This window comes from Callorhinus ursinus, unplaced genomic scaffold (assembly GCF_003265705.2).
Source record: "Callorhinus ursinus isolate GAN/ISIS: 27379988/994484 unplaced genomic scaffold, GSC_fseal_2.0 scaffold29, whole genome shotgun sequence".
Classification (NCBI taxonomy): Eukaryota; Metazoa; Chordata; class Mammalia; order Carnivora; family Otariidae; genus Callorhinus; species Callorhinus ursinus.
This window is the reverse complement of record NW_027397091.1, coordinates 13,331,188-13,403,276: the sequence shown is the minus strand read 5'-3', so window position 1 is coordinate 13,403,276 and position 72,089 is coordinate 13,331,188. Positions and strand designations below refer to the sequence as shown.

General features: G+C 43.6%; 1 protein-coding gene and 2 long non-coding RNA genes across 3 annotated transcripts in view; 2 read left to right on the top strand and 1 right to left on the bottom strand.

The window, feature by feature from the left end:
• Positions 1-24,624, top strand: part of KIF16B (kinesin family member 16B) — a 312,760-nt gene extending 288,136 nt beyond the window's left edge. The window contains exon 26 of the mRNA XM_025876849.2: positions 23,350-24,624. Coding sequence (XP_025732634.1) covers positions 23,350-23,508 — 159 coding nt within the window. The 3' untranslated portion in view covers positions 23,509-24,624. The remainder of the gene's footprint in view (positions 1-23,349) is intronic.
• LOC112828079 (uncharacterized) lies at positions 414-14,337 on the bottom strand. The gene is made up of 4 exons (XR_003209395.2): positions 14,293-14,337; positions 12,797-12,887; positions 8,886-9,084; positions 414-572 (listed from the first exon to the last, which is right to left on the bottom strand). It is a non-coding gene; the product is annotated as an uncharacterized lncRNA (long non-coding RNA).
• A 21,729-nt stretch (positions 24,625-46,353) lies between the features above and the next one.
• On the top strand, positions 46,354-48,276 carry LOC112828039 (uncharacterized). Its single transcript, XR_003209388.2, has 2 exons — positions 46,354-46,517; positions 48,136-48,276. It is a non-coding gene; the product is annotated as an uncharacterized lncRNA (long non-coding RNA).
• Positions 48,277-72,089: the final 23,813 nt, after the last annotated feature.

The window sequence follows — 72,089 nt, the reverse complement described above, 5'->3', positions numbered from 1 at the left end:
AATTAACTGCCAAAACTTGGAAGCAACCAGGTTGTCCTTCAGGAAGTGAATGGATATTCATGGTACATCCAGAAAGTTAAATATTGTTCAACACTAAAAAGAGACAAGCTATCAAGCCATGAAAAGACATGGGGAAACCTTAAATATATATTACTAAGTGAAGGAAGCCAACCTGAAAAGACTATATACTGTATGATTCTAACTATATGACATTCGGAAAAGGCAAAACTACAGAGACAGTAGAAGCATCAGTGGTGACTAGGGTTTAGGGGGAAGGGAGGGATGAATGGGTGGAGCACAGAGGATTTTTAGGGCAGTGAAACAACTCTGTATGACACAACACCAAGAGTGAACCCCAATGTAATCTGTGTCATTGTCAGTTCATTGCTTTATAACAAATAAACACTCTGGTCTGGAATTTTAATAGTGGCTAAAAAAATAAAAATAAATCATCTTGCAGTCACATCATACATTTATAATCTCCTTCCTTTTCTTCTTTTTTCTCCTCATTCCTCTTTCACTTCTGTCCTCCCTCCATCTTCTTATTTTCTCATTGTCCCTTTATTGCTTTGCTAAACAAAAAGAGGGAAGAAGAATGGATGGATGGGTCAGTGAGTGGATTTGACATCATGACATATTTTTCTTAAGAGTATGAGGTTAGACTGTTGTTAAAAGAAAGGCAATCATCCTCTAAGCAAATATTTTTCATACATATGTTATCCACTTTTAAGCAAATGATAATTTATGTTCCATTAAGATCGGCTCACTCATTACTCTGAAACTTGAAAGTCACTATTTTATCTATCTTTACCAAGCACGATTTTTATTCACTCTTTCTATCCAAACTCAGAGTAGATGTCTATGTATATATGAGTCAAGTGCTTTTCAGTCTACAAATTAATGAGGTACCCATCCAAAGAACAATCTTTGTAAATTAAAACATTTCAACACAGAAACAAAAAAGGAAATCTCGTAATCGCATGCAACCATAAAATAAAGTTAAAAGCCACTTGGAATACTTAGGTAATTGACAAATAGTTGCAAAGATCCTTTCCCCCTATAATATTCATATATTACTACAAAGACTTTTTCACATTGATATTTGGTTCAGGGAATCTTTGTGCTCTTCTCTCTTGTAGTATCACTTAGGATATTCTAAGTGACCTATTATTACATTTAATTACACAGTATAATTTGTAAAGAGTTTTTCTTCAAGTGTTACTTAAAAAATCTCAGTATAGGTTGCCCTTTCCTCTACCTCTTAACTTTCTCCTATATTAAAACTAAATGTTCCTTCATTCTGTCAATTTAGTGTGAAGAGCCAGAAGGACTTGAGCACATTCATTTTAGCACCAAAGTGTGGCTAGAAATTCTCATAGAAAAGAGAACATCTTTATTGAAAGACATGGCCCCAGTTCTTCTTGGTAATCTTTGGCAATTCTTTGCAACCATTCTGGTTCAAAAGAGGAATTGGCTTTCCCTAAGAGTATTGTTTGTTAATATCAGGTGTTCAAATAATTCTTCATACCAAAGAATGCTATCCCATTACATTTGCACATTTCTGTTCCGTGTAGGTTTGTGCAACCAGCTCCAACTTGATAAACATTGACGCATTAAAGAAACTTTGAAATAGCATGATATAGAAATCAATGACCTATTTTACCTACTTTTTTCACCTTATTTCTCATGACAATATTTACAAAGCCAAAAAGACACTTTAGAGGCACATCAACCAATGCCATGTGTGGATATTATTTGGCTCTTGATTCATCTATTGGAAAAACAAAAACAAAACAAAAAAAATGAGAGTGCCACTGTGCCCTCCCATATCACCCAGCTTCAACATTTCATTAGCATGTGTCCAGTCTTATTTCATTTGTACCCCTAGGCATGGCACTGCACACACACATGATTAATTTAAAAACAATATCATACATCATATATTTTATCCATAAGTATTTTAGGATGTACCTCTTAAACAAGGCATTGTAGTTTTTTATTTTTTATTTATTTTTTTCCTCCAAATTTTTATTTAAATTCTAGTTAGTTAACATATAGCACAATATTAATTTCAGGGGTAGAATTTAGTGATTCATCACTTGCATAAAACACCCACTGTTCATCATAACAAGTGCCCACCTTCATACCCATCCCCATTTAGTCCATCCCCCACCCACCTCCCTTCATCAATCCTCAGTTTGTTCTGTCATTAAGTCTCATATGTTTTGCTCCCCTCTCTTTTTCCCTCCCATATGTTCATCTGTTTTGTTTCCTAAATTCCGCATATGAGTGAAATCATATGGTATTTGTCTTTCTCTGACAGTTTTTTACTTCACTTAGCTTAATACTTTCTAGCTCTATCCACATCATTGCAAATGGCAAGATTTCATCCTTTTTGATGGCTGAGTAATATTCCATTGTTATATTTATACCACCTCTTCTTTATCCACTCATCTGTTGATGGACATCTGGGCTCTCTCCATAATTTGGCTATTGTTGATAATGCTGCTATAAACATTGGGATGTACGTGCCCCTTTGAATCAGTATTTTTGTATCCTTTAGGTAGATACCTAGTAGTACAATTGCTGGGTCATAAGATAGTTCTATTTTTAAGTTTTTTGAGGAAGCTCCATACTGTTTTCCAGAGTGGCTGTACCACTTTTCATTCCCACCAACAGTGTAAGAGGTTTCCCTTTTCTCTGCATCCTTGCCAACATCTGTTATTTCCTGTGTTGTTAATTTTAGCCATTTTGACCGGTGTGAAGTGGTATCTCATTGTGGTTTTGATTTGTATTTCCCTGATGTTGAGCAGTGTTGAGCATCTTTTCATATAGACACTCTGTTTTTTAAAATATAACCATTATCACACACCCACATGCACACACACACCCACATGCACTCATACACACCCTAAAAATTAGCTAATCACTTAAATAACCAGTCAGTGTTAAGGCCACACCAGTTTTCTCTCATTTTTTTTGTTTGTTTTTGTTTTTCCAATGGATGAATCAAGAGCCAAATAATATCCACACATGGCATTGGTTGATGTGCCTCTAAAGTGTCTAATGATCTATAGCTTTCCCTTTTCCTCTTTTTTTCTCACCATCTGTTGTTGATGAAACCATACCATTTATCCATTGAATTCTTATATTTTGGGTTTTGCTAATGGTATCCTCACTGTGTCATTCACCAAGCTCCTCTAATCTGCATTTTCTGAAAACCAGTAGTTAGATTGAGAGGCTTGATCTAGTTTAGGTTTGCTTTTTTTTTTTTTTTTTTTGGCAAGAACACTGGTGCTGTCCTTCCCATCTCAGAGGAAGCGTGTGGTAGTCACTTGTAATCTTTGGTCTTTATGAAATCAGTACACTACAGTTGTCCATGCTCAGAACTATTTTCCATGCCTCAGTTGTCCTGCATGTGTCAGTCTTTAGTTCCTGTCTTCAAAGAACTGTTAATTCTGTCAGAGCCAAGACAACTCAACAAGGAATTACAGGCCACTGTCACAACTCCAGGGATAGTCACAAACTACCTTTGCAGTTACCAGAGGACATGACTTCCAAAGCAGTGTTTCCAAAACCTGTATGGCTGACCTTTGAAATTATCTTGAAAAAATACAGATTTTCAGACTTTGTTCCAGTACATTTTTATTCAGCAGAACAAGAGTGGGACCCACGAAGGATGAGAGTGGTAAAGAGGTAGACAGGGAAGGAAAGCCAGATCCCAAAGCCATCTCCATGACTTTGGACCGATCCGGGAGACAGTGGAGGAGCCAGTGGAGTGTTTTAAGTGGAGGACTAGAAGGATGAGTGGGTGGGAGCAGGGGAGATAGGGGGCAGGAAGGGCAATAACCAGGCTGTTGCTGTCTTCCAATAAGATACAGCTGTGGCCTGAAAGACAAGGTGATGGCACTTGGGATGGAGAAAAGTGGATGGATAGATATACAAGAAGTAGAATCAGCATGGCTTGTCACGCCATTGAATAAGAGCTGAGGGTGGTAATGAAAGTTGTATGGCTGGCCAAGACCTGGTCCTCAGTCTTCACAGTGAAATCTGGTATTAAGTATATTTGTGAATTTTACATTTCTACATGTAACTCATGGTATCAAAATAGTGTTTTGTTTTTTTACAGCTTCACTAATTTGGGGTTTGAAAACAGGAGTAATTGGGGTTCTCCAGAGAAACAAAACCGATAGAGAGAGAGAGAGAGAGAGAGAGAGAGAGAGACAGAGAGAGAGAGAGAGAGAGAGAGAGAGAGAGAGTGTGTGTGTGTGTGTGTGTGTGTGTGTGTGTGTGTGTGTTGTAAAGAGATTTATTATAAGGAGTGGCTTACATGATAATAGAGGCTGAGAAATCTCCTGATCTGCAGTTAGCAAGGTGCAGACTGGGGATAGCCAATGGTGTGGTTCCATTCTGAGCCCAAAGGCCTGAGCACCCTGAGAGCTGATGGTGTAAATTCCATGCAAAAAGCCAGCAGTCTTGAAACCTGCCCAGAGCTGAACTTTTTATTCACTGCCAGCGGCAAGAAAATATCAGTGTCCCAGTTCAGTTCAGCCAGGCCAGAGTTCCTTGAAGGGTCGGGCTTTTTTGGTTCTGTGCAGGCCTTCAACTGATTGCCTGATGCTACCTTCATTAGGGAGGACAGTATCTGCTTTACTCAGTCTATTGACTCAAATGTTCCTCTCACCCCAAAACACCCTCCCGGATAAACCACAATGTTTGACTAAATATCTGGGCAGTCAAATTGAGGCATAAGATTAACTGTGACACATGAAAAAGTGCTCAACATCGTTTGGCACCAGGGAAATCCAAATCAAAACCTCAGTGAGATACCACCTCACACCAGTCAGGATGGCTAAAATTAACAAGTCAGGAAACGACAGATGTTGGCCAGGATGGGGAGAATGGGAACCCTCCTGCACTGTTGGTGGAAATGCAAGCTGGTGCAGCCACTCTGGAAAACAGTATGGAGGTTCCTCAAAAAGTTGAAAATAGAGCTACCCTACGACCCAGCAATTGCACTACTGGGTATTTACCCCAAAGATACAAATGTAGGGATCCGAAGGGGTACGTGCACCCCAATGTTTATAGCAGCAATGTCCACAATAGCCAAACTGTGGAAAGAGCCCAGATGTCCATCAACAGATGAATAGATAAAGAAGATGTGGAATAGATATACAATGGAATATTATGCAGCCATCAAAAATACGAAATCTTGCCATTTGCAATGACGTGGATGGAACTGGAGGGTGTTATGCTGAGCGAAATAAGTCAATCAGAGAAAGACATGTATCATATGATCTCACTGATACGAGGAATTCTTAATCCCAGGAAACAAACGGAGGGTTGCTGAAGTGGTGGGAAGTGGGAGGGATGGGGTGGCTGGGTGATAGACATTGGGGAGGGTGTGTGCTATGGTGAGCGCTGTGAATTGTGTAAGACTGATGAATCACAGACCTGTACCACTGAAACAAATAATACATTATATGTTAAAAAAAAAAAAAGATAGTAGGAAGGGACAAATGAAGGGGGGAATCGGAGGGGGAGACGAACCATGAGAAACTGTGGACTCTGAGAAACAAACTGAGGGTTCTAAAGGGGAGGGGTTGGGGGGATGGGTTAGCCTGGTGATGGGTATTAAAGAGGGCACATACTGAATGGAGCACTGGGTGTTATATGCAAACAATGAATCATGCAACACTACATCAAAAACTAATGATGTAATGTATGGTGACTAACATAACATAATAAAATAAAATTAAAAAAAAAAAAGGTTATCTGTGACAGAAGCCATTCTGCTCACCCCAGATACAGGTGTAGTGGTAATTTTACCATTTGTTGGGCTTTTGATATTCTAATATCAATCCCAACTACAGTCCCACCTCACGTGCCATCCTAGCAGTAAATCAGTAACATCTGTCATTTCTCCAGCTCCCTTGCTCATTTACAAGGTGTTTGGGGCTTGACAAATTCCTAACAGAGATTCTCCAGCTCTTTCCTGTTTATGAAATAGCATCAGATGAAAGTAACGCAGCACAGCTCAAGATGGCAGGCTTAAGAGCTGTGCACGCTCTGTTCGTGGAGTTCAGTATAGAACATTTTTCATTTCCCTGGTTACTTTTAAAAGCAAAATGAAATGAAGCCTGAACATTGCAGTGCTAAACAGCTGGAGGGTTGTTCCTACTCTCCTTCTAGATACAGCGAGTCATCGCTATTTGTTTTCTTTTATTAAATGTCTCATTGCCTCTGAAACAGAAGTAGATATTACAGTTGGCATGGACCACAGGAGCCTGCAGCATCAGCTCACTTCTCTGTCGCCCATACCTGGAGCTAGCTTGCCTGCTTGTTTGGAGACAGATGTCAGCTTCAAGTTGCTGTTGACCTTATTGTTTACTCTGCTTAATTAAACATCATTTTAATATTTTCTCATCTGCCACCCCTTACAGTTTACATTCATGCTGGGGCACAACACGGGGGAGAAGGAAAGGTCTTTTAAGCTGGAGCACTTAATTAGCTCCCAGGCCCCAGGGGGAAGCATCAGATAGAAATACAGCTAAAAGTAAGGTAAAGAGTAGCCGTACCTGAGAGACAGCCCTTGAAGATCAAGAAAACATTGACCATCTTCTGACGAGGCCCATGTTACTAAAATTGTTTTGGGGGGGCAGCGCCTGGCTGTCTCAGTTGGTTAAGCATCTACCTTCGGCTCAGGTCATGATCTCAGGGTCCTGGGATCGAGCCACACATCAGGCTCCCTGCTCAGCTAGGAGTTTGCTGCTTCTCCTCCCTCTGCCCCTCCCACCCCACTCATGCTCTTTTTCTCTCTCTCTCTCTCACTCTCTCTCTCTCAAATAAATAAATCTTTTTTAAAAATTGTTTTGGAATTAATGACTATTTTGAATCATGTATATGATAGTGACATGTTTGTATTGTTAATTTCTGCTAGTACCCCTGTTTATTCAGGTACCCTTGCTGATGTCTGCCCGAGGCTGTTTTTCTTTTCTTTTTTTAAAAGATTTTATTTATTTATTTGACAGAGAGACACAGCCAGAGAGGGAACACAAGCAGAGGGATTGGGAGAGGAAGAAGCAGGCTTCCCACAGAGGAGGGAGCCCGACGCAGGGCTCAATCCCAGGACCCTGGGATCATGACCTGAGCAGAAGGCAGATGCTTAACGACTGAACCACCCAGGCGCCCCCCAAGGCTGTTTTTCTTTTGCCTCAGTGTATACATCATCCTGGGTGTAAATAAAAGAATGGCCCCACAGTGAGGTTCTTAGTCCCTTCCTGGCACTGTCAGGTGACCACATTGTCATTTAGCGCCCCCTGACTGTGTTGTTTTAAATGCAGTCACCATCTTGTTAAGACTCAACTGGAGGAGGAAATTTCTCATACAATGAGGTATTATTATAAAATAAGAGAGTAAGCCATGATGTAAGATATCGTTACATAGATTTAATTATAGGTTATATTATACAGATATAGTCATAGTTATATAGGTATAATATAGAAATAAGGTCTAGATGTATATGGAGATGTCAGTTACAGATATAATTCAATACTGTATATAGATATATAGGAGTATTATAATAGAATAAAAGAAAAATCCATTCTTGTTGTGAAAACATAAAACACAGGACTTCCTGGAAATAATGGTAGCCATTCTGGCTCATTGCTGTGGAGCTGCCACAGTCCAGCCCCGTGGATGTTGGCTAAGAGGTGGGGCAAGCCGGGAGCTCGTGGGGTAGCTCTTTATCTTCTGAATGCTCTGGATTCCTTTTGACCATGAACTCACTTAGGCCTGTGCGTGAGCCACAGTCACTTCTGTCTTATAGCCTAAGGTGGCAATAAAACTTGCATTTTAAATCCGTTAAAAATGCTTGTTTATCAAACACCACTCCCCCCATTACCCTGCTCCCCAGGGTGGTCAGCAGGCACCACTGAGTGAAGAGCTTCCCTCTTCACAGCTAAAGCTGGGATCCCCCTTAATCACCACCAGCCCCAGTCCCGTCCCACAGCTGTTGTGTGTCCCCTTGACCCTCCCGTGATTCTGGCCATGGCTGTGGAGAACAGCCCCACTGTGTGCCGCGGTGCCTCGGGCTCTCTCCCCATTTCTCCCTTCAGGCTGCAGCCCACAGGTTGGACAGAGGTGTGGGGCCTGCAGGTGCCTCCCAAAGTGAGACACAAAATAGGGATAAATGTGCCTGCTTCCCATCCTTAGGGATGACTCAGAAGCACATTCTACACGTTTCTCAGAGGGTCCCCAGTGGGACCGAGTGCTGCCCTGGATATAGTAACCTGAGTATGGACAGCCCTGTACTACCTACCTCCTTTCTCCACGCTCGCTTTTTCACCCCTTTGTCTCTGTGACCAAGATCATCCAAAAATAATCTCCCTCCATCTTTGCTTTCACGGGATCAAACAGAGGCACTGCCCAGAGGTAATTGCTCTTCTGGTTGGACCTATATCCCTTCTAAGCATTTTTCCAATGAGAGAAAGAGAGAAATTTTAAAACTTTTTTTTTAAAATCAGTGTCAGTTATGGATATGCCCAAAGAGTTCTACTAGGCTTTTTTGGAAAGCAGTCCTCTGCCTTTGGGCATACCTTACATTCCCTTTTCCCCAGCAGAACCCTCGTGATACCCTTTGGTATTTTCCTACAGACTAAAATTGAATTCCTGGATTGCTTCCTTCTGATTTTTGTTTGAATGTAAGGTGCTATCTATTAACATCCCACTGTGGGTGGTGGTTCCCTAACACCCACCTCCACCCCGCCACCTTCCTAAAAGATGTGGGGACACAGCCACCCCTGTTCCACCTGCCCAGCAGGGTGTCAGGACTGTATAAGAGCAGCTCGTGTCTTTGCTCAGGTTATTATGTATCCATAACTTACCTCAGCTTCAGATGCTTGGTCAGTTGTACGAATCTTCTGGAAGCTTATTCCTCTAGTCAGAGTGAGCCACAGGTACTCTGGTCTTCCATCTCTGTCATCCTTTGCTCTCTCTTGAATTGTTTCCCCTGCTTCCTGTGCCTCATGTTTTCCTTTCTCGATTGACTCCCTGACTGTGATGGAGCACGTCTCTAGTAGCTTCCTGAAAGAGCATATGGGAGAGGTAAATTTCTAGAGACATTTATGAACATGTCCTTCTTCACCCACACACTGGCTGGGTATATATGTTAGTTGAAAACCATCTTAAAGAATTTCAAGGGGATTGCTTCATTGTTTTCTACTCCCAGTGCTGCTGCGAAGCTGTTCAAAGCCATTTTGATTCTTGGTCCTTTGTGTGTGACATAATACTTATGTCACCCCTACCAAAAGCTTATAGGGCCTTCCTCTGTCCCCAGGGTTCTGAGTGTTCATGGTTCCATTTTGGTGAGCAGCCCCTCCGTTCTGCAAGGACACTCCACGTGCATTCTCTCTCTCACATCCTTCATTTCTAGGCGATTTTCGAGATGATTTCTCCTGTTGTTTCTTTCTGGAATCCCATTTGTTTGTGTTGAATCCCCTGGTCCAGTCCTCCTTAATTTTCCTGTCTCCTCTTTTTTCCATTTCTTTCTGTCTCTCTCTCTCTCCTACCACCCCCCCCTTCAGTTTGTCCTTCTCCAAAAAGTGTTTGAGAAGCACTGTGCAATGTGATCCACCTCACCTCATTCTTCCTTCCCTTGTTTTAACATTGTGCTTGTTACTTTTGTATCTCCTAGTGGTGTTACAAACCTAAAGGCCTAGCCTCTTACTTCCTGAACTAATCGGTTATATTTATTTCTATTGACTTCTGTACAGTTCCTCTTCATACATTCCCTCTGTTGCAACAGCCTGAAAGACATATGCAAAATTCTTCTTGTGCATCTGCATATTTGAAGAACCATTTTCTCTGTCCAGTCTCTCCTAATGCTCTGCTCACTGTTTACATCAACATTTGGGAATCATCCTTTCTCTTTTATAAATTTGAATTAGACTTTCTCAAAGATGCTTCAGTTCCCTTAGCTCCATTTATTTAGATTTGTTTTCCCAGTAAATTGTGCCTTTTTTTGAGGGGGGGAGGGGGAAAGAGAGGGGCAGATGGGGGAGGGGCAGAGGGAGAGGGAGACTCTTAAGCAGCCTCCACCCACCTCCAGCACAGAGCCCAACTCAGGGCTTGATTCTAGGACCCTGAGATCATGACCTAAGCCGAAATCAAGAGTCGGATACTTAACCGGCTGAGCCACCCAGGCGCCCTGTAATTTGTGCTTTTCCTAAAGGTACTCACTGTGGCCTTTGCCAACGAACCCCTGTACTGTCCTTTCACTGCTTTTGAAAACTGCATTTTTATTTTAGAATTCAGGTAGTGACTTTTTTTCCTTTGACGATCCCTTTTTTTTTTTTCCTGTATGTGTCACTTATATTTCATAGCAGTAATGAATTATAGCATATGTTGCAGCCCTTTGAAACAATATTTGGGAGAAAGAAATGGGTAAGAACATGAGTTTGTTCCAATTTCGCACAACTTCTTGTCTTCATTGTTTGCCTGTCTAAAGCTCCCATCCATTTTTAGATAGACTCATTTCTGTTCCCGGGAATTCACTGCAATGCGGTTACATTTACATATATTCATTCCAGGCAACCAAAAAAAAAAAAAAACCCAAACTGAGCTTTGTCTAATTTGTTTCCTAATTGAGATCACCTGTTTCATATTATTTATAAATAAAATTGGGAAAGTGATGCCAAAATCAGGAAAGCAGTTGTTAATCAGAGTTGAAAATGGCAGTCAATGACGCTGTCACCTTTTTCTCAGTGGATTTTGTAGCTGACTGGAAGCAAAGCCTCAGTGGATTGCAGGGTTTTTATTTCAGAGCTCTGTGGATAAGTGCTAATGAGCAGCAAGAAGACCGTCTGCTCCAACCATCTCCATAGGCTGGGATTTCTGTGCTTTTCGGTATCTGTTGCTGCTGATTCACCTTTTCTTTTCCATTTATAGTGCTTATCTTCCAGTTGCCAAAACTGCCTTTATTTGCAGTTTCTGACTCGAAAGAATCTGGGCATATCCAAGTAATAGCTCAGTCAGTACAAACTGACATTTCTTATTTTGCAAGGTAGTTTCCTCGGGGCAGAAACTGGATGTCAAATTAGCCCAAATGAGCCCATTATTTCTTAGATTAAATGGTCCCATAGTTTTCTCCAAGATCTCCCAGCTGGAGCAATTTCCCTTTGATCTGTGAGATCTTTCCACGTTTTGCCAGTCCTCCGTTTTAACTCCTACCGCACTGCTTTCAGAGCCTCTCAGCTGAGAACCATCTCGAGCGCTCAAGGTGTTGACAACTCAAAGGCTGGTGCTTACATGGGTTCAGGTTCATTTGGCAGTGACCGGAGCCAGACAGGGGGACACAAGGACACCCTGCTTAATCCACTGCCAAACCAGCAACATTCCCACCTTCTCTTCTGCAGCACCTTCTCAGTTTGAAGAGTTTCTCAGGTTTGGCTTTGGAGCATAAATTAAGATTTGATCGACTTCTTCCCTCTAGTGATTTAGTAAACTTCTCTCATCAGAGAGAAGCTACTATATAAATCTGTGAAATTTTGCTGCAAGGGAAGGTCCTAAGGAGAGAAAAGCCAGGCTTCTCACTGTTCATTAGGACTTATTAACATTATTTAATATTCATTGTATCAAGCACCTGACAGAGAGTCTTTTCTGAGCAAAGTGCTGTGCAGGAGGTACATGTTTTCAGTGTGTATCTTTATTAATTAGATGCTTCAGTGTGTGGTTGATATCTGGTGAAGGAATTTTTAAAAATCCACAACTGTCCCATCCTTTTTTAGAATTAGAGAGGTTATATTGGAGAAGTTTTGGTCTGGCTTTTCTCCCTGCCTTCCCCTTTCCCCAGCATAGGCAAGCCTCCATCATTATCCCCAGTGAAGGGGATCATTGGTGCGGATAATCCAAATCCCCAGCTAATCCTCTCTGTAGGGTGGGGTCACAGGCCCACCACTCAGGGCCATAGGCCTCATCACACCTGTGGCATGACCATGGCTCCCTCCTGGGACATAGGGCAATGTGTGGACACTGAGGAATAACTCCCAGGGCAGGAGGATAATCTGCAAGGCAAATAGTCCCACAGGGATCATCAGGAGCCCCTAGTCCAGAGAACAAAAAAGGGGCAGTGGGTCTTCCCTCCTAGGCTCAAAGAGCTGACCCTCTTGCCCTGGAATTCAGGGACTCATTTGTATTCGGTGATGGTCCAGTCCAAGGCCAGCCTGAGAAAACTTGCCATCAATATATAAGTGACCTCAGGTTAGACATTAAAGGGCAGGATGGTTCTGCTCAACCCCAGGCACAGGCGGTAAAAAGGAATAAGACAGTTATTCAGGGTTCCTGAAGCATCACACTGCATCCAAGTGCTTGGCTCCTACTCAGAGGGAGACTTTGGGAGACCAGTAATTAATATGCAACTACTCCTTGATTCTTAAGCTTTTGGGGACCTAATTCTTTGAATTTGAGTTTAAGTACATTATAGCCAAGACGGGTACCATACAGCAAGATTCTTTCTCATTTGAAAGTCTGTCAGTCAAATTGGTCATTTGGAGCAGTCTTTCAGTCTCAGAATGTCAGGAACCTCTTGGAAGGTTTATACAGGGCAAGAAGGAATTGTGAGCTGAGAAACAAAGAATAGTTCTTTTTTCCCCCAGATGGCATTTTCCAGAATCTTTGTATCCAAAATGTATCTTACAGTGAGCTTTGGGGACATCATTAATTTACCTGGTGTAGCCTAGATTTTTAAACTTATGGTTACGATTCCCCATTTTTGAAAAACCCATTAACTCTTCCTTACTTTAAAGCAGTTTTTGAAATGAAGGGTCTGCCGTATCTGATACGAGGTGACTTTGGAAAGAAGCCATTCAGACTTGCTGTCTTCCACTTTCCTTTGAAGGGGAAAACATTAAAGCATTAAATACTTCCACATTTTAAGCCCACGTGTCTCTAAACATCTAAAAGGGAAGAAAATGAATATATTTGCAGATTAACTGTGTGAGGATAAGGCTGTATAGACAATAATGTCACCTACTTAAATGCATGCTGTGAATTGGGCCCTGCCTCAAGCACCTCACGGACACAGCTCATTTCATCTTCTGATCTGAAAAGGGATCTAATCAGATGAAGAAACAGGTGCAGAGGAGTTCAGGGACTTAATCTGGACCCCAGTGCTGTAACGTCCCTGTGCCCAGTGTGGTGGCTGCTGCATGAGTGGGTATCTCAGGATGTGGCTCGCAATGCGAGGTTTGGACTCCAGCAGTCGTGTGGCCTACACGGCTAGCTGAGCCTCTGGGCTGCTCTCCCATCCTCCCCACCCAGATGCTGAGCCAGCTGAGTTGCTTTGCCTCTATGTGGAGCTGTTACCCGTCTCTTAACCCAAATCCAGTAAACAAAAGTCAAAGAACCAGGGCGAACCCTGGAAACTACACTTCTCCCACAGAGTACATCCTCCCATATTTTGCTTCAGCTGAGTAAGGTTGAGAGTGGGTCCTGTCAGAACTTCTGGAAGTGGTTGGCTTGCTTCCTTATAGCTGCGATGCCGTTGCTTGCAGCTCAAGATGCAGCCTCAGCTCCTTCCCTCCATGAGCCCAAAAGAAGGGCCTGGTATTGACTTGGGTTTTGGAGAAGAGCTCAACCAGCTTCACAGTCTGAGCAGATTTAGGGCTTTCTATGTGGCCTTTTTGTGGGTCCTCCCCCTCAGCTTGCTGGTCTACCAGGCTGGTCGGTCACGATTACTAAAGCTATGCTCAGTACCCCAAGCAGGAATACCAACCTATAAAAATTGAATATCACATGACTTTAAATGCACATTCCTTATAAAATTTTTAAAGCTCGCTGGATTTTATTAGAATATGTGAGCCAGACTGAGTATATTAAATTTATGAGTCGAATTGATGCAGTACCATAATAATTCAATACAATATGCTTATGTCATTAAGCTCATAAAGAAGAGTCTCTGAATAGCTGTAATGAATAGTTCCGATTCTGTAATCACAGACTAACATTTTCACCCTGATGAATTTTAACTGGGAGCTCTCAGAATTCTCTGTAAAATCAAGAAAGAAATGCCATATTTTAAATGATGACTACTTATTTCAAGTATTTACTTTAAACCTAGGATGGATAGAAAAGTACCTGCTAAGACAGAATTATTCATTAGAAATACTAAAGAGGTTGGAAGAGGTTAGCATGAAGTAGAATAGGACTGTAATTTATGGCTAGTCATAAATTATAAATAAAAACCAAAGAGACTTCTCTGCTTTGACTAATTTCATTGACTTCCTCATCTCTTACCTTCTTCCCACACACACAGATTTTGGTTATCTATCACCATGTAATAAACTACCCCAAAATTTAACTTCCTTTAAGTAATTACCATTTTGTTGCTTATGATGCTAGGGTTCTGGAATTTGGGCAGGGCTCCACGGAGTGGTTCATCTTTTCCAAGTGTCAGGTATCCGGTCAGGCCACTTACATGGCTGCATTCTGATCATGGCACCACTAAGGACTGGGCCCGGCTGGGGCTCTGGAGCCTGCCAGGTGACTTCTTCACTGTCAGCTTTACCTCCAGTGTGTTCTCTTGGTGAAAACAAAGCACAGCCTCCACCCAGAGGGCCTGACAGGATCCAGGGATCAGAGAGAAGAGACACTGCTGGAGCACAGTGCAGGACCCCCAGTGTGAGTACCAGTAGAGAGCCAATCTGGCGAGCAGTACATTCCAGAAGTGTGTCCCCCACACTACATGGGCCCCATATATGCATGTAGTACAGTCATGTGGACTCTTGGGGAGACGCCAAGTTATGCATCCTCACTATGACGCTTTGCACATGCTTTCCCCACTGCCTGGAATAGGCTTCCTTCAAGTATCTTCTGCCAATATTTTCTCCAGTCTGATTCTTACTCATCCCTCACCTCTTGGCATAAGTGTCACCAGTTCCCAGAACTAGGCTGGGTGCCTTTTCTATGTGCTCCAATAGCATCTCATTCCTGTTTAGAATATATAGCCTTATTTTAATCAGTGCTTTACCTATCCAACTCCCTGGAATGCCTACACATTACTCAGGGCAGGAACTGATCTTATTACTGAATTCTCAGCAGCACTGGCATGTAGAAAGCTCTCAACAAATATTTGTTCGGTGCTGCATGAAGTTTCAAGAGAGAAAAACCAACAAAGAACAAACCTTTTCCAGTCCTTAGAAGACAAGTAGGATTTAGATGAATGATTCTGAACAATGAAAACATGATGCAGGGCATCCCAGGCTCTGTGTCTGTTTTATTCAACATTGGACACCCAGTGCCTGGCCCACTGCTCCTTGTAGAGCAGGTGTGTGGTAACTGTGGTGGATGGATGAGTTGCTTGAATCAAACTGTCCTAATTTCATCAGAGTCTGGAGGACATTTAGGGGCATGTCAAGAAAGGAACCCAGTATTTTTGATCCAGTGGAGACAAATTTTAGGATTCCCAAATAGCCAGGGAGAGGGTGTCAACTAGAATTTATGACAGTTTGAAACCAGGAAGCCTTGAGTGAGTGAATATTGACCCTACTGGGTTGATTCATGACCCATGGCCAGTGGTAACCAGACCTCTCTCAGATCTAGAAATATCCCAGCATGTCCCCATCCTGGCTTGATCTGTCTTCAGAGCCCATCAGTCGAGGATGAATTTTCTAAGGGCTGCAAGGTAAATGAAACCCTAAATCTTAGTAGACTGATCGTTGTCTTTAAGATGCCACCGTGGCCACCAATGGCTTCTGGAAATGAGGAATTCCAGCAAACTGTCTTCCCCATTAATATGTCACAGTGGAAAGGTGGATAAGGCCCTACTACATTTTTAAAGCACATTTTAGTAATTTCACTAACTTTAGATTATGAATGTATGTTAAAATTTTGTGACATGAAGGGGCTCTACAACAATGAGATGGCTGGGGAAATCAGGAGGCTGGGCAGTACGTGGCCATGAAGTACGCGGCAGGCTGCAGTTACAGTCATGAGCCTGTATGACTCTACTATATAGGCTCACATGTAAACCTGTATTATAGAGTCTTATGTTTTAGAATATAGACTATTCTAGAGTCTACAATAATAGACTACAAGCCCTAGTAAAGCAAGCTTTTTAGCAACCTAAAATAGTCATTACTTTATCTCCCTGGTAATTAAAATAGAAGGAAAGGAGCCAAAAAAATAAGAAGGTAAGGTCTTTTGAATGCTTCTGAGGCCCTACTCTCATTCCTGTGTGTTCTCTACACACACACACACACACACACACACACACACACACACACACACAGGCAAATTCTGAGGGCCCCTGTGAGCCTGGGCTCAAAAGACAAGGGCTGCGTTTACATTTACTCCTTACATTTCCAGCTTAAGGGATTATACCTTGTGAATTATATTAGGCCATCTGACTTTCTCCTGAGTTTGAAGAGCCAGTCGTTTGTCATCCTCTGTGGTCTGTTGATGTGGGCTAAGTCACCGGCTCTTGGGGGTCTCAGTTTCCTCATCTGTAAACAGGATATGCATACCTTGTCTTCCTCCTCCTCAGCATGTTATAGGGGTCACGTGAGCTCATGAACTGGGAAGTGCTTTGAACAGAGTGCCTGCAGACCCAAATCCAGGTGCAGGGCCCTCCACGTTCCCCTTCAAGTCCTGCTGTTCCCCACACAGAGCCCTGCACATGCCAGCCTGGCTCCCTTGGTTCACACTGTTTGCCGAACGTGGATGCCACTCCATCTTCCCTCCTTTCTAGACCCCAGACCTGAAAGGAAATGGCTGCAAGATGGCAGGGGCCGCACTATTTAACTTCCTGCTCATCTCCCAGGTCTTTGCCCGGATGGACTGTAGAGCACATGGTCAATCCCAGTGACCCGACGAGCATGTCATCCAGAAGCTCCAGACTTGAAAAGAACAGCCCCGCAGAGGCTGTCTTAAGGCCGCTTTTAGTTAGGTTGTTCCAGTAATTTAAGTACTTTCAGCTAGAGCAGAGACTGAAATTGTATTGTAGGTCACACGTGGATCATGTTAACAGAATGACCTTCATCAAGAATGAAATAAAAATGAAAATGGCGTGTAGCAGCACCTTATATTTTCAATTTTTTCTTCCTGATGCAGTGTATTGATTGAGGTACCAGGCTGAAGCTTTAAAATAATTGACTAAATTCATGCTGAATTGCCCTGTATTGCTGTAGGGAACGTGTTTCACCTTTCAGAACTCATTAACACAGCCAATAGACCATATTAGCCTATGTTTTGGTTCAAAAGATTAATAATGTTTAGTTGTTTTGAAATGGTGTTGGAATTTTGAAGATTGGCCTGTGTGTATATCAGGGTTTGGGGCAGGAACTTTCCAGGTTAACCCTTGGCTGGGGATGTACCATGAGGATGCACTGACCCATCTGAAATGTTATTCACTAAAGCCTCCCTAGATGGACCTTTTCCTAAGAGTGGGGTGCCCTGGGCAGATCTTGATCTGACTACAAACCAGCCCCCCAGGAGCTTGGAGATGGAATGTTTCCTCTGACCTGGACTGGTGCCTGCCACCTGCATACCAGTGCATCAGAGGTCGTTGTTAGTTAACTTGGTTGCAAACAGTAGAAAATTACTGTGGCCATTGTCATTGAATGGGAGTGGCAAGACCAAAGGCTATCCTGCGGCTGGCCCTCTGTCAGAGTTCCCAGAATTTCTTACACTTGAAAATGCCCTTGGGCAGTGGCTCTGCAATCTGGAAGAGATCGATTCCAGCAGACTCCAAGTGGTATCTTCATTAGCTCTTTGGCTTTGGGGGTGCCTACCCCAGAATATGAATGGGAAAAGTTCACCAGTCCTCTGCCCTAAGTCAGCCCTGATAACCAATTCCTAAAGGAGGGAAAGATATTTTTTCAGAAGGGAATCTGAGTGCTGTTTGGGAAGGAAAAAGGAAGCAGGGCAGTTAAAAAATGGCCCAGTGCCCACCAAGGCTCTAAGGAAGATAGGACGGAAGCATGGGCACAGCTACATTGGACTCCATATAGATGAGTATAAGCCTCACAGCAAGAGGTGCTTTTCGCATTCCCGTGTCTGTGAGGAACATTAACTCTAGAGAACCCAGAGTCCCCCGTCTCTGTGAGAGCAGCCTCAGGCCTGGGAAAGGCGGCATATCTGGCTCAGTGTAGATGGCCTTGCCCAGCGAGAGATGGCAGTACTGAGGAGATGGGGGGCCCAACAGGAAAATAGGGGATGGTAGACTCTGGACAGCAGGCTGGTGACTGAGACCCAGCCTCTCGGGCTGGAGGATGTGGATGTGTGTGCTGGCACTCCCACCTCTATGCTCTGTGACCTTCAGGGCATGACTTAAGCCTCCTGGTCCTCAGTTTCTACATCTAGAAGATGGGGATAGTCAGGGTCCCTACTTCATAAAGTTGTAATTGAATGAGATATACCATGAAAAGTTCTCACTATGCCTGGAACACTGCGGGCTCCTGATAAGTGGCTCTCTATGGCAGCTGGTCAGCGTGTTGCGTGCGTGTGGGAGATAATCCTCAGGAAATATGTGGAAGGGTCTTGGCAGGTATGATTTGAAGAAAAGGACCACTTTTGAAAGAAGAGGTCAGGAGCCTGGTGTGGGTGTCTCTGACAAGCTGTATGTCCCTCGTTCTTCCTGTGGTCTTTTGGCCTCCTCTTGAAAAACTCCTGGTCCCCTACAGGATTTTGTCTTGTTTGGGGGTGGGGCACATGCCTGTTTAATGCTTTGTTTGGAACAGACCCAGGTGGTCCCATCTCTCCTGGTTACTTCTACCCCCTGCTCACTGCCCCCTGCATGGACTAACTTTAAAAAAACAGTAAGATAGGCCTACAGCACTTTCTGGAATCAAGGTTCTCTGCTTCAGTACTGAAATACACCTTCAAGATCAGCCATCTAAACTTGATTTTCTGCGAGTATTGATAAGAAAACACCTTATACTTTAGTGCTGGTCCAAGTAGCAAAAAGTAAATTAAATTACATAGATAAATGTCTCATCTACTTTTTATTATTCTTAAATTTTTTTTTTTTTTAATGCCAAATGGATAAATAACTCCCGGAGCTTGGTCTCCAACTTCGTTTTGCTATTTCTTTCTCTCCCCTGTGTCTTCATTTTGCTATTTCTGTCTCTCCCCTCCATTGCAACCCTTCCTCTGTCACCCTCCCCCAGCCAGCCCCTCCATCTCTGTGTGGCCCCTGCCCTTTCCTGCCCTCACTAATACTCAGACTCTCTTCTAGACTCCTTCTCACTCTGTACTGTGGGTTTGCAATCTTATTGAAAAAGGATTTGGCTGAATCTGACTTTCATCCTCCAACTACCCTGGGCGAGGCAGGGCTGAAATGTTGCACAGCTGCTGGGGCCGCAACTGCCCATTCGCAGTGGCCCCGATCCGAGCTTTTAATGAAGCCAAGACTCAGGTGAGACACCCACAACCAGGGTGGGCAAGGCTTGCCGGCCTTCTGCAGTCCCTGACAGCCACAGAGATTTAAATATGCCTGGTTTTTGTTTCTTTTGTTTCTTTTTTTAATGGAGAAAATGCCATGTGAAAGAAATAGAAATTGGATATTAGATTTCACAAATCCTTCTCCTTCTTTGCCCTTCTGACCCTGATAAGCCACTTGAACTCCTAATGTCCTTCAATTTTTGTAATGCTTTTTTATAAAGTGAAATGCCCTGGGGATGCAGCGTGGCTCTCCTGGACTTATTTTTCACATACTGGGAAGGGCTAGGCAATAAAAAGGGGATCACTTTGAAAGGAAGAACTTCATTTTCTCCCCTCAGCCCCAGATGCTGTAGAAAACATTGTGAGCACAAGCAACAAAAATGACTAAGGTAAATATCTGTGTCTTTAAATATGTATTTTACATATAATTATAATGTATCTATATTAAATAGATACATAGTAGAGTTCTAGCTCACTGGCTGATCTTGGCCTGAGCCTAAAATCCTACATGGGAACTGCTTTACTGGAGAAACCTATAAACATGATTCACCGGACACCATTGAATGGAGGCACATTTCGTCCCTGAAGAAGAGCTCAGACAAGAAGCAAACCAGTCACTGCTGCATGCCTCTCTGCGAAAGGCAGCCAGTGGGCATGTTCACACGCGGAATACTATACAGCCGTGACAATGAACACACTGTAACTACACCCAACAGGGTGTATGAGCCTCACAAACATTGTGGTAAAGCCCAGGAGGCCAGACACGAAAGACAGTGTCCTGTGTGATTCCATTAATGTGAGCTTCAAAAACTGGCAAAACTAATCGATGGTGGGAGAAGTCAGGATAGCCTTGTCCTGGGGAAAGGATTGTGAGGGAGTATGAGGAGGGCTGCCTGGGTACTAGCAGTGTTGTCTTGTTTTTATCTCGATGCTGATCACACAGGGATGTCCACCTTTTGAAACTTCACCGGGCTGTGCATGTGTGCTGTTTTCTCTGTGTACACCTCAATTTTTTAAAGATGAACTCCTCAGAATTAGTTATCGGGGTTCCTTCCAAGCAACTTTTCCCAAGTTCAGCAGTGTGTCAGGTGTGGCGGGGGTTCCAAAGAAGAATGACCTACTGCCTGTGACCTCAAGAACCTTCTGGAAGTTTAGTTCTGTCTTCTGTCCCCAGCCCTACACCTAGTCCTTGGGTTTTGTCATTTGCCAGAAGGAGTTTGGCCAGCCCACTGCCAGCATGTGGCTCTGGACACAGCACCAAGCCTACCATGCCTCACTCAGATACTACTGAGCACCTGAAGCTCAATGCAGGGAATACAATCAAAGCATTTCTTTGGCCAAGGAAGCAGTCTATGGAAGGGGAGCCCAGGCTGCCTGATCCTGCCAAGCAGAGGTTGGTTTTGCAATGTAACAATTCTCCTGTAATATTTGCAGTTCACTGAATGAGATCCTTCTGTCTCAAGTTTCCATGGAGACATGCTAGTGAGTTCATTTAAAGAAAAAGGCACTACCTGCACCTAGTTTACTGTTCTCTTGATGGTGGTATCCTGGCAGGGAAGGGCTATTCAGTACTTTCTCTTTTTCTTTTATTTATATTTTTAACTTTCCCTTTTCATTGTACCCTTTGGGCTCTAGTGGCCCTTTAAAGCCCCCCCCCACCTCGTGAACTAATGATGACAGATGTTGGTGCCCGGGTGTGAATACCCTCCGTTCTGTCATTCTGTCGGAATTCATCTTGAAGGCAAGTTGGTTGTGAGCATTAAATGCAGCCTGTGGGAGACCTACAGCAGGGGGTCTGCTCGGGAGCTCCAGAGGTGATGGCCGCCTGGCTCTGGGCATGCTTTAGACTGTGAGAGAGTTGCAGCCCCACCCTCCAGTGCACAAGCTCCTCATCATCCTTGTTCCAAACACTTGACTCTTGACCTGCCAACAACAGGCCATTTCCTCACATGCATTTATTGCGTCGCAAGTATTGGCTGGTGGGCCGGGTGTGGTCTCCCAACGTGCACTCGTATCCATATTGGAAGGACCGCAGCTCCCTCTAAAGTTGCTCTTCTCAGCTTCCCTTCCCCCAGGAAAGTTGAAGTCTGGTTCCCCTTTGCCTCTGATGCAAATAAGTCCTGGTGTAAGATCTTCAATTTTCAGCAATTGGTTTGGGCACCTTCTTGCCTCCCCCTGATTGCTCTTTCAAGCTCCTTTCCTGAGAGATTACTGTGAGGCTAGTAAGTTAGGTATATTGAACAAAAAAGATAGAGTCTGAGTTAAAAAACCCTGTTTTTAAGTCCCCTCTCCTGATTAGTAGCCTTGTGCTAACTTCTGCAACAGAGTCCTCACCCAAAAATGGGTTTGACAGTAATAAAAGCAGGTAATTCTAGGCAGAGTATGATGATAGCATAAAATTAGGTGAGTTCAGAAATTTGGGGGCATGGTGCAAGGTTTTGTTCTCGTGCTTTGGGGACGGCTTCACACGGGTATGCATGTGTCAGGACTCATGACAGATGGTCCGTTTGAAGAATGTGCAATGACTGCATCAGCAAGAAATGAGAAGATTTTTAGAAACCATAAATTACTATACAAGTGTTAATGATTAATAATCCTCATTATTATGCTTAAGAAAACAGATGAATTTTCCTCCAGCAGAGTGTCTTGTTTCAGAAGTAAATTTCAGGTTGGCAATTCAGAGAGGAGGCCAAATTCCACTTCTCTGGGCCAAGGTTTCTCTGTCGTGGCACGATGACCCTGGGAACGCAGTAATGCTGGCGTGTGGGTTGTCCTGTGCATCATAGGATGCACCCCCGTCCCTAGAGGGACAGTCCACCGAAAACGTCTCCAGACACTGCTGGACATCTTCTCTGGGGCAAATCACCCCTGATTGGGAACCCTTCCTTCTAAGGCCTTAGCCATGTTTCACAGACAAATTTCTTTGTTACTCAAAGTCTGTAATTATTATGTTCAATTTCAAGGTTTGTGATAGGATTGTCTATATTTTTGAAACAAGCTGAGACTGTAATAAAGATTTAGGCTTAACCACCCCACCCCTGCCCCCCACCCCCTGCATTCGGTCCCATTCTGTTATAAATAACATTTGCCTGACCTGAAATATTTTAACTATTTTTGTGTGTCCTGTTTTCCTTTAATACATCCTGCCAGCAGCCGTGTCTGATTCCATCCCCAGCATCTCGGATCCTCGTCCCAGACATGCTTTGCTTGCGGTGCCAGAGAAGGTGGCGAATGCTGTGACACACCACGTGCGGCGGGGGGAGGGGGGCGGCGCAGGGGGCTCAGAGCAATTAATCTTAGTAAGAATCTCTTTTCATTGATGATTATAGGCTTTGCAAAATGCTTTGTAAATATTAGTACTTGGAACTGACCCGCTTGTCCCCAGTATTTCATTTTCCTTTGGTTTATAAGAAGGATCCAAAGCAGACAGTGATGGTACCATTTAAAAATGCTAGTCAGCAGCACATTTAGCATTGTACAGATGGCTGGCCTTTTTTTTAATCAGCTTTCTATTTAATAAGTAAGTTGAAGGAAAAAAATAAGCAAGTTGGAAATGACTTGTTAAAAAATAGGATCTTAACTAGTGCCGCTGTTGCTGGAAAGCAGACCCTTCCCCACCCTCCACCCCCATGCCTGGCACCGCATTGGCATTTCTCTGGGCATCGTCTGCAGGTGGACCCGAGGCCGTGTCGCTGTGAGTCCCAGAAAAGTCACCTGCGTCATGGAGGCAGTGGCTGCCTTCCCTCGGGTGGGTCTGGTCACAGCCAAGGCCACACACATTCCCACGTGCTGTTTCTAATGACAGCAACAGCTCTTTCAAAGTGGGTGGCGAGTTGTTTTCTGGAATTTCTTCTCTCCTTGATTCCACCCAACAACATCTAACCCATGTTTTGGCTTTTGTCTCTTCCTCAGAAATACCTCAGGGACTTTTTCAGTGTGATGCTCCAATCTGCGACATCCCCCCTGCACATCAACAAGGTGGGGCTGACCCTTTCCAAACACACCATCTGTGAGTTCTCGCCGTTCTTCAAGAAGGGAGTCTTTGACTACAGCAGCTACGGGACGGGGTAGAGCTGGGGTGGGGGATGGGGGACGGAGGAACCACCAACGCAGTGCCTTCTCGTCGAAGGGGCCCTCCCAGCGCAGGGCGGCCTCCCACGCTCGGTCCGAGGCCGCCTCGCCAGGGCCTACCAAGTTCCCGAACCTGGAACTGGCACGGTTCGCTTTGCTGATGGGGACCCCGACGGGCAGCTGTTGCTGGCCCATTGCCATTGAATGTGGCCTTTTCCCCATAGTGCTTCCTTTTCGTCACAGCAGAGTCTGCCCCAGAATGGACGTGGCTGGGTTGTCTCAGGCTCTCTGAGCCCCGCCGGCCCAGGACCTCCCCAAGTGAGCGGGCGGCTCACCAGACCTCCCTTAAATGACTGTCATCTGGTTTCCTCTTCCACCAAAATATATATCTTATTTTTTATATTCCTCCCATGTGGCTGGCTACGTCCCAAGAGAAGCATTTTAAATGATTTCATTGTATTTTTTTTTCTTTTTCCCTCATTTGAGTCAGAACTTTTGTACAATACCTAACCACCGATGTTTACACAGAATTTCATATTCTGCAAAAGGGAATTTTGGTCCAATCATGCCTGGAATCTTCCATGCTTGACAAATTGGATGTAGGTGACATCACTTAAGACTTCTGTAAGTCCGTACAAATAGGATATTTGTTTAATCTTGAATATTTGAGGAAATTTCCCAAATGTAAATGGCTATTGTGCATTCTTGAGCTTTCTCCGCTAAGCACAAAACAAGCGCATAGCTGAATGCCTATTTTTAAATATTATTTTTTCCACATTTTTTGTTACAGAATCTACTGGATCTTTGGCTGAAAGACTAGAATTTATAGTAGTTATTAATCCCTTAAATTACTCAGGACTTAATGTAGCATTGCACATCTATGTACAGTAAAATACTGCTTTGTTTTACTAAAGAGAAAAACGTGAGTAGAGAAAATATAAATGTCGTATATATGGAAATGTATATAATTCTACCTATAGATTTATATATGTACACATGCCTGTACCATAGTTGTATCAAAATATATAATTGTTCACACCAAATTTATTAAAGGTATTTGCTTTTTCAAAATTTAAATTGAGCTGCTATCAATATTAAATGAAGTTATAGAATCTATCCTGTAGCTCAGTTTACTTTAAGTTTGCGACATGATCATCCCTACTGGTCTGTTTAAAAATTTATCTAATGTATTTGGAAAGACCCGTAATGTATAATTTAGCATTTGTGTTGCAGAAGATGCCTTCGGAGTAACATTTGAAGCCACAAATGAATGGGGTAACAGAACATGTCTGCATTTGGTCTTCTAGAATATGCCTGTGCAACTAAGCTCTCCAACCTGAAAAATATGTTTAAAGATGCAGTTATCCCAATAAGGGGGAAAACTATTATTACACTAATTAGGTGTCATAGTCTAACATGAAAAAAATGACGACTTTAAAAAAATTGCTACAGAAAGACTTGCTTTTGTCTGCAGCGGTGATTGCAGGCATAGGTTTAGAGGCAATTACCACCCGAGAATTTAAACGTAGAGATTAAAGGATAAAAGCTGGGAGATAATAATTAACCAGAGGTCATTTATTTAAAAGGAGTCACAACAATACGGATTGTCCCTCATTTGCTGAGTAAACCAAATGGCTTTCTTCAACGGACCAGACAATCTGTCCCCTGCCCTTTTTGACCTGTACCGGAGGCCAGGCTCACATTTCACTGAAATGACACAGGATACAGTAATACCGTGGCAAGAGTAAACAGACCTGTGTTTGTAAGAAGTGCGGGAACCAGAGGACCCTTTGATTCCAATCCTCATCGTAAGTCCTCGGTGTTGAGCTTGCAGTTCAAGCACTAGCTGGCTCCGGCTAACGCCAGCTGTGGCGGAAGTGGGTCATTTCACCTCTCTGAGCCTCAGCCTCCCCATCTGAAAACCAAGCTGTTGCACAGGGTGATCTCTAGGTCCCATTCTAGCCATGCTCGCGAGCAGGGGAATAGCTGCTCCTGGTGGGTGGGCCAGGGCAGCCCCTGGTGTGTGGACGTGAACTACAAACTTCTAATCAGACACAAAGTCAGCCTGACCTAAATAAAACATGAGGGAGTGTTGAAAAGCCAATGAGAAGTCTCACCTAAACAAATAATGGAATCCCTTTCTGAAGTGAAGACAAAACAGACGTCGGAGTCAGCATGACAAACTTGAAGTTTTCTTAATTTAGACTGATGCAAAGGAGTAAAAGACAGTTAGCACATGCTTATTTTATTACTTCAAGTGCATCAAATAAAGTAATGCTAAGATGACCATTTTAGGCAAGTCAGATAGAGGTGCCGTCAATGTATACATATTTTTGTAGCCAGTTGGACAAATCTAAGGAACTTAGAATTTATTTAAGCTCTTTTAGCATGTCCTAGGTCTTGCTTCCACAATAAAATATGTGCACCAAACCTGTTTATAATCACAAGTAGTATAGGCACCTTCAGCCTGGATCCCGCCCAGGCCTTGCTACTTTGATTAATTTGGGCATCTGAATAGGGAGTAACCAAGGCATGCTGGCTCCCTAATGATGGACATCTAGAAGATTCTCTGGCCCATAATGTGGAGATGCCTTGAAGATTCATGAATGGGGTATCCAGGCCCCAGGGCCACTTCTATTTACATTTTATGTAGAAAGATTCAGTTCTGCTGAATTTGGCCCTGTTTACCCACTCAGTGTTCTAGATAGCATACGTGGAGTCTGGGCAGAAGCAACCAGAAGTTTCACAGCTTAGAGCATCTGTGAACTCAAGATGTGTAGCTGCTGCAAGGCCTCAGTCTCCAGCCTCAGAGCTGAAGCACTTTGGTGTTCTGGGCCAGGTTTCCAAGATGAGATTTGGATCCCTCTCCACCAGTGCACAGTCCCATGCCTGCTGCATCATTTCCTCAGACATGCTCTCAGAGATGGAGAGCAGTGTTCTGTTGTCATGTGGCTCATTAATACTTATGCTGAGCCTACCACAAGGCAAGCCTCATCTCCTTAGAAGGAACATGGGTATCAATCAAGACAGTCATGAGAAAATATTCAGTGGCGTCCCTCTTTCCAATCAGTAGTGTTGAAAAGAGGTTTTTAATACACTCCTTCACAAATACCTAAAATGATGCCTTGAGGTGTCATTAGTCCAGAGTTGAACTTTTCTGCCACATGAGGCCTTTGTCTTCCCATATTCTTACACACGTGTGCAAGAGTAGTTCAGATTGGACTTTGTTACTGGATAAGTATTTTCTTTTTCATTTTGGATAAGATGAGTAAAGAAATTTAGGCAAAATAATTCCATGGCAAAATCAACTGTCAGTTTTATTTAAATTAATCGTGACAGGTAATCTTTGTTTTGGGAAAACTGATTAAAGACCGTTAATCCAAGGGCACTCATTCTTGGCAAATTAAGCCTTGTCAGTCCCTCCTTTTAATGGCAGGGTTCTTTCCACAAGCAAGAAGAGGACCTGGTTATTGACTTTTTTGCTTCTGTTTAGAGTGTTTTTTCTGATGATAATTACATGGGTGATGATTCTGTGGTGCTGAAATTTTGAATTTTGTACAATACACAGAATTATTTCTGAGTTGAAACAAATCCAGCATTTGTTACAAATTTCTAAAACATCATATTTCAAATTGATCCTACAGTGGTACCTGGGAGTAACTAGGGGCCATGTTGGTGTTGGCCCGGCTGTTACCTTCAGAAGCCTTCTTCATTTTGGCAGCCCAGTAGAACCCTGTTACATTTTGAAATGGTAGAAGAGACAAAGAGACGTTTGGCTGAACTGAAGGGGTTCAAGGATAGGAGTTCATCCTTGTTCGCTGCAAATAGCAATTCGCATCACTGTAGAATTCTGCACACTAGGCTCTGGCACTGTCTCCTGAGGTTACCCCATGCCTTCCTAGAAAGTTCTCCCTTTTGTGTATCTCTTGGAAAATGACTAAGTAGAAAACGTTCTTTCTTTGACTATGCCCATTTGGTACCCCTTCATTTGAACATTAAATAATGAAGTTTTTTTTTTTCCTCTGAGGGTTACCTCTCCAAAAACTGATTCTTCTATGGGAATTTGAGGTTCATCAATTTGATTTTGCTCCTTCTCCGTTGCTGGAAAGGCAGAATCTTCCCCATTCAGGGAGAGAGAAATAAATGTGTTTGCAAAAAGATACACAAGCCATCTCTCTTTATGCATTGAAAACGGAAAGTGCACAAGGTACAAAATTGGCAATGCGTAGAGGGAAATGCATCAGCAGAAGGCAAAAACCCCATAGGGTCAGCATACAAAGCTGTTCGGTACCATTAAGGCAGGTCACCAGAGAGAGAGAAACCTTTCTCTAGAATTTAAGACTGGGGAGAGAAATGTGAAAAATATGGCTAAATATCTTCACTGCTTGAAAGCAGAGTTATTTTCCTCAAAGTGTCACGAATCCTTATGCGCAGTTAATATTTGCAGAAGTGTTTCCAGTAGCACTTAACGTTGTGCCTGAGAGCTTCTCACTAAATTACAGCCTGAGGGTCTGCTATTCCTGAGTCTCCTTCTCAGTCACGCGGAAGGAAGGAAGGAGGGAGGGAGGAAGACGGCAGCTGCTTTTCCAGAGCTGTCAGGGAATCTCTTAGAGGAGAGAATCACAGCGAACAATCATATCAGTTTGTGGTGATTAAGAGCTTTTTTTAATATTTGCACTTTTGTTGATTCTAAATTCTGTTAGCTTTTCTCCTGAAAACAAGCTAGAAACCATTATAAATGACTCTTTTTTGTATGGTGTTTTAAGCCCTGATTTTAATGAATGTAATAAGTAAAGTTGATTCACAGTGGGTGCAGTTCTTTGGTTGCAGAGTGATATTAAATACTGGCTGTTTATCCTTTAAAAGCAGATGGGGAAGGTCATGTTTACGTGATGCAGGATTGTCTTTGCCTTCTGGTACAAGGGCAGCAGCCTGAGTGTACCCACGTATAGCTACTTTTCGTACAGAGTGTGTGGCCAGAGAGTGTGGTGCCCCCCTCGGGGTCTGAGGTGGAGTGTTCTGGGGTGGCGCATGCATCTGAAGAGCTTGCTGTCCACTGGGCCCGCTCTCTGTCGCACGTACGTGCTGTCTAGTCAGGAAACCGGTACCGGCTGGCCCTGCCCCACGGCACACACCACCGCCTGGACCCACCTCTTTCGCTCCCTGTGTAAGCCATTCCCCTCCGTGCCTCACATACCCCACTGGCCCCTCTCTTGCTCTGTACCCCTTGAGGGCTGGGTGGAAGGATGGGCAAGCCCAGTAAGCCTCAGAAAGTTCATAAAGTACAGACAATTCTTGCCCTACTTGGAGCCATCTGTGTACGTGTCACGGCCACCATCCCAGGCCCTTCCTGCCATGGGGATGGTGAAGGATCAGACCAAACTGCAGCCATTCCTGTGATTCCACCGGCCACATGCTAAGTGTCAAGTTCTTAGCTGAGAGAGAACATGGCACAGAGAATGTAGACCAAACTGGCCGTGTTCTACTCATTCCTGGTTGTTAGAGAATCGGCCTGCTCATCATTGGTACTGCACGTGTCACCAGTCATCCAACACATACTCATGAGCATCTTCCACAGCCTACCACGGGACTGGGCCCCCCACACGAGGGTGAGCAGCACGGCCAAGGGCCTGCCCTCAAGGAGCTCTCACTCCACTCAGCAACCGACCAGGGCTTGCATGACCACATGACAACAAAGCCTGATAAATGTCATGGAGCAAGAGGAGATGGTGCTGGAGAGAACATACTAGACAAGTGATCTCATCTCGGAGGCTCTGCCATTTCCCCGAGCTAACACCTGAGCAATGAGAAGTGAGTGCCAAGGAGGCAGAGAGTTTGCTCCAAATTGAGGAAAGTGTGTGCAAGAGGGAAAACACTCATCATCGTTGTCACATAAGGGAACATCCGGGACAGTGACAGATTGGAGAGAAAGACAGAGGCCAGAGGAGAGGGCACCTGAGAGGTTGCTGGCCGAAATTTTGTAAATGAGATCACGTTTCCCATCAGCTACCGCTGTTTTGGAAGGATATTCCCGGAGAGGAAGAACATGTAGCAACTAGGGCTCATCCTTTAAAATCTTATGTAAAAAGAAACAAACTTCCTGACTAAAGGTTAACAACCAAGGGACAAGATCCGGGTGCAAGTTCTGTTCTATGCCATCTCGAGGCTGGCAGTTCTGCTCTTAGAATGCTGACTGTTGGTGTATTTCAGGTTCTGAGATTTCAGGGGCTCTTGCCTTAGAGAAGCATGATCTTCCCCGAGCCTCAGATATCTTGCTGGGGTGTGTCCAAACCTCCATACCACAGTAGCCAGCAAACCCAAGTAAAGTTCATGTCTTGTCTTTGGGCTGCTACCTAATCCTTGCTTTGTAAACAGAAGAATAGGGAGCCCCATGCAGACACAGCTGTCAAGAAACGATGAGCTAGTTGTGGAGTTTGGTTTATGATTTAGACCAGCTATGGCACAGGGACACTGTATCCTCCTTAAGGCTGGGGTGCCATGACCTGCAGCCCCATGTGGACCTCAAGTCCTCTATCCACCTTCTGAGCCTGAGTACAATCATCCCAGCCTCCCTCTGGGAGAGAAAAGATTGTTTTCAGATTAAACTAACAGCCTATAACCCATCCTTTGGATGTACAGAGAAGCCTCTTGGCTGGCATAGAAAGCAAAACATCTCTCAGCTAGCCTGAGACTGTGGTTCAATGAAGCAGGTCAGTTTCTGTGGATCAGGTGGCTCGGAGGCTGACATCCCTAACCCAGGGTCTCCAGAAACTTTCAGCCTGGTCCAGTTTGTATGAATTTGGTGCTGCCATTCAAAAGGACTATTGCTCTTCATGCATTCATTCACTGGGCCATTTAGCAAACAAATCTGTTGAAGTTAGAAACCAGGGCCCTCTGGTTGCCCCTGACACCACTTTTCGGCATCAGGTAATGTCAGCTTCCTGTCGCCTCTACTGAGTGCCACGCAAACCTCTGCACATGTGACCCTGACCTCGTCGAGCTGGGTGGGGCTCCTGAGAGTCTCAGATACTCAAATACTCTTGGAGATGGCAGGAGCCCAAAATCCATGAACATTCTGCTACCAGTGTCCAAGCCTCTTGTGTCCTTATGCCAAGCCAAGCATTCAAAGCATAGAAGGAAAGCCTCCATCTGTTCTGGAAAGCCTGCCAGTAAGGCAGCATCTTGTGGATGAGGAATAGGTTACAATCCACAAAGGCCCCAGAGAATACAACTTTAGCATACTTTTAATACCTCCATGGAGGTCTGTGTTGCTCAGAGCGGCCCCAACAGAGGAGCCAGTTATTTCTTGGATTTTCTTCCCATGCCTGTGATGGGGCCGAAATTGCATCAGTTGAGTTGTACCACCTCTGAGACATTCTTCAAGCTCCCAGCAAAACTACAGGTTGTGAGCAGGACAGCAGTGCACCTGGCTGAAGAGAAAAGGATGTCAGAGCTAGAAGTAAAGCTGGAAGAAGCTGGAAGGAGCCTTGGGAACAATCTGGATCCAGGATCCATTTGGATACTAGACAAGACAGTACACAGGTGGATGGAGGGGACATCCTCCACCAAAGGGACTTGAGATCATGTTGCAAAAGTGCATTCCCAGGTGCCAGGCAAGCCCATCACACCAGCAGGCTGCTCTCTGCCCACGGTTACTACTTGCAGTCTGTGATTTCAATCCATCTCTTAGTTTACCAAAAGTAAAGCAGCTAGAGGGAGGTTGTGGCTTACCCAAGCCCCCGACCTGAGCCTCAGTGTCCTGGGTTGACTCCAGGCCCGCTCCCACTGCCCGGATTAGAGGAAAACGCTGAGTATGTCGATCACGGATGAGTCAGGAGATAGAGAGCACCCCACTTATTTTCATAAAAAGAATTTAAAATGATCATAGTTAACGTAAAAGGTGAAAAACAGAGAACTCAAAGGTATCACAGAGATAGGAACTGCAGGAAGCAGTGGCCTCCCTCAGGGCTGAGGGAATACGAGAAGGAGGCTGGAGTTACTAAAACTCGGCAGCATGGAGGAAAGGGCCCCACAGAATTGAAATTGAGAGCTCAAGGAGAAGGGGGCACCAGCGCTGGTGCTGGTGTCTGAGCTGGGGGAAGCGACCCGTGGGGCTGGGACCCAGGCCTCCGAGGAGGAGGAGGACGTGCTTGTGTCTCTGCTTGTCGGCCCGTGTTGGGAAAACTACAAGCTGGACTCAGCGGCTGTTCCTGGGTGGAAGGAGTGTGGCTGAAGCAAAGCTGACAGGAACAGGAAGTCCTCTCATCAGGAAGGGGAAACAGGCCGGAAGCGTGGCTGCGATGGCACTCCCAGGAACAGAAAACTAAAGAAACACATCCGTTCTTCTACCCGAGCCTGTGGTCTCCCTCAGGGGCCTGTCTTGGCAGAGCCTAACTGGGATCAGCTGGCAGAGCAGAAATAAGGGTTGCAGATCGCGGTCCCTGCCTCCCAGAGCAGAGAGGTGTGGGTTTGGGGCTGGGAGATATGCATTCACTAACTGGCCCCCTGAGCTTTTGTTCCCACTGAAGCCTGGACCTAACACTCACCAGCTACCAATCAATTCTCAGAGAACAATCTGGAATCCATGCCCCCAGACCCCCACCATACCCCGTGACTGGACATCCTTGAAGTGCTGTGTATGCCAATTGCCGGGCAGGGGACACTCTACTCTGGGACTTAATCTGCATGTCCTCTGCCCTCTAGGAGCTTACCTGCAAAGGGAAATTTTGTTCCCAACATTTATCAGATGGCCCAGGAGACTGGACACTCTTGTCTCTGAAAGTGGCCACAGCCACGTGGGACCTGCCTGGTGCGATGCTCATCGTGTGGCAGTGATACCTCGAGTATCTCCTGCCTCACCCAGGCTTTGCCACAGGCTAGTTTCCTGAAGTGGAAAGGACTGTTTAAAGACTGCTTTAAAAAGACAAGGAACCCAAGCATCCTAGGACACCCACTCCTGCACGGAAATGACAGTTGGTTTTTCTCTGTTCTCCCCTTACTTAACCAAGAAAGTCACTTTGGAAGGGTCTGCTCTGATCCCACGACCATGGAAAGCAGAACTACAGTCTCAATAGGCCCTGCAGGCATCCATGAGGACTTTTCTAGGGCATCTAACAGGGGAGCGAGCTCTGTGGTCCAGGGCTTGGGGACCCGGAGTTTATATGCGGTGCATTAAATGCAGTAGTTTCTCATGTTCATCTTGCAACCGACATAGGGCCCTTACTAGCCTGTATGGGATCACCTCTATTCTCTCCACTGAAGGTGGGCAGCTTCATCCCTCTGCCCAAGTAATCTGTAGGGCTGCTCACCTGAGAAATTACTTCTCTGTGTTTTATCCCCACGAGAGGCAAGATCGGCCATAACATTCCTGGCACCGGGCCATGACACCGGCCTTCAAGGACCTGAAATGGCTGTTTCCTTGGCTGCTGTGAACTTCAGAACTTGGGAATAGATATTTCCTGAAAACATGTAACATCCCACGAACAAAGACGTTGGCGGTGCGTTCTCATCCTTGTTTATCCCAGGCTCTGGTTGGCCTTTCTGCTAGACTGCTTTCTCACGCGGAGGCCAGTTCTGTGAAGCAGTGAAATCCAAGGCTTGGCTTCCCATTTGAGACTTCCTGCTCACCCACACAAGGAGGTAGATCAAAGGGGAGTGGACTCATTGGGTATGAAGGAGTTATGCAAGAAAGGAGTTATAGAAGAGAACTGGCTGAAGAGTCTAGGATCACAAGAAATCACGCTGCAGACATAGAGTAAGCCTCCTGGCTCTGGGGCTCAAACTTCTCTAATTATCCAAATGAAATCTTCAAGAAGTGAAATGGACATTTAATAGTTGCTTGCTTCCACATCTTACCCCTCCAGTCGGCCCACAATGGCGGGGCTGATATTTATCTTTCTCTTAAAATGGATGCTGTCAAGGGAACTCAAAGAACTTCATTTATTTTCATTAAATTTCCTGGTATCTGTGACAGACGATCAGCTCATGGGCGTGGGGGATGACAAGTGGTTGAGAGGACATCCGATCACAAGGAAAGCCTCATCCTATAAAGGTACAGAAGTGTGAGTTTTAACAGTCCCTGCCACCTGAGAAATACGCTGTCATGGGGCTTATCAGTGGTGATAAGCAAAGCCAGACCTACGAATGCAAGGGAATTCAATTAAAAGTGAGGTTTTTCAGAAGGGGAAGTCTGAATAGACAAAACCTATTTTAAGCAATCTTTATAATTAGCCGATCATCCACTTGGTAAAGAGGGAATGGCAAAATACAGGTAATTCAGAAAATTTGTTCAAGCACTTAGGTTGAACTTTCTTCTCTACTACCTTATAACAAGTATCTCTAGTTCAGAAATTTTTGTCCTCTCTGAGGGCCGGCTGAGATGTCTCAGAAGGACTGAGAGAGCACACACAGAATGGCCTGATGCACCATCTTGGCCCCCCAGTGTCAATGGGTTGTGAAGAGCGATGCATCTTTTGAAGCTTGGGAGGAATTGCTGTTTCCTGGAACCCCTGCTATCCTGAGAGACCATCAAAGGCAGAGACAGACTTACCTTGAAGACAGGCGTAAGCCTCTCACATGCTCAGGCTCCTTCCAAGGCCCCCGGGTTCTTCCATGAAGACCTGGCAGGGAAGCAGCAACCTGGCCATCCATGGGAGGGGATGGGGGTGAGGGACCTGTGCCCCTACTTGGGGTCACCCTCCCCCATACCTGGTGGTCCTATCATTACTGCGGCGGGGCCTGCAGTCTGCTTCAGGCTGGGGGTGGGTGGGTGGAGGATGGGTCTCACTGAGCTGGACCAGCACCCCCAAGGCCAGGGTCCTAAGGGCTAGAGCTAGGGAAGTCAGGGAGCTCCACTGCCCAGAATATGCCCCAAGGCAAGAAGCTCTGCCCCCACTCCACAGTGTGGCATTTCCAGTATAAGTTGTGACGCCCAGGAAAGCCTATTTTCTGTTCTCTCTAAATGTGCTGTTATATCATTGTCTGATGCAGAAGTGATCAAAGAAAATGTAGCAAAAAGAAGCAGGAAACAACTATTATAGAATTGGGTCAAGCAATAAATTAATAATAACTCTTTAATATAATTACTGGGAGACTCCATTTCTAGGACAATCCTGAGAAGGCAAAGCCATAGGGAAAAGAAATATCAGTGCTTGCCAGGAACCGGGGGCGGGGGGGTGGATTCACCTCAAAGGAGCAGCACGTGGGAATGTTTTGGGGTGAGGGGCTATTCTAGATCTTGAGTGTGGGGGTGGTTACACAAGTGTAGGCATTTGGCAAGATTCATAGGATGGTACATTGCAAAGGACTTTACTGTGTATAAAGTATTCCATGCGTATATTTTTTTTTTCGGTAATTGATTCAGTAAAGTGTGTTGACTCTCTGACTCTATTGCATCCCATGCCTGTTGCTTCTTCCTTTGTATCAGAGTCAGCAAACATAGTCCTGCGGGAGAAAAATTAAAAAATAAAGCTTCAGCCTCCAAAATCCAGTTGGGGAGCTTGGGCCCCAGGGCCTGACTGGGAGGGGCACACGGGTTTGTTTGAAAATCTGTCTCCTCCCTGTCGCCTGTCAGCCTGCAGATGGCAGGAACTATTTCAGAGGCTCTCAGCAGGTGCTCAGTAACAGTTGTGAAATAGATGATAGGGTTGGGGGGTCACCCAGCGCACCAGCTCCAGAGCCCTCTTCCTTCTCCTATTTCCCCTCCCTCTGGCTCCCGCCCCAGCCCCACCCTCACCAGTGTCTAAGGGTTTCCACTGTCTCCCAGCCAAAAGACTGGGCTCAGATGAGGTCAGCATGGTTCCTACAGGAAAATGGAGCCAGAGGGGTTTCTTCCTAGCCCTCCAAGTCTCTAGGAAGGCTCCTGAGGCGGGACATCGGAATTCACCAGGAAAGTGACTGCAGGGCTTTCCAAGCACACGGGGCATCATTTGCACAGAACTGGAAGATGAGAATGTTGTTGCCGTGTTGGGGGCCAGCAGGGACCCAGGTGGTGAGGCTGTGTGGGGTACCCGCTGACCCCACTAGGATGGAATTACACTTCAGGACTCAGTGACAAATACAAGACGGTAGCCACTGTCTGGTAACCTTCAGCTTTCATGTTTGATGCCCTCCTAAGTGATGAGTTCTGGAAGGACAAGGCCACATTCTTCTGTTCACTGCTGGTTCCCCTACTTTGGCGTCTGGCATGGTCCATGGCTCTTCCACTGAATTGGTATGTATGTTTGGGGTTGGGGGGCTGAGGGCAATAATGACTAATGTTTTAAGAATACTCCTCAGGCCACTGCTTGGAAACAGAGTGGAGGGGCCAAAGTGGAAGAAGTGAGACACATTAGGGGGCCTTGCCTGGGGAAGCCCCTGTGGGGAGAGAAGACAGGGTGGGCATCCGCCCCTGAGGGATCAACAGATTGGATGGCTGGACGTCCAATGTCCTTGAAAAAAAAACAAAACTGCAGAGAAAGATCATTGCCTTCTAAGATTGTGTTCTGGCTGAAATCCCTGCACCTGTCAGTATTTGGGAGGAAAGGAAAAGTCAAGGTTTGGATCGGTCAACCTTCCTTCTGTCAGCACGAACAGATTGGAAGTGCTATCCCAAGCACCAGAGGTGGAGTGTTGCTTCCAGGCTCCTAAATGTGTTGCTATTTCTTGTTCTAGGAAAGAGCCAGAGCAAATAGCAAAGGGAAGGTTAATAACCAAAGGCTCATGGACATTCCAGTTGCAACAGATACTCTCATGTGTCTATGGGACACGGAAGAAGGGAGATGGTCAGGTTTCCAGGAAGTCTAGAAATGGCAAACTGCAGCCAACAGACGCCCAAACTGGGGGACTGTCATGGCACACTGGAGCATGAAATCAGATTTTGGAGGAAGGTTTGCCAGAGGCCTGGGGAAGGATTCTCAGCCAGAGGTTTGCATGGGATCTCAGGCAGAGCTGGCTTCGGTTTACAAACAACGAGAAACAGAGGTGTGTACTGGAATGCCTTAACCCCAGGTCTTCCCGTGGCCCCAGTTCAGCTCGGACACTTGGTCACTTCAGGTGTATGGGCCACCATCAAACATCGAAGTGAGCCCACCAATCCTTCCTCCTCTCCTCCACCAGTCCTCAGCAGGTTTATGTTTGGCCCAAGCCTTGAAGCCTGCTTCCTTGCCCTTCTTTTCTGCCTTCTAAGCTTTCTCTCTGCTGTCCCATCCAGGGACAGAATCACAACCCAGGCCCATGGATTCTGCAGGTACAGGACCCGCTACAGCATCCTGGTGACTGGGATGGGTTCAGTGAGCTAAGATCATCTCTCAGAGAGGACACTCAAACCATCGTGGGCTGGCTAAGCCAGTCTGAGGCCCCTAGGGCTGAATTAATGGAGGGAAGACCACAAGTAGTGTCATCCATGGCCATGGGGAGAAGTGATCGTCCACAGACAGATTTCCTCTCTCTCTGTCCCCCAAAATCTCAGTCCTGGTTTTAAAGCCTTCCAATGGGTTCAATCAGGCCCCACCCAAATTATCCAATAGACCTCCCTTACTTAAAGTCAACTGATTAGGGTTTTTAACTACAGCAGCAAAATACTTTCACAGCAATAATACCCAGGGTAGCATTTGATTTCTAACTTGGGGACTCTAACCTCACCATCACACACCCATCACAGAAGCCTGGCTCTCCATACAGAGTTTCTAGGACTGTCAAGCTTCAATCTGCTCCAAGCTGGAAAAGTGCTGAGAGGCATAACTTCTCTGCCGGCCACTGAATGACATTCTTATGAGATGCCCGGGGCTGGGCTCTAATGGGGAGGGGAAGCTGGTGGTGTCCAGGGACTGCTCTACAAGCATGGAGGAGAACAGTCACACTGTTCTTCCAGGGGCTAAGCAACAAGCTAGATGTGGTTCCCCGTGGGGTAATGAGAAATCTCGGTTTGCTGTGATAACTCAACTGAGACTCCCTAAACTGGCTATACCTCTTCCAAGATCCAGTCTAAACCATGAAACCCTCCAACATGATTAGTGGGAACTTTTGACCCCAGAAATGCAGCCCACGGTGAGATAGGTCACCCAGCACATTGCCCTGAGTGAGCTTCCTAAACTGGCATTTTAGATACTCCACAGACAAGGTGGTCAGCCCAGGAACTCACCCTGAGGACATGCCTGAAAAGATGAAGGACACAGGAGAATCTAGACTTGCTAGGCCCTGAACAGGGCAGTGATATTGGTATGAAAGGATGCAGACAGTGTTCATATCATAAACAAAGCAAATCACAACCTGGAAAAATAGTTGGCAACATACACGACAAAGTATTAGTAACACATGAAAAGCACTCTTTCAAATTAATAAAAAGCAACTCACAATCTGTTTTTTTTTTTAAATGTCTTTTTAAAACTCTTTGATTTTTACCATGGCAAAGAAGGTGAACATACGATTAAGACCAACGAGAGAAATTTAAGTGGCCACTGAACATACCAACAGATGTTCAACTTTACTAGAAATTAAAAATTCAAATGAAGTCATCACTGGGCTATCATTTGAGACACCTCAGACTGATAAAAGTTTAAAGAGATTCTGGTACCGTAATGAGTGGAGAAACTGACATGCTGACTCTCTGCTGGAGGGATGTTACTGATGAATCTCCCTGTGGGTCAGTATTTGTCAAAGGCCATTATGATTTTCATGTGCTCTGACTTATGTGTAGATTGTTTGCAAAGATGGCCAGAAAAGGCTCCTCCCATTCCACACTCCCTGTAGCAATGTGAGCTCCCATTCTTCTGTCAGTTATCGGGGGTCCCTGGAGACTTGCTTTGACCAACAGAAGGCTGCAGAAGTGAAGCATACAACTTCAGAGACTAGGCCTCAAGAGGTCTGGCAATTTCCATCTTTGCCATCTTGGCACTCTGAGCTACCACATAAAGATGTCTGGCTCAGAACTGGAGAGACCACTTGGAGAGAAAAGCTCTGGCTGACCCCCTGACTGCAGCCCGATGAGCGATCTCAGCCAACACTTCATGGAGCAGAAGAACTGCCCAGCTGAGCCCAGCCCACCCACGCAATGGCAAGAAATGATACAGTGTTGCCGTTATAAGGCATTATTACATTTTAGGATGTAGCGATAGACACCTGACATATATGTTTAGAATTCTATAAAAAGAATCAGACAAATGCACAAAAGTACAGGAACACTTATGGTAACAACAAAAACACTGATATGATTTTGATGAAATGGAAATAATGCCTATAAAGGAAGAGCTGAATAAATAAGGGTGCCTCTATTACAGTAAAATGTAATGCAGCTATTAAGTGAGAATGCAGTCTCTATTTATTGATATAGAAATAAAAGTGCCATACGTTAAGTGAAAAAAGCATGTTATGAGAGAGTGGGAATAGCTTTTTTTTTTAAGATTTATTTATTTATTTATTTATTTTGACAGAGAGAGACACAGCAAGAGAGGGAACACAAGCAGGGGGAGTGGGAGAGGGAGAACAGGCTTCCCGTGGGGCAAGGAACCTGATGTGGGGCTCAATCCCAGGACCCTGGGATCATGACCTGAGCCAAAGGCAGACGCTTAATGACTGAGCCACCCAGGTGCCCCTGAGAGTGGGAATAACTTAGTGATGAAATGTGCAGGCTCTAGACAGCAGACTGAGTGTGAATAGTGCTCTCCACCATCAGTGTGCTGTGTGACCTTGGGAAAGGCACTTTGCCTTTCTGAGCTCTCTGTTTTCTCATCTGGAAAACGAAGATTTATCATAGCACCTGTTTGAGATTCATGAGAATTAAATGAGGTCATTCAGTAAATAGCTGATTAATAGTATATTATATAGAGTATAGTATATTAATAGCTTATTAATGTATAAATTTAACTCAGTAGAAGCTCAATTAGTGGTAGCTTCTGAGTATGATCCCATTATTAAAACATATGATTATTAATAGAATAATATTAATATCAGTTTATTATATAATATCCTATATAATTAATATATTAATAAATAGCCATAGATATATATATATGTATATAAGATATATACATATATACATAATCTATTTTATAATTAAGCATATATATATGATGGGGGATTTAACAGATATTTCATTTTTTTCTCTAGTCTCTTTCCATTTTCAGAATTTTTATGGGGGGCCATATCTTTTATTTCTTATAGCCATTTCTAAATTTTAAAAAGCAAATTAAGAAAGTATTCTATTTTCCATACTTCCTGATAATTTACTTAAGCTGTCATGTCATGAAGAGTTCCCCTAAACTGCATGTGAGTGTGCATGTCTGTGTTCCTTGCATATGATTCCAAAAATGGGGGCCCCCACAACTGATAATAAGCCCCAGTATTATTGATTTAAACATATTACTACCAAAGCATTGAATGAATGTGCACGTTCTAGTAGAATCCATATTAGAACATCTTGTCTTCCCTAAATCTGGGGATAAATTGCTTACAGAAATGTGACATACCATTTTAAAAAAATCTTTTGAGTTATTCATGATGCATAAAATATAAAAAATAAGTAGACAAAATAAGTTTTTCCCTTAATAAAAAACCTCTATTTTATTATATATTAAGAAACTTATAGTATTAACACTAAAAGATCCCTACAGTCTGGGATCTTTCTGGACAAGCTTCAGGATTTGTTTTCAGCACTACAACAGGGATTGTTAGCAGCCTCAGCTAATTTTTCCCAAGCTAATACACGGGACATGCTGTTCTGGAGATGGAGAAGAGACAATGAAGGACCCAGGTACACAGGGGACTCACACCGTGGATCATTTAAGAGAGGAGAACTGTCTCTAAAAGCCCACCATGGTTGTTTGTGGTTCAAATACACACCGTATCTCTTTTTGCGGAAATTTCAAGGCATTTTACAATATTGAGATTTCCTATGATTGATGCAGTAAAGAGGTATTTTTGTCCAAAATTTCCTGAAATCATAGGACACCTGGCTGGCTCAGTTGATGGAGCATGCAACTCTTGATCTCTGGGTTGTGAGTTCGAGCCCCATGTTGGATGTAGAGATTACTTAAAAGTAAAATCTTTTAAAAAATTTCCTCAAATCATTTGATCATGGAATTGTGGAAACTTTTTGTTTGTTGCTGTTGGTTTGGGATGGAAGAGGAAGTGATTGTTGGTAGAAATGAGACTATTTTATCTCACAGGACACACACTAGTGACACTAGTGGATGGACTAAAGGATGGACAGAAGGAAGAGAGGGAAGGAGGAATGAAGAAAGGAAGGAAGGTAGGAAATGACATAGGAAAAAAAAGAATGAGTGCCTGGGTGGCTCAGTCGGTTAAGTGTCTGCCTTTGGCTTGGGTCATGATCCCAGAGTCCTGGGATTGAGTCCTGAGTTGGGCTCCCTGCTCAGCGGGGAGTCTGTTTCTCCCTCTCCTCTACCCCCTATTGTTCTCTCTCTCTCTCTACGCCCCCCAAATAAAAATAAATTTAAAAAAGGAAAGAAAATGAATAAGGTCTATGATTTTAAAGTTATGATTCCAAACCCAAGAATGCTCTGACGTCAGAAAGTTTTTTTTTCCTCCCCAAATTGGTAGAGTCTCATTATGTGGCAAATCTTGACCAGAAGTGACATGAGGTTATTTATAATCTTTACTGAGCCCTCCCAGTGAGAATATTCCTATGTTTTGCTACAGAAATATTGTGGTTAATGATGATGGGGTTTCCCCTCAGACCCTGATGGGGTGTCACATAATCTAGGCTCACGGCATCATGGTACCTTTTCCAAATCTGAAACATTCTGAATTCAGCTGGTTGGAAGGCATTTTGAGAAGCAACTGCAGATCTGTTTTGCATTCATATTTGTAGAGCTGTTCATACCAGGTAGATTCACTTTCTGGGCTATGACATGGGGAGAGGGGCTCCTGGGTTTGTTTCAGTGGTTAAGTGTGATGATCCATGCAGGAAATCCAACACACTCTGGACACAGTATGTGCTTCGAAATGTCCACTGCCCTCTTCCCACTTTCTGCTGGCCTGACCCAGCAGGCCCATCCGGTCAGCATCAATGCTTAGTGGTCCCTGAGCTTCAGCTTTCCTACGTCAGGAGAGCACTGAGCAGAAGCCAAGATCATGTCTCCATTTGGTCCTCCCCCTGCAGAAACCCTGACATAATTACCGCATACATCAATTCTGCCCACAAGAAGGTATGCCTTGGCTTGTTTTGTTTTCCTTCATACAGCTTTAATGATCTCCTCCGTGTAAAACATACCATTTTAAATTGAAAAATTAAAAATTCAGAGGCAGATCCCTGCACAAGACAGTGGCACCCTCCGTCAGAGGCCATAGCTTTGGAGCACACCATCATGCCCAAGGCTGTGCACACTGTTAGAAAAAACAAATGACAACTCCCTAATCACATGCTCTGTGTGAGTCTTGCATTCTTTGCAGGTTAGGAATGGGAGGAGTAGCTGAAGGCATGGGAAGTAATAACAAAATACTTAAGATGATTTTTTTTTTTCTCATACTACAACCCAAGACTTTTAGACAGAAGACCTTAGTAGGAGTTTGAAAGGTTGATAACAAACCACTCTGAATTTCTCTGGAAGTGTGGAGCCAGGCTCAGATGCTAAGAAGTCCTCCAAGTTGAGCAAGAAGATGCCAGAGCTGTGGGATTCCTGCTTAAAAAAAAAAAAAAAAAAAAAAAAAATCCAGGGTCAAGATGAAGAAAGGACTTGGAGAACAAGGTGAGGCTTGAGGTTTGAGCCTCCGTGAGCTATCTTCTGATCCTCCCTGCAAAGACAACTCTTTTTTTTTAAACATTTTATTTATTTGACAGAGAGTGACAAAGCGAGAGGGAACACAAGCAGGGGGAGCAGGAGAGGGAGAAGCAGACTTCCCGCTGAGCAGGGAGCCCGATGCAGGGCTTGATCCCAGGATCCTGGGACCATGACCTGAGCCAAAGGCAGACGCTTAATGACTGAGCCACCCAGGTGCCCCTGCAAAGACAACTCTTAGGTAGTGTACCTCTCCACCCTCTGGCCTCAGCTTCTGTTTCTGTTTGGTGTAAAATTGTTTATTCAAAAGATCTTTATTGAGCTCCTGCAATGTTCCAGGCACTGTTCTAGACACAGAGGAAATCACAGGGAACACAGCAGACAGCTCTGTCCTTGCTCTCGGCGGCAGGTCAGGCATGAGCATCTGACAACTTACATCTTGGGATGCTAAACCAGGCAAGGGCTTCTGCTGACTATGAATACCTTTTGTCCCCATTTCTTAGGGTATCACAGGGAGATCTATCCCTGTGTCTGCCTTACTAGTTGTAGTGGAGATGGCTAGCTGGCCATGAAAATTTGTTCCCCACCTCCTTAGCAACGCAGCTGGAGCTGGGAGGTGGATACCCAGCCAGCCTCTTTATAACCCAGCTCAGTGTGGACTTGTGAGTACTTCTAGCCAATGGAATGTAAGTGGAGGTGCTGTGAACCATTTCAAGGTCAATGCTTTTAAGAAGTGGCTGTGCCTGCTCATACTTGCTTTTCTTTCAACAAAGCCCTAGGGTGTAGATGTTTGTCCTTGAATCACCATAGTGAGGACAGCCACTTGCCCAGTGAATAAGTAAATTGCTACTCTATTTGCTGCATTTGGGGGTGTATTTGTTGCAGGTCTTTGGCCCATCTTTAAGTAATACACATCTCTTAGGTTTTATTTGAGAGCATATCTCCGTATCTCTCTTCCAAGTTCGTTTTTAACTCTCAGGAATCCTTTTTCTTTCCTACCTTTTAGTCTAGTTATCCTGATTCCTTCTAATTCTTTCTGCATTTTGTTGTTGTTGTATGTTTCTACTCCTCTTGGGACATTTTACATTATGTTTCTTCTTTTTTTTTTTTTTTGGTCATAATTCTGACAGTTACTTAAACCCCATTCTTTTTTTTAAAAAAAGATTTTATTTGTTTTATTAAAGAGAGAGAGAGAGCACATGAGCCAGGGGGAGGAGCCCAGAGGGAGAGGGAGAAGCAGACTCCCTGCTCAGCAGGGAGCCCGATGCAGGGCTCCATCCCAGGACCTTGGGATCATGACCTGAACCGAAGGCAGAAACTCAACCAACTGAGCGACCCAGGAGCCCCTAAACCCCATTGTGATGCAGCTGTCTAATGAATGATTACCTTAATATATAAAGATCTCCTTGGGGAGCCTGAGTGGCTCAGTCGGTTAAGCATCTGCCTTCAGCTCAGGTCATGATCCCAGGGTCCTGGGATCGAGCCCCACATCGGGGCCCTTAGTTAGTAGGGAGCCTGCTTCTCCCTCTACCCACTGCTTCCCCTGCTTGTGCTCTCTCTCTGTCAAATAAATAAATAAAATCTTCAAAAAAAAGATCTCCTACAAAGCAATAGAAAAATGGGAAAAGTATATAAATAGGTGCTTCACAGAAAAAGTAAATACAAATAGGACTTACATGAAAAAGTACTACTTTACTAAAATAAGAGAAATGTGAATAAAATTTGATTGAGATATTTTTTCAACTATTACCCTGGAAAAGATAAAGAGTATATTAATAATACACTATTGACAAGAGTGTGGGGACATAGGCACCCTCATATAGAGCTGTAGGGAGTGTAAATTAGTACATGTTCAAAGAGCAACTTGGCAATATCTAACAAAACTGCAAATGCACTTCACATTTTGCCTAGCTAATCAATTTATAGGAAGTTATCTTACAGATACTTTTATGGGTACAAACTTATGCATGGTCAAACTTATTTATTGCAGTTGCCATAATTGTAAAATATGTCTATATAACCAAGAGGTTATCATTGAGGCCAAATTATGGTATGTCCAAGAATAGGACTATTTAGAGCCTTATGCCCAGATAGGGATATATTAAGTGAAAAAAAAAAGTAGAGAATAGTGTCTAGTACACTATTCTTTGGGTAAAAACATACATACATAAATATATGTGGTAATATAATATAATGTAATAGGTGCATATACATGGTCATATACTATATATATGATTGTGCATTTATATGTATATTTGCCCATATAATATATACACAATATATATTAAACACTATATATACATATGCCCACACATATATATACACACATACACACACACAGATTCATAGAGGATATATTTGGGAAGTTGTGCAGAAACTGGTCACATTCTTTGCTATATGGAGGAAAATTAGGTAGATGTGGGCAGAGGAAGGATGGAAACTTTTCACAGAATATATATTTCTAATTTTGAACCAAAAAATAAGAAATCTACTCAAAAAGGAAATAAAAGTATTTCCTAAACCTCTTATCTTTCTGTTACAACTATTTACTCAACTAGAGTCATTATTTGGACTGGGACCTTGGTTCTTGAACATTTTGGGAATTATGGTCACTTTTACAGATCTGCTGAGATCCATGGATGAAGAATGTACACAATTTCATATTCAATCCCAGGGTATCCATGAACCTCTTCAGCTCAGTTACAAACTCCAGGTTAATAACTCCTATTAAAAAAAAACAAAAATAGGGGTGACTGGGTGTCTCAGTCGTTAAGCATCTGCCTTTGGCTCCAGGTCATGATCCCAGGGTTCTGGGATCGAGCCCCACATCAGGCTCCCTGCTCAGCGGGAGGCCTGCTTCTCCCTCTCCCACTCCCCCTGCTTGTGTTCCCTCTCTTGCTGTGACTCTCTCAGTCGAATAAATAAATAAAATCTTAAAAACAAACAAACAAACAAAAAGCAGGTAAACAATGGAAGGCAAAGGAGAGGATCTTATGTCTCTATTTCTCTTGTCTTTCCATCTTAGAAACTCTCCCACAATGTTTATCTCATTGTTCTTTGTTTTAGAACACCCACCCTCCTTTATACCTAATTTTCTGGATTTCTTTGTGATTCTCCTTTAAAAAGAAGCCTTAAAAAATTATACAAGTTCTGTGATTATGTTTTTAAATAGACTTCCCCTTAATTTCCTACCTCTTCTTGGAAATTGATTTCCCCTTGACACACTTTCAGAAACACACTTTTGCTCACCCCTGGGGCTCACTTTGGAACAACTGTTCTTTTTCCTGTCCTTGAACTCATTTAATATAAGCCTTGTGTCCCTCTTTACTTTGCTATTAGTATGCTCACTGTAACCCAAATTTGGAAAAAAGTTTCTTAAAACGAAGCCCCAAGAACCAGCATTTAAATTCCTCCCACTAAAAATAAATAAAAAATTCCTCCTACCTTTGTAAAATTATAGAGTAATTAGAGAGACTCTTTATTCTCATTATCCAATACTCATAGAATCCCATAGGAGAAAAAAAGACAAAAAACCACTCAGCTGCATCCCTCCCCCAAGAATTGCACTTGACTGACTAAAACCCTTCTGTTGGGGCAGTCCAATTACTACTTCGTCCAGAAGTACAAATGGCTGGCCCCTTGCCTCATTCAGTTTCCCGTAACTTGGAAAATCTTTCTGCACTCTAGAGTGCTTTGTGGGCTGGGATGAGGCTATGGTTGTGACTTCACGACAGCCCAACTCCTCCCTCTGCCCAACTCAGCTTCCCTCCCTCCCTCCCTCCCCGATGCTGTCCCAAGAGACCCCTGCAGCAACCACCGGCACCTAATTCCCCATCTCAGAGTCTCTTGCCTAGGGAACGCAGGACTGTAAAACTCTCAGACATCGAGTCATTCTAGAAAACTGCTTCCATGGTAGCTAATAGTGCAACGAACATCAGTTGTTTTTACCAGCACAGCATCCTTACCCCTCTTCTCATATCAGCCTCAAATTATGCCCACAACCCTTCCTCTCTGCCCATGCTACAGTGGAGCTGAGCCCACCCCAATCCCCAGCCCCCCGAGGGGCTTTGTGACTTAGGCCTAGCCAATCAGAGCAGCCAATTCCCTTGGCCACTGTGATTGGTTGGGGATGGCACATGACCACAGCTAGGCCAAGAAGAACCCTTGCTAGGATTTATGCTTCAACCAGCGGGATGAAAAAGCCCTCTTTGTACTGGAGTGCCGAACTGACTGGCTGAAAGAAAATTTCAGAAGAGAGCTGGATGAAAAGATGCCTTGATGACATCATTTCACCAGGTGAATCCACCTATTTCTCAACCCAGATCAATTATAAAGTTTCACTTGGGGAGTTAATGCATTCTCTTATTTGCTTAAGCTCATTTGAGTGGGTTTCTCTTATTTGAGACCAAGAGAATCCTGTCGGATTCAGAGGGCTTATCTTTTAATTGCCCTCAGTTAATAATTATAATAATAAAACAAGAATAACGAACATTTCGAGTTAAACTTTTTTCCGAGATGTATCCTTTCCTGCTTCTTAAACAGAGCTCCAGAACTCAACTTTTTTCCTGGATGCCTCTGGGACATTCCTTGTCATACTTCTGGCATCTTACACTAATGCCCACAGGGCTACCTGGGGCCTTGTATCTGTAAGATACAAGGGCTTACTGAGTTGTCATGTCTAATTACTTCGAATTAAAAATCTCTTCCGTTACTGGGGCGCTGGGGTGGCTCAGTGGTTAAGCCACCGACTCTTGATTTTGGCTCAGGTCATGATCTCAGGGTTGTGAGATCAAACCCCACATTGGGCTCTGTGCTGGGCGTGGAGCCTGCTTAAGATTCTCTCTCTCCCTCTCCCTCTGTACCCTCCTCCCCCCCCCCCCCGGAAAAATCTTTCCCATTACTGCCAGGGTGTTGTTCTCTGCCACTTCTCTCTGCTGCCACTATCAGTGCTTCTAGGAACCCATCTCCTCCTCCTTGATTGCAGTTTTGACTTAGAAATCTGATCTCTGAGTTTATTTGAACTGTGTGTAAAGTAAGTGAACAGAGGTTTTGAGCAAATAAATGCCTGATAGGCTCTCCTGTGCTTTAAGTGTGTAAAGTTTTGATATGTGGACATTGGACATTCAGTTGCATTTTATGATTTTTATACTTGTCATGATATAGGTTTCCAATCAGAAAATGTATGGGCCAGGAGACTTCCATATAGGCAAGATGTGATATTCATCCATGCAATCAGAAAACTTGGTTGGTAGAGGGTAGCCTCCATCTGGAATATTGTTCTATCCTGAAAATGATGTTCTCAAATGAATACGTTCCATGTGAATCGGTGACTTTTTGAGTCGAGAAAACTAGAATGAAGCCTACAGTAAATGAGTCCATACATACATGCATACAAACCCAACTAGCTTGTATGCCCAGTGATTTTTCACTTCTATGGGTGTATGGTGTGCTATCCTGGTTACTAATCTTCCTGGGTAATCTGTACATGTCCAGAGATGAAAGTGGAATTTCTAGCATTAAGTTGATGTCTCAGCTTGATTCCAATTGTGTTTGTCTCGTGAACTTGACTTAGAGCAGCCAGGACCTGATGCACTGACTTGTACCTCTAGCACCAAATGAGGAGTCTGGGAGCCTGTAAGCAGGAAGAGGCACATAGACGGGGAAAGGGGAAATTTGCTTCTGTGTTCCCCTGTCTCTGGAGAGCAAAGAGCAGATCTAGAAGGGAGGAAAACGTTCCCAAGAGGGGAGGAAATCTGACAGCCTCAGGTGGTCCAACATCCTCAATTAGCATGAAAATAGCATGCATTAGTTTTGCACAAAGAGAACTACTTTTGACAATCACTTCAGCTCCTCTTTATTGCTTTCGAGTATGTTTATTTTGATGGCTTTTTATTTATTCTTTTTTTTTTTCCAGCGGTACATCAGAAATATGGCCCCGTCTGGAGACAGTACACAACTTGACGCTTTCCACTGCCCTTCCAATCAGGAGCAACTACAGCTGTCGAGGGAGCACTGAAAAAATGTCAATTAGCTATAAAAGTTCCACAAACAAGCATTATGTCTTCCTCTTACGAGTCCCTGGGTGAAGCTCAAAATTGAGCAATAATGTCCACAGTTAAAAATGGTTGTTGGGGGCCCCAGCACTCTCTTTTCCCATTAATAATGGCTTTGGCGCTGGTGCTGGAGTCATTGCACGTGTGGGGGGGCCAGGCAGCTGCAGGATATGTGTGTTACGAATAGCTACAGCTCCCTTCACATTGATGGGGAGGGGACGCGACCCCGGGTCCCTCTAGGCGCATCGCCCATGGCGAGGTCATCCCTCAGGGGAATGGGGACGCCAGGCGCATCCAGCCTCCTGGTTATTCTCCTCCCGGCTCTGCAGGTGCTGGCTGCTTTTCCCAGGCCGTGCCTACGAATCACATCGGGATTGCTCTGGCTCTGAAGGGGAATGAGAGAGCAGTCTGCCTTCTGGTGTCACCCTCTGTGACTGTCCGGGGGTGGCCCCATGTGACCTTTATTTATGGACAAGCACACTGTCCTCTAGGCTAAAAAAGCAGAACAAGTCTCTTCTGCAAGCGAAAGCCTGCATGTGGGGCCGGTGGATGGGGCCTGTCTTGACATGTGAAGTATAATAAATCCTTACTTATGAAAACAGGCAGCTGGCCCAAGCACTGTAGTTTGTCAATTTGATTTTTTTTAAGTGTTGCATTAAAATATTATTTAATCTTGACTACTGAGGTTTTTGGCACCCCCTTAAATCCTGTGCCTGAGGCCAGTGACTCATTCTCCTCACCCTGGTCCCAGCTCTGCCTTTTAGCCAGAGAGGCGGTGGATGTGGGTCCTTCTACAGGGGCTCGCCTGTGTGTTTCGAGGAAACGACTATCCCACTTAGCAGACCTGGGGAAGAAAGATCCGCAGTGCCCTGTGTGGAGATGGCATCTGGAAAGAGCGTGAAGACAGACCCTGGTTTCAATTCTTGTTCCACAGCTGTGTGACCTTCCAAAATCATCCCAGTTTCTCTGAGCCTCGGGCTTCCCATCTGAGACGCTGAAATGATATTGACCTTGAAGTAGGGCTGCGGAGATGAAATGAGATATGTCATGTGGCTGGCACTTGGTAAATGGCACTTCACCAAATGTTTGCAGAGCGAATAATCAACGCACAAGATGTTGGTTGAAGGACCGGAGGGTTTTATATCATCGGATTGCCTTCAGCCCAGTGGGACCTTTTTGTCATTTCGTTTTCTACATCAGGTTTTCATGATTTCTGCACATGTTTATGTTCTGTGCTAGATCCAAGGGTGGGATTCATATATAAAGCTTTTCCGTATCCCTTATTATGCTTTGGGCAAGCATCTGATAAGTATTTGTTGCATGAGTAGAAAGGTTATTTTTTTTAAAGATTTATTGACTTATTTGAGACAGAGCAGGAGTGGGAGGCATTGGGTGGGGGAAGGAAAGAATCTCAAACACACTCCCCACTGAGCACAGAGCCCAGTGCGGGGCTCGATCCTGTGACCCTGAGATCATGACCTGTGCTGAAATCAAGAGTCAGACACAACTGATTGAGCCACCCAGGCACACTGGAAAGAAAGCTCATTAATGAACAATGGTATGAATAGATATAAAACCAGGGAGTGTGGTTCTGCATAGGTGACCCGAGCCATTTACCATACTGTCAGCTCCGGGACTCTTAGGAGAGTTGGACTCAAAGCAGATTAAGTCCAGGGACCTTGAATGCTACAGTGACCCCAGTGATTCCCAAGTGGAGAGTCATATGCATAGATCCTTGGTCCTAGTCCCTCTAAGTGGGGGTGGCAGGGAGAAGAGAACTTAATGCTTTTGCTGTTTCCAGGGTTGGTGCATGGAGATTCAGTTAATTCATAACTGCTCAAGAGTCAGAAAGTTCTGGGTTATCAGGGAAAGACGATGCTGGAGGCTTTTTAGGCAAAAGATGTCGAGAGGTAAGCTTATAAAAATGGGTGAACATGTGATTTATTATTCAAGCTGGAGTAATTTTGTAAGTTAAAGGGGATGCTGTTATAATTATGCTGGAATGAAAGACACCAACCCAGGCTGTTCTGGGCAAAGCAGGACACACATTCACTCTGCTTCTAAGATAAACATGCAAAGACCCCGTAGCTCAGCGTTGGAAAGAATGAAGTCATCTGTGCTTCTGCCTGGTGGGCAGCTCTTGTTTCTTTTGCAGGTCTGCCCTTTGCAGCCCACTGCTGTCCGGTGATTGGACAGTTGTGCCTCTCTCTGCCCGCTGTGTCCTCTCCTTAGCCAGAAGCCGCGGTCCCCAAGAGCTGGGTTACTCACCCATGGCCATAGGCTGGCTTTCCTGTTGCACTTGGGATCTCTGTTTGGAAAAGTGATGTCTTGCAGGAGCCTGAAACATGGAATCAGCAGCGGAGAGGCCCACAAAGGCAGAATGCCAAAGAGGTGAACAGCATGGGACGTGAACTGTCTTCTAGATAAATGACTGGTGTAAGCACCGGAAAAGAAATCGAGGTAGAAAATCACTGAGTCCAATATGTCACCTGAGAGCCTCTCCCTGCACCCAATTTACTGTTGAGTAGAGTAAAATCAGGTGCTCAAGTTTATGAACTCCTTCAAATTCCTGTCTCTGGCCCACAAGCCCTCTGTGGAGTCCAGACTCGAATACCCCACGGCTTCCTTGACATCTCCACCGACAGAAATACCAGACTCGGCGTGTCCGGGCAGGGCCCCTGAGCAGCCCCGTCCTCCCACTCAGCCAACAGCAAGTCTTCCCTGCCAGTGACTCAGACCCCAAATCTTGGAGTTCCTTGGGACTCCTCACTTCTTCCTTCACGTATCACTTCGAATCTGTGAGAAAACACTATTCAGAGTACATCACCATCTGACCCTTGCCATTACCTGCTTCAAGCCCCCAGGGTCTCTCATGGGGCCTCTTAGTATTATTACTGCCTCCTAATTCCTTCCACCTGTACCTGCCTACAGTCTTTTTTTCACTGAAGAGTCAAATCCATCCTTTAAAAGCCTAAGTCAGGCTGTGTCATTCCTCTGCTCAAAATTCCCAAAGCAGTTTCCCATCTTTCTTCAGACTAAAACCTGAAATCCTTATTCTGCCCTGCAAAGCCCCACACAAACTTCAGTCACCCCCAGTACCATCTCAATCTCATCTTCTAAAGACACTCCCTCGTTCACATGGCTACAACCATTCTGCCCCTCTTGCCATTCCTCAAATAAACCAGGCATACCCCTGCCTCAGGACCTTTGCGCTGGCTGTTTCATGTGCCCAGAACGCTCTTCCCCCAGATCCGCCTGGCTAAATCCCTCTCTGCCTTCAAGTCTTTGCTTAAATGTCAGCTTCTATGAAACTGCTACTCCCTGTTCCTTTCCCTGGTTTTATTTTTCTGCATAGCATCCAGCACCTTCTCATATACTCTATATCTTACTTATTTTCTGTTTATTGTCTCCTCTGAGTAGAGTATGAGCTCTCTGAAGGTAGGAATGTGTGTCTTTGCTCCCTGCTGTGATCTCAGAACAGGTATCTGGCATAAAGTGGGGATTCAGTGAAGATTTTCTGGCTGAATGAATTCTGCAGCTCTTCACCAAATGTTAGCAGGTGTCAGGTGCATACTAAGTACATCAAGATGTCCACAGCAAGATTTTCCTCTTAACATGACCTGAGTTTTGGGGATGGAGGCACAGCCAACCCTAGTGGGACACAGTAATGAGGCATAGCAGGGGTAAGGGGGCAGCCTGAATCCTCTCTTCTTCTACGCTGGGATGAGAACAGGCGAGGTTTCCCCAGAGCAGGCGATGCTGGGGCTGGAACGTGTTGAGCGAGTGAAATTTTACCAGGCAGTGGAACAGGATGGCCAAGCTGTCCCTCACGTCTCCGTGGGTTTTCACTCTGCATACCGATTCAGAGGGCAAGTGTGGCACCAGAGAAATAGGGATAAGGAATTAATTGTGATAGTCATGTTGCTCAGATAACATGTTCTTTTCAACAGAAAGAAGGATGACCTGACTGCTTCCTGGGACGTAAGGGTAAGTTGGCTGGGGCTGGGCTCAGCTGGGATGGCTGGAACTTCATTCCTGTTTCTTCACAGTGGAGTCTTCCTAGCATCATGGTCCCAGGATAGCAGCCCCACAAGGCAAGCCCCCATGCATATAACACTTACCAAGGGCTTACATCTTGTTGACTTGGCCCAAATGAGTCACATGGGCAAGCCCAGAGTCAGTGGGGGAGAGGAACAATACCCAGGGGCATGGATACTGGGAGGTATGGTTCGTTGGGCTATGACTGTAACCATCTTACACAAAAGGAAAGAAGAGATCACCAACCAGGTCTTCCTAATCCAGGTCCTGTGTCTCTTCTCTTCTGCCTTCTGATGTGTTATGGTTCCCACCTACAGACTTGTGTGTGTTGCTGACCATGCTGCTAGCTGATGGGACCAGGCAGTACCTAAGCCAACACATATATCCTTAGCCCATTACCTTCAGTGAAGTTGTTAGAAAGGCAAGCCCTGACTCCAGCTCTGATTCTGACCCTGAGCACCCAGACCAATTCTGGGTACATGCAGATACCCCTTCTTCTTTCCCTGGAGTCAGGGATAGCACTCTACATCCGAAAAAGCAACCCCCATTGGAGTTTTCCTCAGACATGTATGAGCTCAGTGTCTAATGGGACAATGCCCCTCCACTTTCATGCTCAGATGATCTCTCTAGCGAACAGGTCTCTTATCTGTCATGGCCATCTCTAAGATGGTCTCTAAAGACCCTCACTCCTGGTCTTCATGCCCTGTGTGATCCTCTTCACTTGAGCAGGAGCTGGGCTTACTGACAACAGAATAAAATGAGATGACTTCACTCTGAGAATAGGTTATAAAAAGGCTGTGGCCTCCATCATGGGTGCTCTCCTGCACTCTCTTGGGTCCCTTACTCTAGAAGAATATGGCCCTGGGGTGGTGAGGCAGCCCTGTGGAGAGACCCACATCAGTGAGCCTGAAAGCTGATCTTCTGAGGCCTCTTACCAACAGCTATGTGCATGAGTGAGCTCAGAGCTTATCCTCCCCAGGCCAATTCTTGAGATGACCGTGGCCCTGGCTGACACCCTTAGTGAAGCCTGTGAGAGAGCCCAGATCAGAACCACATAGCAAACATGCTCCTGGACCCCCAACTCACAGGAACTTTGAGACTACGTGTGTTTGTTTTTTCCAGCGGCTACATTTTGGGGCAATTTGTTACACAGCAACAGGTAACTAATACACAATCATATCCTCACTTTGGGACACAGCCCTTGTGAAAATGTGCAGAGCTCAGGACACCCACCCCCACCTCCAGACAGTGAGTACAAGACTAGCTGAGGCAAGAAGGAGGGATGACAGGGAGGGCGTGGGAGTTGGGAGGCTTTCTTTGGCCCCCTGGAACCATTTGCCCCGACTTCCCTTCGCTGGGTGCTGTGGTCTTTCAGAATAATCATCCAAGCAGAAAACAGTCCTCTCAGGGTTAAGAGGGTAGCAACAAGTAATTTAATACTTCCTTTTGATTCGGTTAGTAGCAAAGACATTGACTAGTCTCTAGCTGAGACAAGGAAAGTTTAGCTGTCTAAATTAAATCTCTTTAGCATCATTTGTTTGAACAGCCTGCTTATCTTTGCTCCAGATGCTCTATACATTTTTGTTTCTGTTATTCTGAGATGGGAGGGGAAGCAAAAATTAATTTTCTTTTCTGAGGTAGGTACATCTTCTGGACCTACCCCACACGACTACTACAGCACATATGGTTTCAAGCCACTGCGAATAGTAATGGATCTGCCTGACTTGGGTGAGCACCGGAGCAGAAATTCTCCCTCCTTTTAACACTTTGGCTCAGCGAGGCAGGCCAAGCCCTATAATCATCATTGATTATCTCATTCGGCATGACTCCTGGGAAATCTTGGGTGAAAGCAAATTGAATTGGATATTTGCTGCAGCTCTTGTAAAAGGAGCCCATCTTAGATTAATTTCAGGCATGATGGCAGCCTAGAAAATGAGGTCCCAGAGTTGTGTGGCCAAGGGGGCTGTCTGGCAGTTGTGAGAAGATCTAGCTCTTAGGAGCTGTTGTAGGTAAAGGCTTTATAGCAAAGCACAATCTTTTAACATAGAGGATTAGTCACAGAGGGGAGGCTCCTTCATAGATGAGCTTGCCTGGCTGGCACAGGGAAAAGGCTGATTGTTAAAAAGATTAATTAAATAAAGCCCACATCATATTGTTCCTGTGGGTGTCCTAGGCCCCCTCGGGAGAGAGGGCTGCACCAGGTCTCTCGGGGTATGATCTTAGACATAAAGGGAAAAGAAGCCCTTTTGTGGACTTTGGTTCATTCCAAGCAATCCCTAGCCCTTAGTGGGAGAAGATGAATAGGCAAAACTGAAAAAGGCTAGGGGTTTATTTAATGAGAAAGGAGGATTTGGGGCTGGCTAGTACTGCTGGAGTCCCAGTGGCACTGCTGAGAGACAGAATAGCACACAGACTGGAGCCCTCAGCCACCTGCCCCCCTCAAAAACATCCTGCCTGACCAGAAGTGGGGCCTTTCTGACCCTAGTGGAGGAGATCCCAAGAGGACAATGGTCATGACATTGGGTGACAATCATGGTACCAACTGGAGAAAGCCAATGATGTGAAATCAGCATGTAGGCACCAACCCTGCTGGTGGATGGAGCAAATGGGTATCGCCAGGCAGAGCGAACAGAACTCCTGCTGTGGACCTGGCAAGATTTTATGGGCAATAGCAGAGCACTAATAATGATAATGATGATGGCACTAACACATCCTATCTAACTCTCTGTAGAGAGATCTGGATATAGATAAGTAAAAGTCCAGCAAGATAAGTGTTATTTGTGGTGAAAAATGTTGGTACTCCACCAAGATCACCTTGGGTCCCTTTTCCCCCATTTTGGGTGTGCTCTTGCTTCTGACAGTAAGCACCTGTACTACTGTTCGTAGGGTTTCTCCTGGGCTCATGGAGCTTGTTTGCAGACATGGAAGTGCCTCAGCATTTATATCCATTCTCTTCCCACAGCCCTTAACTGGTGACTAACAGGTGCAGTGACACACCTCTGGGGAAGGCCAACAGGTGGGGCATAATTTGCCACCCAGAGTGCTCTTCAGAATTAGGCTGAGGATACCCTGTGCAGGACTTTTTTTTTTTTTTAAGATTTATTTATTTATTTCAAAGAGAGAGAGAGTGGGGGCAGGGGAGGTGGGGGGGTTGGGGAGAGAGAGAGAGAGAGAGAGGGAAGTAGACTCTGTGCTGGGTGTGGATCCCAATGTGGGGCTCGATCCCACAACTCCGAGATCATGACGTGAGCCAAAATCAAAAGTCTGTTGCTTAACCAACTGAGCCACCCAGGAACCCCTGCCCTTTGTAGGACTTTTGCCTGAGATTACACTCCTGCTTGGCTTCCTCCATTTTGTCTCTCCTGCTTCTCCCACTCATCAGTTTCCATTTTCCCCAGGAGTGCTTCCTGAATAGTACAAATCCTCATCTTGGGATCTGTTTCTGGGAAACCTAACTTAAGGCATTATCCCTGATGTGTAAGTTAGAAGCTGAAGCTTATGGTAAGGTGAAGTCACTAGCTTGAGCATGGTCACACAAGTAAATGACTGGTTTAGGATCAGTCCTGTCGGACTCCAGAGTCCATGTTCTTCACATCACTCTCAACAGCCCGTTTCCAAAGGGCAAGTGTTTGTGTAGGAAAAACTTGGAGAAAACCTCACGCTTATTAGCATACCTTAGTTCCCTGCTAGGCGTGTTTCTTGCCCGTGGGACGAAGAGTTGGTCAAGACACCTCTAATAGCAGCATCCTTGTAAGTGGATTTGTAGCTTCTTCTACACCCAGATTATCTTCTGTGCCAACATGGTGCCGACATGTGGGAAATATCACGGTGAGATATCATGGTTCCGTGTTCATTTCCTTTGAAAGCTAGCTTCAGCCAAAGCAGTCGTGATCCCATCATTGCTATCTGCCTACAGAAGAGCTAGCCAGGTCCCAGGGGAGATAAACTTGGGAACCTGATAGAGCCCAAGCACTGGCCTTGGTGCCAGAGCAATTACCTAAAATTGGCGAGGTATGAACAGGATGGCAAAAAGAGAGGCAGAGGCTAGAGACCAGGATTGCTCCGGACTTAGAAAGACCTAGATTGAAATTCTAGCTTAGAAACTAGCTGTGAAGCTTCAGACAAATTATTTAACTTCTTTGGGCCTCATGTCCTCATCTGCAAACTGGGCATCTTAAATGTCCCTAGTTTATAGAATCACTGTGACTTTTGAATGAACTAAGGCATGCAAAGGACCTATTGTAAGGATTGGTACATGGTAAGTATTGAATCATGGTACTTGTGCTTTAATTAATAGCTTAATGGCAAATAATTTTTGCTTATTTTAAGTAGAAGGGAATGGTCAGGAGACTGTATCAGATATAGCTGGCGTGTCAGTGTATCTCAAACTCTAGCAAACTGCCTGCTCATTAACCAGTTCTTGTGCCTGTGATCAGGGTGAGGGAGGGGAAGACTTGTATTATAAAAGTTCCATTTTCTCATAGGAGCAGTGCCTTCCACGGCCTGCTCAATGATCATAGCACAAAAGAGGGAACCTATGGCTGTGAAGTTTTATATTCTGGTGGAGTTCGGTAACCTCCAGACTTACTATTTCAGGTCAGATGGAAGCTCTGCTTCAAGCTATGGTTTTGGTCAGGTCTGCTCATGTGTCTGCCTTCTGGGGCTCAGGCTGAAGGGACAGTGGCTCCCTGGACACACTCTGCTCATGGTGGTCACAGGCCAAACCATGCCAGCACATGTAAAGTCTCTGCATGTGTTACATTGGCTAAGGTTACATTGACCAAAGTAATCACTGGGCCAAGTCACACACCAAGTAGATGAGGAAACATATTCTGTCTAGAGTAGGGGAGGGTCTCCAAAGTCCCATGACAAAGCTTGTGGATGAATAATTTCATAGCGAGAGAGGGAATGAAAGAGTCTAACAATAATCCAATCTACCACGCAAGAATAATGAGACATCACACTGTGCCCAGAACTAGGACAAAAGACAGAGACAATCAAAGAGAGATCAATGTTAGCACTAATGCTCTGAGCATCTGCTATGCAGTCAGGACAAAGAACACTGAAATTACCCCAAAGGACACCCAAAGGTCTCTCTTTTCTATCCCGACTTGCTGATGATTATAAGTAAACAGATAAAAATAAATACACACATGTATATATTGTAAATTAGTGATACATAAATGATACCTCCAGGTAGATAGTCACTACTATGGCTAAACTTGGCGGTAGGGGGGTGGGGAGGGTTGGTAGCAAGAGAAACTGACAGATTCTTGTTTGAATAGAATTTTAAGATAACAATCACAATTTCTTGAGCTGTGTAGGATTTTTTATGCAGGTTTTTGCTTGTTGGTTTTTGTCACTTGAATTCTTTGCAAGTGGCTCTGTTTGCCTTTTAGCTAAGCAAAGCATTCCTGTAAACACATATCACTGAGTTGCATGCATTTTTGAAAAATTAAAATAGTCAAGGGCATATCACCAGGCTCCAGAGCTCTTGGCCAATGAGGGTACCTGGCAGGAGTCAGGGCTGAATGGGGTGTATCGTCCTCCTGTCCTTCCCAAAGTATGATGTCATGGGAACTATGAGAAATAGCCATCACTGTACGCAATGGGGTTCCTGGGGGAGCCACCCCCTGCCCACCTAAGGATCGAGCTAAGTGGGCAGGGGGAGAACCCCTAAAAGGCTTCTGGGTTTCTTATCCCAGCCATGTTTGAGCCCATGCTTAAAGGTCCTCAAAAATACACCTTCCCTCTCACTGACTGTCTGGGTAAGTTCCCGATGGAAGGCTGCTGACTCGACAGAACTTCTAAGAACAGGGACAGACAAAATAAACCTTGATGAAATGGATCTTGGCCTCTGCTGATGAAAAATGGGGCATGATGTGACCAAAGCACACGCTGGAAGTGTGGGCCCCCTATGTCCCAGAGGTCAAGACTGGCAGCCCGAGGTGGAACTTGGCCAGCCGACATATTTGCTGTGCCAGGTGAGACTGTGGACTTGTCCCTTCCATGCAGCAGACCCTCACTGTCGCCTTGCTGTCCCCTGCCCACTGGATTGGTGTCTGTTATCTGACAGTCCTTGGAGCGATGGAAGCCTGTGACAGTCCTGAGCCTCGTCTTCCTCAATGGCCCAGTGTAAATGGGGTCTGTTCCACGGGGTCGTGGGGAAAATCTAACGCAACCATGTGGACAGCATGCCTGGCATGGGTTAGCACCTCATGGACTCAGTTTCTCTTTCTTGTCTTGTTTCCTTTTTTCTTGCTTTCCCTTTTCTCTTTCCTGTTTCTCATTCCTCTCCTTTTTCCTCTTTCTTTCGTGATGCCTTGATATTTATTTTATCTCTTATGTAAACTTTAAATAGGTTTTTGCTTGTCAGTGGGAGCCCTGGGTTATTCTGGCTTATCCTGAAGTGAAAGTTATATTGAGTGTGTCTTCTGGTCCCCCACAATTTCTGGATTGAAGGAGACATATCTAAAAGACACAAAAGTGGTTCAGCACTGAGTTAGTCAAGATAAAGTTCACTGTTCTTCTTTGGATTCATCCAGCTGGTGGTTGAAGATGGTGGCCATGCATCTCACCTTGGGCATCTTACAGGTAGTGAAATTAAACTGCCTCACTATTAGAATAGGAAATAAAATATAATTCCTGTTCCTTAAGACCCACCTAAATAAGTGCATACTGCAGGAATAAAATAGCAAAGGGGAGTTATCAGAGACTTTTAGAACTCAGTAGACGCAGGAACAGACTCTGCTAGCTCCTTTCTTTTACAGTTAATGAAACAGAGGCTTATTAAGTTAAGGGACTATTCGTGGCACATGGGTATTTAGTGCCAAGGACCTTTGCACTAACTGTCCTGTTTTCATTCATTCCTTACCTTGCAAACTCGCTGATTACAAGAGTCTAGGAGGTTTTCGGTGTCTGCATTTTGAATAACAAGAATTGAACTGTAGATAATAGGGGCAAAGGTTACATATCAATGAAGAGATTATTGAGAAACAATGCTGACCTTGGTAGTGAAAAGAGAAAAGAAGGTACTGCAGTAGTATTCATATAACCCAGAAGGAGGGGAGGGGAGTCTTCTTTGAGTTCATTGAGATCAGAGGATAAGCCCTGATTTAGATACTTTCCAGCTGTAAACTTGAAAATGCCGTTAAATTTCCTTAAGCACTGTTTCCCCTCATTTGCAAAGTAAAGGTAATTATTTTTAGCTTCCTGCTTTGAAAGGTTATCGTGAGTTTCCAAATGCAGATGATTTAGTCCAACAAAAACATTTACTGTGCACCTACTATGGACCTACAGGCACTAGAGATTCATAGATGAGCATTGCAAAAACATGCTACATATGCTAATGGATGGAACACCTGTGTGCATAAGAGAACAAATCATTATTATGATGACCACCTTGAGAGTTGCTCCCTCCTCCCTGGAAGCAGTGACTAGAAAGATACCTGTTGACACTTCCATCACCCACACAGCTCAGAGCTCTAGAATTTGTTGCTCTTGGTAGTTACAGAGCACATAAGACATTATCAAATGGTCATTGTTTAAAACAGTGCTTCTAAATTTTTTTCTGCCTTTATATATATATGTGAGTTTCAGGGGCAACTCACGTGTTGTTCTTGATGAAAAATCATGATCCAGAAGGGAGAGTATAAGACAGAATATTACAGGGTCAAGGACTGAATTTCTCAAGTTGCTTCATTCTCACCTTGCTTTAGGGTTCTGGATGACTTACTCAATTTTTCTGAATTTGATTTTCCCCCACTCTACAAGGGGGAAGAATCTTGCTCTGCTTGCTCCGAAGGTTCCATGGGGTTTCAAGATGGCAATGGGTATGAAAGTTTTTTGTTTTTGTTTTAATTTATAAGTGCTTAAAAAAAAAAAAAGGTTAGCAGTAGGCCTGCAACCTTTTATTTGGGATATCTGGGAAAGAAAAAGATAAACCAGACAAGTTCCCTTGCCAGCTCACTAGTAACCAGATTTCCCGGAAAACACAAATGGTGATTTACCATTTGGTAATACCATTTAGTAAATGATATTTACTAGCAGAAAGATAAGGGAGAATCTTTGTCTATGAGCTATTATAGCAGGATAAACCTAGTCTGTGTCAGCTGCTTATTGTAAATAAACCTGAAATTTATGTATTTATGGGACATGGCTCATTGGAAAATGTTTCATAAGCTATGTAATTTATTTGCCAATTGCTATGTCTTACTATTGCTTGTAAACTGAGTCAGAAGTAAACTTGATGCTAGGTCTGATCAGTGATTTACATTGAATCTCATTTGCATTATTTTGTGTTATGTTAGGTGCCATCAGAAGTAAGGTATGAAAGGACAGGTATAAAAAGGAGGTATTTCATAACTGAAAGGACTCCTCTGTTCAAGCAATATATTAGATGCAGTGCTTAAACCTCACATGTGAAATCTTAGCCAAAGCAGTCCTAGTGCAGAAGAGAACAGACAACTGGGGAGTTGTGTTGACAATCTTAGATCTTCCTGAAGGAACAAAGTTTGGCTGTGTCTGGCTATTTCCAGTAAACTTTAAATCAGAAACAAATTTGGTACTGGGTGTCATCAATAGTTTGAGTTGAGTCTCATTTGTTTAGTTTCTGTGCTTCCTCACAGATAAGGCATTGTCATCACATCGTTTTGGGCATCACTAAGGAAGCATCCATAAGACCCAATCCAGTCTTTAGGGTAAAGATTTTGTGCATGTGTGAGATATAAACAAATGATAAAGACAAACGCAGACTCTACAAAACAGTATCTTAAAGCCTTTAAAGCTGGGTTGAAGCTGCAAGCTTCAACGGGGGTAGAAAGAAAATGCCTTTATTGACTGTTACAATCAAAGAAGCAACAAGTTAGAGCCGGCTCTTGGGAGGATTCTTTGGTCACCTGTTTCACACAGTGGGTGTGGTTACCTATGGCCACAGCCATAGATATTCCACTTGATCATTCTTATGGTTGGAATTTCCCCTCCCAACAAGATCCTGACCAGCCCTCAAATCATTTGTGGTCTCCTTTCATGCCCATTAGGACAGTAACATTCTGTGTTATTGCTTTCCCTGTCTGCTGTCATTACTTTAACATATATGGCATATGTACATCTCAAAGAGGCGAGCCTGGACTCCCTTCCCAAGTGCTCTGCCCCCTTCTTCCTTTCCTCACACATTGTCCGTCACCATTTTGAAAGCCAAGGGATAAAGGCAAAGACAGATGCCAGAGATGGATATTCTCTTTAGTCTAAATAAAAATATTCTTTAGGGGGTTAACCCAAAAAGGCAAGAAAGAAATATTTTATCTTCTTGGAATTTGCAAAGTCTCAGTTTTGCAAGCCCCAGACAGAGAGGGAATTGGAGAGAACAGAGAGCGGTTCTCCACCTTGACTGCAGAATTACCTAGGGTCCTTTAAAAAAATGATATGCCTGGGCCCCACTCCAGAGTATAGAATTTCTAAGAGTAGGGCTCAGGCGTGCAATTTAAATGTTTCCTAAGTGTTTCTAATGGGTAGCCATAGTTGCAAACCACTATGATAGACATTTTGTGGTCATTTGTTATAGTCCATATGAAAAGAATCAGGCAGTTAATGTATTCGGGGGCATAAAATGGTTCAGGGCTGAAATATTTACTATTGTGAGAGAAGCTACATAAAATGGCAACCCAGCTGCAGACCAGAGCATTGTCACTCCATTTATGAAACAATTTATTTTGATGTTTATGGCACTAACAAATCCTTAGATGGTACTATCTAGTGAGAATGTGTTTAGTAACCTGAGTCCATCTATGAGCTAGAGAAACACCCTGATTTGACTTCTCTTTTGGCAAGTTTATCAGCTTGAGGAGGACATTAATGTTTTTACAATTTAACAAAATGATTTGCACGTGGGATCTTATTAGAAAGTGTGAGATCCAAATCATGTCAGGGACAGAACCCTGCCCACTTCCTTCCCACTTGTGGAGCTGACACTTCTGTTCTCAGGAGAAAAAGCACTGAATTTGTATGTTATTCCAGAAATTCTGAACTGTGCAGTCAACTGGATCACTTTAAGGACCCAAATGGGAGACATATTTGGAGTCAATGTCTGCACATAAGGAATTTCTCTCTGCATAATTTTGCTCTTAAGGATGATAGAATGAACTCTACTTTAATTAAATGCAGAGGGAACACTAATCTACCTTGAAAGGCACCACTAATCCACTTATTGGCAGCCAAGGTACATAGATACTAATGGGACTTTCAAGAGAACAGGCACAAGAGGGAGACCATTTCTAGGAAATACCCACTCATGGAATAGATACTGTTTTGTATATATCCCTCATGTCCAATGGCTACCAAGCAACCCCAAGTTAATCCATTATACTCTGCTTAACTCATGGCTGTGTCTTCATTAGGGGGTTATGTACATGATATAAGCAGTTTTTGGTAAGCAAATGATATTAAGAAATTAAGAATCTATTTATAATTTGGTTCTCATGCCCAATTGTACATTAGTTTGGTCTTTGTTCATAAACTTTTGTTTATGTACTCTAAACTTCAAGTTATTTTTCTACATATTATTATAGTTTTGTATTTCAGCCCTGTGGAAACTTTAAAAAATAAGGTATATGCTACTGCATTTATTGGTGTTACCATGACTGTTTTTATTTTCTTTCCTTAAATAGACATTGGAACTTCTATAGCAAATTACTCACTCATAGAATATAACTGTTGTTCAGGAAATGCTTGAATATTTTCAGCAGAGAAAAGAAAAGTACATCATCATCATTTTTTTGGCAAAGTAGCTTAACTGTCTAAGAAAAATCCATACATACACCGTGCATACACTGTTATTCTTTGTACACTCTCAGGACTGGTCCAGGAAACTCTTCAGTCTTCCTGTTCTCTTTATTGGAACCTGAGGAAGGGAAAGACAAAGGAAAAACATGTAGAGCAGGAAAAGAGAAGGATCTCAGGAAAAAGGGAACAATAAAGCAGCCATTAGCAAACATATACCATGTCTTTAAAAATATAAACCCCATCCCAAACAACTTCACAACCTCCTCTGTTAATCTTGCAAAGCTCCATTAAAAAACAAAAGCACAAACAAAAAAACTCCTTATGTGATTCAGATAGACTCAAAGTCTATATTTGACAATTATGAGCTCATTTGGTAGCTAAGGTGGTAAGAATACAAAAAAATATAAAAGAATACAATATATTGATTGTACGACTGGTACATTCACTCTCTTATTATGCATAATGATTTCATAGGATAGAGATTATTATATTCCTTTTGTACTTCAGAAAAGTGTCCTAGAGTCACACAACTAACACAACTAGTGAATTAGAGGTTTGAACCCTGGAGTTGTCTTGGAGCTGGTTCTAAGGGAGTGTAACATGAATGCAGCAACTCTGAGCAATGCATATCCTGAAGACACTGGAAAGTGACCAAAAGCAGGCAGAAACTTCTATCCTTTGAAGAAAGGACCAGGACTGGGTGAGTTTTTTATTTTTTATTTTTTACAACTATTAACCTGAGGAAAGACCCCACTCAGTAGCAGATGGGTAGACTAAAACTTGATGAAACCCACATAGCCACTGCAAGGGGAGGGGGAATCCTAAAAAGGTGAGAACCAAAAATGCAGAGCCCCAAATTCTATGTATAAACTCACCCCATTCTCTTGCTGACTTGTCAACCATGAATACATGGAGAAGAATCCAAGTATCCCACTAAGGTGAAAAGAACTTATCTGAGATTTCAACTGCTACCCACTGCAGGAAGCATAGAACTTTGAGTTTGAATACAGCTAAGTAGAATGCCTACTAAAACAAAACAAAAATAATAAAACAAGGCAAAAACAAAACTCTTTGGAAGAACATAACAGAATCCAGTGTCTTTATAACATAACATACACAATGCTCAGAACACAATCTAAAATTACTAGACACAAAGAGGAAAACATGATTTATACTAATAAAAAGGCATTAAATAGAAATAAGTCTCAAAGAAGAGAAATTTCATGTCTCAACTCCCCTGAAGCACCATAGCAGCGTGGCAGGGAAGGGAAATAAGCTAATGAAGATGATAGGCTGGGGGATCATCTGTGTGTGGGAATGGATGTTGCAAGGAAGAATCATCAGTCAGAAGCACAAGTTCTATGGATATATGGAAAACATGGCTCCCTCTACCCCAGTGTCTCTCCAACAGGTGTTCGTCAACAGTGGGCCTTCCCCTCAGAAACAGTGCTTGTGGTCAGGCAGGTGCAAGGATTGGGATGACATGGTTCACCATGGGACCTTGATAATGTATGGATAGAAAGCCAGCCTTGTCTCAGAATGGGGCTGGAATCAGTAGGAACGGGTGACTACAGTGCTGCATTGCTGTGAATTACCATGGAATACTCAGTTTCACAGTTGTCATAAAGAGAGTATAGAGGGAGAAGAAAAAAGACCAAAATGTTTTGGAGCTCCAACATTAAATGGCCAAAGAGAGGAGGGTGAGCCTAAAGTAGAGATAGTGAATGGCCAGGGAGGTGGGAAGGAAACCCAAACCGTGTTGAGTCATGAAAGTCAAGGAGGACATGGATCTCTATCTTCTGGTGTCTCCATAGCAGGTAAAGCTCAACAACAGGTTTCCCCAGACAGATGCAGTGCTTATGGTTAGGTATGTACAAGGATTTGGATTGCATGGTTTCCATGGTGCTCTGGTCACGAGAAAAGAATAGTTCAAGAAGGAGGGAGAGGGCAGTCATTTTGAATGTTGCTGACAGATCAAGTACGGTGGTCAATATTTTATGCCTCCATTTATTTTCTTATAAATAGGACAAAATTCAGATTAGCAGTTCTCATTTAGTAAAGGCATTATTTTTTTAATAAAGATTTTATTTATTTATTTATTTGAGAGAGAGAGAGAGAATGAGCGGGGAAGGGGGGGGAGGGATAAGCAGACTCCCTGCTGAGCAAGGGGCATGATGAAAGACTTGATCCCAGCACCCTGGGATCATGACCTGAGCTGAAGGCAGACGCTTAACCAACTGAGCCACCCAGGTGCCCCAGAGGCATTCTTAAAAACAGTGAATGTACTGATGGTAAAATGTTTATTACATTTAATTCCTAAGTCCATTCTATCATTAAATACTATTCCATGACTCATCCTGCACTCATGTGAGGGAGTTTATGTGCCAGGGTGGAGACTTCACCTGCCATAATGGCCCTGGTCGCAAGCCCATCCATAGGAAGACATTTCCTGATGAGAATGTCTCACTGAACCATATGAATTTTGGGATCTTATCCAAGATAGATGATGAACCCCATACAAATGGTTCCTGGTTTTTAAATCTACACTGTTAAGACTCAGTGACCAGAAGGCAACTATATGTCTTTGATATGAATATTTTGGAATCTATGAAATGCTTTGGATCCAAGATTAGATAGACAACAGGAAGATTACTATTGATAAGCAAAGGCAAATCTCATAGATTTGATTTTGTGTTTTATCTTAACTACCAGACAATTCCTTCTTCAGCTAGAGAGAACACTTTCTATCCTCTAGTTGTTCTCATATCCTGTAATAGTTGGGCTGTAAGTATTTGTTGTAGTTCTTTGGGGTTCATATACTCCTTACCTCCTTCCAAGTTGAGATGAATTTCATGTTGAATTTTGTTTATTAAATAAAATCTAAACAAGAAACAGTATGCTATGTTCCTGTAATGGTCAGTTCCTCTCACCCCCTCAAATACAACCAAAAGAACAATGCTGCAAACAACAATGACATGGTAAAAAGCTTCCTGATTGGTGTTACAGAAGGGTAACTTTCACTCCCAACATATAGGAGATTAAGGTTGTTCTTCTGAGGGTTGTACCCTCAGAAGGTAGTTCAAGGTACTTCAGTACGTTGATACGCTTCAGGTAGCCACAAGATTCTTAGTAGGTTGCTCCCTTTATGTGTTATGAAATGTTGAGTGAGGACATGAAAACTAATTTAAAATATTTAAAAGAATAAGAAGGGGAAGCCCTTTTCTGTCTCACCTTATGGGACAGCTAGGAAAAATGTTAGAAGTTTGCTTGGGAAAATTTCAGCTCAGTTTAGTGGAAGACCTGCTAAATTTGAGAGCTTGAGTTGCTGTGAACTACCCCATCACAGGACCTGGGGTAATGTGACCATCAAACAGATGATCTAGAAGGTCTTATACTGGGACCATGTTTGGAGCAGAAAACTTCAAAGATGCCTTGTTTACTAATCTATCACTTGCCCTTACAGGAGTCTCACAACCAGATGACCCACATTGTCTTTATTAAAGACATGGATGATTTTTTAACAGTTCTCTCTCAACTACAGACCTCAAAGTTCAATTCTGTTATCAAAGCATGATGCAAAGTCCATCAGACATGCCCATTCAAACCCCGTAATAGGGTTGTCATTTCTTCTCGTTACTTTATTACTTTTGTTTCTATGTTTCTTTGTGATTCTCAGAGACAAGTTCTTGATTACAACAAAAAAGTTCTTGTGAGAAAAGAATGCTCACCAACATGATGTTTTTATTTTTTTTATTATTAAGCAAGCTCAGAAGGAAAATTATTTATGCCAAAGATTATGGTCAAGATATTTTGTTCTACAATTAATTTTCCATATCTTTCATTTCCTCTGTGGAACACTAAAAGTGCATGGTTATTGGAGAACTCTGTTTGGGGTGAATCAGGCTCAGGTCTTTTTAATATTTGCCAATCCTTCTCCTTGACTTCAGATGTCATGCTTAAGCATATGTTCATGGTTTTCCTGAGGCTTTATTGAAGGATAAGCTCTTGGAGAAAGTAATGGGCAACTCCTTATCTGTCTAGATTGTCCAGGTTTACAAGCAGAGAGCATGGGGTCTCTGAATGGTGATTTGACTTTATTTATTGGAATAAATAGCAATTAGCTCCTTACTCCTTACAAATGGAATGAAGATGTGATCAACAATTTTTAACATAAAAAACTTCTCATGCTAGCTGTGCCTTTATTACTATTGTGGTTTTGAAATTCAGTCTTCACAGGGCTCCTACTTCAAAGACTACTAACCAGAAGTAAAAAGGCCACTGCAAACTAGTTGTGTGATCTTGGTTAATGTGTTGCTTAATGTGTTTGAATTTCACTGATAAGATACAAATTATCTGATCTTCCCCCCACCCTAAATATCTTGCTCCTGATGTTATATAATTCAAATTTTCAACGTGCATTCTGGGTTCATTGTATTTTATTATTCTCTTTGCTTTTGTCTTCATGCAAAATATTTTGCTAATGAGCTTAGAGTTTAAAATGAAGGTGTCTTTATTCCTGTTCTGTTAAAATTTGCACTTGTTCCTTAATACTTAGTTTTCTATTTTCAATTCCCTATTGAATTTAAGCCAACTCATGTGACTTTTAGATTAAAACAATGCGAGCAGAATGACATATGTTACTTCTAGGATTAAGAGTGAATGATGAGTCTTCATCCTCCCTCTCTCCCTCCTGCTACTGTGACTGGCTTGGGTTTCTGAGTGAAGGTGATGTGGCTCAATCCCCTCCATCTACAAGTAATGCACATGCAGCATAATTAAGTCTGCTGTTCACACCACTGAGCTCTAGGGATTGTTTGTCACTGCAGCATAACCTAGCCTATCCTGACTAGAACAACTTCCTTCAGCCATTACGAGTAGATTATTGACAAATTAACATTTTGGAGAATTTATTGTCACTTAGGTCAGAATTGACAGATAAGCCATACCTCTGACATGACATTGTAATACCACCTAGGAAGAAACTTAGCTGTTATAGATGATTAGTTTATCCATCACTGGACAAAACCCTGCAAGTGATTTAAACTAAACAAACTTTTGGTTCTAACTAGTACTATTTCTAATCTTCCTGCAAAATATTTAGTAAGTGGCAAATTTTAGTCCATAGTGAATTATAAAGGGCTGCTTATATTAAGATATAAGAGGTTATATGACAACTGTTAGAAATTAACAAGCCACTCTGAAGACTTCATATATTTTTATTATTGTTATTTATATTGTCACCAATGACTTTTGAATGAAATAACATTTGCTACAATTTTTTGAATCATTTTGAGGGTGAGAGATCTGACTCTAAATCCAAATTTACCCAAATGACACAAATTCTCCAGATTAGCCATTTAAAATAATTCCCTTGAAAGTAAGACTTGGAAATGCACACCATAGGAGAAAGAAGAGTTTTTCAAGTTTGCTAATGGCTGCTTTTTATTCCAATTCTCCTGGGATCCTTCTCTCTTCTTGCTCTACATGTTCTTTCTTTGTCCTTCCTTCCCTTAGTTTGTAATGAAGAGAGCTAGCAGCACGGGAAGAATAAAGGGTTTTCTGAGCTGGTCTTGGGAGTATGCAAAGAATGAAGGTATGTGCTAAATTGAGCCAAGGTTTAGGGGTACAAAAGCAGTTCTGAAGGCCAAAGGGGAAATCAAGCCAGGGGCCACAAGTGCAGTCAGGAAAGGCAATTGACAATAAGAATCAGCAGCAGGGCCTCTGGAGAATCTTACAAAACAGATTGCTGCTTTTTTGCCAGCTTCATTGTTACAGCTGCAAGATCTGTAGAGGCATAACACAAACCCCGTGGGATTCAGCTGCCATTTTGTGACCTTCAGGATGACCTCTAGCCTGAGCTTTAGACCAGAATTTCTCATGACTCTCCTTCCCTCTCAATTCAGCTCTCCTTCACTACTGTGTCTCAATGAATAGCCTCTCTTCCATCAGTGTTCTAAGCCAGAATCCTTAGTTTTATCCTCAGTTGCTGTATTTCCCTCACTTTGTACATCTAATCAATCCTGATGTCCTTACTTGAGAAATACCTATTCAATTCAAAATTCTTCTCTGTCCCCACTGTCTCTGGTGCATTTTCCCACCACCAAACTTTTCCTGCTCTATTTCATCTGATACAGGAGTCCAGAGTCCACCTCTTATAGAGGAAATGGGCATGCCAAATATCTCAGCTGTGGCAGGGTAGAGAAATGATGGGTTGTTTTATTCTGAGAACCAATGAGCTCCTGAGGAGTTAGTACAGAGAATTTAGGGATAAACTGGTATGAAGAAACCTGCCAACATGGGGGTTCTTTCTGCCAGGCTCCTCATCCCCCTCCAGGCTCTAGAGGTCCTCTTTCCTTTACTTCTAGGAGGCAACACAAATCCTGGCCCAAGAGTGAGACCCAGAGGAATATTACTGAAGGATTTGTCCCCAAACTCTGTCCTAGAGCACTTCACTTCCTGGAACGGTTGACACTGGATATGACCACTCATTTTAAGAAAGACTCTGCCTTCATTCCACAAAGATGTTGTTTTATGGCTTCTACCAGATATACTTGAATAGGTACAGAACACTTAATATTTGCAGGAATGACATAGAGAAGCCAGGGATGGAAAGTTGAGGCAGGAAATTGGATTTAAAGGGAAGGCCCTGGAGGGTTGCTGGAGGGGTCAGGGGTGGGAGGGATGGGGTGGCCAGGTGATAGATATGGGGGAGGGTATGTGCTATGGTGAGTGCTGTGAATTGTGTAAGACTGTTGAATCACAGACCTGTATCTCTGAAACAAATAATACATTATGTTAAAAAAAAAAAGAAGATAGTAGGAAGGGAAAAATGAAGGGGGGAAATTGGAGGGGGAGACGAACCATGAGAGTCTATGGACTCTGAGAAACAAATTGAGGGTTCTACGGGGGGGTGGGGTGGGGGGATGGGTTAGCCTGGTGATGGGTATTAAAGAGGGCATGTATTGAATGGAGCACTGGGTGTTATATGCAAACAATGAATCATGGAACACTACATCAAAAACTAATGATGTAATATATGGTGATTAACATAACATAATAAAAAAAATAAAGGGAAGGCCCTGGAGCACTCAATCTGAGATTATCAAGGGCCTGGTTTTGTAGAGAGGGGACAATGCATGTTTTCAAGCAGGAATGAAACTCATTCCAAAAAGGGTGAAATTGAGTGCTCCTATGGAGTTGGGACAATACCTGTATTTGAGTAGGGAGAGATATATTTTGGTGTATTGCTCTTAATGCATGTACTTCTTCTAATTTTTTAATTAATTAATTTATTTATATAATAGCCTTTGATACTTTGGGAGGCAGAGGTGCAAAGAGATTAGATCAACAGTTCCCAAATACTCTTAAAATTTGTTTATGTGGGTTATTTTTATTAGTATTTATTAGAAATTAAAACACAAAAATTTGAAACACAAGACTACACAAACACACATTCTATTATCCATTAGTGCAATAACAACATCACATGTCTTGTAGTCTCTCAAAAATTCTACTTGTGAGAGAATGATGGTGAAAAGACAAAGAATATCTTGGTATTTTTAAGAAAATAGATTTGACTTTGCATAACCCTGAAAGGGGACACAGGATCATACTCTGAGAACCACTGCATTAGATAACTATTCTGACATGGCTGGTAAGTGTGGAGTTGGTATTTCAATCCAGATCTGACACTAGATCCAATGTTCTTTTTACTTCTATCAAAAATTTCACACTTCATAGGAAAGAATCCAGGCTCTTACCCTTACCTAGATGCCCTGGAAAAGAACAAACAATAGAAACCCACATATTAGGCATGACTCATCTTTATTGGAATGCAAATTTCTTTGGATTAACTTGATACCTAACTGAGGTAGTTTGGAGAATTCGCAAACTACCTCACTTGGGCTTTCAATCGGGTCTCTTCCCTGGGGTGGAAGTCAACCTGGCCTCACCAGCCTCATCTGAACCTTTCAACAAGTGCTTGACTGCGGGGCATGGGCTCAGGCCACCAAAGTCACATGGGGCAGTATGATACAGACTCATTTTATACCATTGCTTTTGGTGCTAGGAAATGGTGGGACATGGCTGAAATCAGAAATGACCATGAGCCCTAGATACTGACCGAATATCTCAAAAGCATTTGCATGAATTCCGACTGCTCTTTCCGAGAGCTTTCAGAATTCACAATGAAAAGCAGCATCCATTGACCCTGTGTCTTGGTCCCACTCCTGCAAACCACTCAGCCTCATTGGAGTTTCTGTTATGGAACACCAGTCTCTTGGATGTGTGCAGGGAGGAGGTGCAAATAGGAGCTGCTGCTTCTCATGGGTGCCATGGTGTGAGGTGAGCAAAATGCCAGCTTCCAAGCTGTGGCCTGGGCTAGGCTAGGCTCCAAGGATATTGTAGTGACAACAGTCATATCGGGAAAGCATGGCTCCATTTCTAGTCTGCTGGTGACCTGCACCTCCAGGTTTATCTTGTCTTCTAATGACTCTGTTCAGACAGATGTTTACTATTCTCATCCCATTGGCTGGGTTCTTCAATCCATGAAAACCCCTTGCCGGAGTCATCATGTACATCTGTAAATGCCTGGAACTCAATACCATTTAGCCAGTGGTAGTGACCTTTCAGATAGAGAGATGATTTCAAAATGGCATGTGACAGATAACATCCAGCAGTTCCAATACAACACACAGAATTTCCAATACCACTGTAATGACTCTCTCTTGCAAAAATGGAGAAAAAGCTCAAGCTGAATATGCTCCAAAGGCAGCTCTTAAAGCTGAAGAAAAAATGGAGGCTGGTCTGATTCACAGGAAGGGTGGTGACTGCCAGTTTTTACCCTCTTTGTACACATTCAGTGACTCCTGCTCTCATAAAAGACAGAAGAAAGGAGGATCAAGACTTTGAGATGAAGGCTTTAGGTTCTTATCTTACCTCTGCTTTGTGATTCTGCCTGATAATATCCTCTCTGGGCCTCAACTTCTCCATATATAGA